The sequence below is a fragment of the Talpa europaea genome (genome assembly GCF_964194135.1).
Source record: "Talpa europaea genome assembly, chromosome: 6".
Lineage (NCBI taxonomy): Eukaryota > Metazoa > Chordata > Mammalia > Eulipotyphla > Talpidae > Talpa > Talpa europaea.
The window spans coordinates 58,038,500-58,110,588 of NC_140072.1; the positions used below are offsets into that span (position 1 = coordinate 58,038,500).

The window sequence follows — 72,089 nt, forward strand, 5'->3', positions numbered from 1 at the left end:
TCTAGACAATTCCTACAATCCTCTTGGGTGGGCCATCCGAGGTCTGGGCCAGCGAAGTTTCTAAAGCCTAAGAATTGGGCTAAAGCCTAAGTATTGGGTAGGTGAGCATTACATCCTCCTCTTTCCCCCCTCGCAAAAAACGGGTCAGGAAGGCAAACGGGTGCAGATGGGATGCAGAGGGCTTTTGGAGGCCGAGCATGTTACGTGGAGCTCGAGCTGGGAATTTGAATCGCCTTTCAGCAGAAAGGCTGAAAGAATGCTTTCAGTCCAAAATTTTGTTACTTCTTTCCCCTCACCTCACTCAATTCCTAGCAATATTTCGTCAGCACATGTTCCTTTTTACCCTGCCTGTCTTTCGGGATTCCCTTGCCAGGCTTTCCGCTTTCTTCCTCCTCAGCCCCAGCATCGTGAGCTGCCTGAGCCTGAGCCTGGGCCTTGCATTGCACCCGGCGGGCGCCTCCACGCTATTCTATTCGCTTCCTAACGATCCCATTCTCTTATCTTTACGTCAGTCTCTCGCCGAGAGTCACCGAGTTTCCTTCTGCCCTCCAGCGCATTCCCTCTCGCTGCTCGCCCAGAGCCCGGGCGGCTCCAGGAACCCCAGGCGGATGCGGCCGCGGGCCGATGCCACGTCTCCGCCGCCAGCAGGCCAGTGCCTGCGTGGGCTGGGGGGCGCGGCGGGGCGGGGCGGCGAGGGGAGGCGGGATTAGCGCGTGAGCGGCGCAGCCGCCGCCCAATGGAGCCTGCGGACGGCGGCGGCGGCGGCGCGGCGTGCGCCGAGGGGCGGGGCTCAGCGGCAGTTGCTGGCTAGCCCGGGAGGCCGAGGAGGCTGTCGTTGCCTCGGCGGTCGCATCCCCGAGGGAGTCGTGTCGGCGCGTCCCTGGCCCCCAGACCCGCGTATTGCTCCACAGGCTAGTGTGCGCGCTTCCAGCCTCGTCGACCCCTCGCCGCTTGCCCTGCGGACCGTGCCTCCTGCATCATGTGCGGTGAGGGGGCCGGGGGCGGGGGGCGTGTTGCGGTGCGGTGCTGGGATGAGGTGCCGGCGCCGCGGAGGCCGGAGGCGCCGCAGGAGCCCGGAGCTTGCGAAATCTGGGTGATGGGTGGGGGGGCTCCCGCGGCGGGTGCTGGAGCCGGGGTCGGCCTCTACGAGCCAGAGGGGGCTGTAGACCTAGGAAGGCACCTGAGAGGAGGGCGGGACCTAGAGAGACCGCGGGGAACCCATGTGGGGAGGAGGCTTTGCGCGAAGAAGGTAACCTAAAGGGAAGAGAAATGTCTGTATTGGAGAAGACAGGGCTGGGGGAGCTGGGGTGTGGAGGGGGGCGCCTTTAAAAGAGTCTAGTAGGTGAGTGAAGCAACCTGTGGAACATCAGGTGAGGTCCCTTGAACTTACATTGCTCCCTACTAGGACTTACCCTTTTAAAACCATTTATTTTTAGTTGCTTTCTTCTGAGCAGGCCCAGTAGAATACAGAACTGTAGGTAATAGAGCTACAGCAATGACATTACTTAGGCTTTTAACTTCCTGCTGCCCCCGGTCTCATCAGAAACTATTACTAATCAGTAACCTGGTAAATGGGTTTAGATCTGACCCTATGGTGGAAGAGGCCTGGTAGTGACAGGACCATAGTCTAGACAGTGAACTTTTATCACTTGCATGTGCACTCATTTAAAATATTTAGCTATGAAAAATATTGCTCTGCATTTCATGAAAGTTTCACTGAGAACAGTTAAGAATTAGGACCTTTATTGCATGTTTCAAGACTTAGTCATTTTAATATTACCTAAAATGTTCGTGGAAAGTTTTGTTAGATATGCTCTAAAGTTGGTATTAACTTGATCATGGTCAATAAAAAGATTGTATTTTTCCCTTCTTGTTGAAATTTACAATTGACTTTATCCATGGAAGTAAAGTAAAACCTTTTCTAGGGAAGTGTATTTGTAACAGAATTGAACCTATCTGAGAAACTTTTTCCTGGGCCCTTTTGCCAGTATTGAGCAGGAGGTGGCTTGTACTCATTAGTGGATATTTTTCATTTATTTAATTTTATGCTAATTTCAAGCTTCAGAAAATGAGCAGGTTTAAATTTAGATTAAAAAGCACAGAAACAGAAACTCCTATGAATAGCTTGCTGAAGTTATTAGAATGGAGCTGACCTTAGAATCAATTATACTTTTGCTTTGTCTAACTTAGGAAAGTAGCTTTGCAAGACACAATTTAGTTGGGAACTGTGAAGCAGTGGATTTGCAAACTGATTAATATCTAGTGTGTTTCCTTTGGTAATTAACTGTTCCTGAATAATGAGGTGTGTGCCTATTCAGGTACTTGACTTCCTGGCTGCAGGTGATTTCTTCATCTTCCAGGAAAAAAGGGTGTCAGAGTACTTTTAAAGAAAAAATGAGATCCAGTTTACAAAGGTTCACGTAAGGGTGAGGCTTTTAGGGTGGAGACTAATGTTGGCAGTTTTCACATAGACAACATCCCCAATCCGGAGTTTTACTGTGGAGGAAATAGACATGTTATAGAGAATAAACAAAGAACTAGTATTTCAGGCATTTCTGAGGTCTTGCCTTTGACCCAAACTAGCGGTTTGGATGATTCCAGTAATAGGGTTCTAAATTTAAATTTGAAAGGTTATTGATTAAAAAGATAAGAGTTTATCTTTATTTTCCTCCCACATCTTATTTATTGAAATAAGATTTCTAGTTAGAGAAATTGAGTGGAAATTAGATTAGGTGGGGAAATTTAGAGATTTCCTTTCTGATTACCTGCTGTCCAAGTTTTTCTAAGAGATTATTTTGTTTCAATTTTGTAAAATACTGAAGCAGAAGAATGAGGGCTGACAATTCTATGATAAGCTTTTTTCATTCATACATACTGGTGAAACTGTTATGTTTATCAGGTTGTATTAGTCTGCTAATAAATGCTAACTAAAATAAAAGATTCCATGGTTAAGTAAATTTGAAGGCAATGGATTAAACAATGTTGAACTGACTTTTTTCTTGGAGTACTTTTTGGAACTCTTAGGTGCTGATCAGTGCTGTGCATCTCCCAGAGAAGAATAATATGTCTGTTTTCTAAATTTATTTTATCTTCTTCCAATTCTTGGTTCTTTGGAATGTACTTTGTCTTTATTTGTATTACCTTTGCTTTTGGTGAGAATATCAAGTCACTTAAGCTACCTACAAATTTTAACAGATTTTGCTATTTTTTAAAAATAAATGTAGAGTTTATACCCTTCTGATCCAGGATGCATATATATGGAATTTTTTAGAAGTTGGAAGGGAGCTTATAATCTAAATCTAAAAAACAGTAAGGGAGCTTGTAATTTAAAACTATTCTGAAGTGAATCCTTAAAAACGTTTTTTAAAATTATACTTCTAATGGCTTTGGGGGTAATTGAGGGATGCTGCAACTGGTTGCTAGGATAAAACTTATACTGTTAACATATCCTTAGAAATATGGATATAAAGTAGATGTGAGAGAAAATGAGTAATTGCTTAATAAACATTTTCTTGGCTGTGTTTCCTGCAGAGGGAGAAATAGGTGCTGGTAGAGGGCTGTAGAAGGTTGGAAAGAGTTTTATAACAAAGTTTGGGAACTTCTATTCTTGGAGATTAACAATTAGCAAGAATCCAGGTTGTAAGAAATTCTCCAAATACACCTGTTAACTTATTTCTTTTTTTAAATTTTTAAAAAATTTATATATTTTTTACATCATTTTTCATTTTTGCACAATGTGTTTTCATCGTGGTTATAGTCCCCATACAATTCCCACCCTGCCCTTGTTTTGATACTACTCCCTCCCTCCCCAACCCCAACTGTGTCTCTGGTTTATAGTTGCTTGTTGATTTTGATTTTTACTTTATTATAATTAGACTTTTTCCTGGTCCCTTATTTAGGTTTTCTAAATTCCTGCTATGAGTGAGACCATCTGGTGTTTTTCTTTTTCTTTCTGGCTTATTTCGCTGAGCATGATCCCTTCCAGCTCTATCCATGTTGCTGCAAATGGCATGAGTTTATCTTTTTGATTTCTGAGTAATATTCCATTGTGTATATGTACCACACCTTTTTGATCCAGTCATCTATTTTTGGGCATTTGGGTTGTTTCCATAGCTTAGCTATTGTAAATAGTGCTGTTATAAACAAAGGGGTGCAGGTGCCCTTTTGAATTAATGATTTTGTGTCCTTTGGGTAGATACTTACAAGTGGAATTGCTGGATCATATGGAAGCTCCATCTTTAGCAGGTTGAGGAATCTCCACACAGCTTTCCATAGCGGCTGGACCATTTTACACTCCCACCAGCAGTGCAGTAGAATTCCTTTTTCTCCACATTCTCGCCAACATTTGTTGTTGCTAGTTTTTTGATATGTGCCATTCTCATTGGTGTAAGATGGTATCTCATTGTAGTTTTGATTTTCATTTCCCTGATTACAGGTGACGTGGAACATTTTTTCATATGCCTGTTGGTCATTTGCATTTCCTCTTTGGAGAAGTTTCTTTTTAGCTCTCCGGCCCATTTTTTGACTGGATTATTTACTTTGTTTTTGTTGAGTTTCATCAACTCTTTGTAGATTTTTGTGATCAGTCCTTTATCATTAGTGTTGTGTGCAAAAATTTTCTCCCAATCTGTAAGGTGTCTCTTTGTTTTGGTTACTGTCTCTTTTGCTGTACAGAAGCTCTTAATTTGATGTAGTCCCAGCTGTTTGTCTTTGCCTTCACTATCACTGCTTTGGGTGATGTGTCTTTAAAGATATTACTGAGGTGTATGTCATGTAGTGTTTCGCCTATATTTCCTTCTATATATTTTATGGTTTCAGGTCTTATGTCTAGTTCTTTAATCCATTTTGAGTTGGTTTTTGTGCATGGTGTTAGGTAGTAGTCAAGCTTCATTCTTTTGCATGAGGCGACCCAGATTTCCCAGCACCATTAAATAAACTTTCTTTGCTCCATTGCGTATTCTTTGCTCCTTTGTCAAAGATCAGTTGACCGTAAATCTGTGCGTTTATTTCTGGATTTTTTGTTTGGTTCCATGGGTCCATGTGTCTGTTCTTTTTCCAATACCATGCAGTTTTGATTGTTATGCCTTTGTAGTATAGTGTAAAATCTGGGAGTGTGATACCTCCATTTCCTTCTCTTTTTTTTTAAAGAGAGCTTTGGCTGTTCAGGGTTTTGGTGGCTCCATATGAATTTCATCGATTTTTATTCTGTTTCTTTGAAGAATGTCATTGAAATTTTTTTGGAATAGCATTGAATCTGTAAATTGCTTTTGGTAGGATGGCCATTTTTTTTTTTTTTAAAGAGGCATGTATTATTTATTTGTTTGTTTGTTTATACATGCACTGGATACAGTCAGAAGCACGGGAGGGTGAGAGAATTCACCAGAGCCCAAGCAGGGAGCAGAGCAGGCAGAAGGACCGAAATACACTACTGAGGGGAGCAGTGGGCGGCAGGAGAGGTCTGCGCGCCATGTGGGACCCTCCTCAGGTGGCCGGGGAGCAGCCAGGGATCGAACTGGCGCTGCAGAGGCCGCGGGCAGCTTCGCAACCCAGCACTCAACCGCTGTGCCACCGGGGAGGCCCTATACTGGCTACTCTTGCCTTTTGGAGAGAAGACTGAAACAAGGGACTTGTCTTCAAGAATTGCTGTCTTATTGGAAGGAACAATAAACATGCAACATGTGTAGATTATAATACACAGTCCTTGTTATTGCTATGGTATAGATTATAAGTGGAGTGAATAGAAAGTCAGAGACTGGTTATGATTAGGCCAGAAATGTTCCAGGTAATGGGGCAGGATTAATTCTTAAATTTAGGAATGGTGCTAGCTGTAGAGAATATATTCCCCAACAGTGAATGAAGAAGGAGGTAAATTGACCTACTGCCAGTGGGTTCAAAAAATTGAAATAGAGCTTCCAGGAAAAGAGACCAAAGAACAGTGGATATATATAGGCAGAAGATTTCCAAAGAGGTGTATTGCCTTAGACAGAGTTTGCAGAAGGAAAGGTCATTCATGTTTAGTACTGCAGAGAGAAGTTAACTGGTTTTGTCTATAATGAAATCAATGCAAAGCATATACGAAGGCAGAAGGACCTGAGTTTGTGTTTAGGAGGAGCAGGTATACCAACAGAGTAGGGAAGGGAGCATTAGGGAGCAAAGGTCCCCTGAGAGAGTTGAAAAGTTGGGTTCTGGATCTGTAAGCTGTGAACTTCTCACTAGGTATCTATTCACTGATTCATACCCTAAGCATTTTTTAGAAATTGAATAAAGGTTGTTTTTCATCATTGGATAATAAGAATTCAGTCCACTCTTATGTCAGATCCTCAGAGTATTTTGATATTAACAAGAGGTTGTAGGTTACATAGTTATGGAATCACATATTAAGAGTTACAGATAAGAAGACTGGCTTTAGGGCCTCCCCTGGTGGCACAGCAGTTGAGAGCTGTGTTGCGGAGCTGCCCACAGCCTCTGCAGCACTGGTTTGATCCCCGGCCATAGGTGAGGGTCCCACGCAGACCTCTCCTGCCGCTTCAGCTGCTCCCCTCAGCAGTGTACTTCGTCAGTCTGCCTGTTCTGTTTCCCGCTCTGGCTCTGGTGAATTCTCTCACCTTCCCGTGCTTCTGACTGTACCCAGTGCTTGTATAAATAAATAAATAAATCTTAAATTAAAAAAAAAAAAAGAAGACTGGCTTTAGGAAGTTGTATGTGGAAATGTTTATTTTGAGCTTGAAAGGAAGGATGGGTATACAGGATGAAGATGAAGATGGAAGATGAAGGTGAAGGCTTCAATTCTGTAAAGTGAGAATGTACCAAAATTGAGAAGCTGGGAAGAGAGAAATGGGGATTTGAAAGCAATCTGGATTTTAGACTTTGGAATAAAATCTGGGGGATGTTTTAAAGTTAGGCAAACAATGAATTAGGATTGGTTAGCAGTTGGATGGGTCCATACAAAAGTGAACTTGAAATGGATGAATGGATGGGTTCTGTATGGCTCTTGTACTTTGTTGTCGAGGTATTCAGGGACACCAGACCACAAAGACCTAGAGGGACTGACTTGACAAGATGGTGAAAAGTTGTGGTCTGATGTGATTGTCAGAGGGAAATAGGAAAGATGAAATGGTTGAAGGTTTGTAAGCAGGAAGTACTTGCTTTTTCTCAGGAAAAATGACAATATAGATGGACTGTGAGAGAGTGTATAATTAGAGATGTTAGGGTTTAAATAGTACTTTGAGTTTCAGAATTTAAATGTGCAAGAGAGACATGTTATCGAGCTTCATTCCAGTGGCAACATCTGTTACAACAAAGTAGAAGACACTAGAACCAATGTTTTGCTATTAGGGAAAAGATATCGAACACTTAAAAAATAAATTGAAAAGGGCCTCCCCGGTGGTGCAGCGGTTGAGCGCTGGGTTGCGAAGCTGCCCACTGCCTCTGCAGCGCCGGTTCCATCCCTGGCTGCTCCCCGGCCACCAGAGGAGGGTCCCACATGGCGCGCAGACCTCTCCTGCCGCCCACTGCTCCCCTCAGCAGTGTACTTCGGTCCTTCTGCCTGCTCTGCTCTCCCCTCTGGCTCTGGTGAATTCTCTCACCCTCCCGTGCTTCTGACTGTACCCAGTGCTTGTATAAATAAATAAATAAATAAATAAAACAAATAAAAAAAAACAAAACCAAAAACCGTAAAATAAATAAATAAATAAATAGAAATTCTTATATATTTCATATATATTTTTAAAAGATTTGTTTATTTATGCATATAAGAACTAGGGTGCAGACCTGAGTGAGGGGGTTGCGAAGATTCACCAGAGAGTGGGGAGCAGAACAGGCAGATTGACTGAAATACACTGCTGAGGGGAGCAGCGGGCGAGTCAGGAGAGGTCTGCTGCCCCATATGGATCCCCTCCCTGGCTGGGGATCGAACTCGTACTTCATGGCTGTGGCTAGCTTTGTAGGCTGTGTCTTAACCCCTTGTGCCACCAGGGGCACCTTTATTTTTTAAAGGTGGACCTAGTTTCACATTTTGGCACATCATAGACATAAGTATGCAAAGAGGAATCTGTCATAATTATATCAATTTTGATTCTTTCGTCAGAACTTTCATTAAATATTTGTTTCTTTGCAGGTATATTTGCTTACTTAAACTACCATGTCCCTCGTACAAGACGAGAAATTTTGGAGACCCTAATCAAAGGCCTTCAGAGACTGGAGTACAGAGGATATGATTCTGCTGGTATTTACTTTAAACTGTGCATGATTCTTGAATCTAAATAGAGAGGTTTTTTGTTTATTCTAGATGACTATACTCTAGTTTTGTTTTCAAAAAGTCTGTTTTGCTGTATCAGGTAAATCTAAAATCTAAAGAATTCTTATCTTTTATGTTGTATAAGGGTTTGTTCATATAATTTCAGTATTACTGTTCATGCAGTATTGCTACTTATGTGTCTCATTTGTAAAGAACGTTACTATAAAGACAAATATCTATTAGTAGAACAAAGTTTTTGAAAGCCTTACACTATAAATTCTCTCTCCCCCTCCCCCATAACTTTCCTTTTGTCCATGGTTTCCGTGCTGTTGGCAGATGAACTTACCTAAGATTCTTCTATCTTAAATAAATGACAAAGCAAGTAAAAAAAACTTTATGTTCTACACTAGCTCCTTCTTTTAATTGTATTGTGGGGCCATCCCCAGATATGGTAGTTCTCTAGGAGGACTCACCATATATGTACTCAAAGCTATGATTTATGAGATCAAAAGAATATAAGGCAAAATTAATAAAGGGAAAAGATATATGGGGTGAAATCTGGAGGAAACCAGGCATAAGCTTCTAAGAGCCTTCTCCCGGAAGAGTCACACAGGATGCACTTAGTTCTCCCAATGAGTTCTGACAATGGATGTGAAATGTCATATACCAGGAAAGTTGACTAGTCACTCAGTGCCCAAGCTTTTTATTGGGGGCTAATCACATAGACATTCTCTGCCTAATATCTTCCAAAATTTGACATTTCTAGAAGGGAAACAGATGTTCAGCATTGTTTGAACAAACAGCTTAGGCGCAATGAGCCATTTTTAATCAGTTAGGGTGATGATAACCTTCCTGAAATCCCAAGTTCTCAGACTCCAGCCAGTGGCCAACATTACAAACAGGCCTTTCTAGGGATAGTAGTGTTAGACTTGCTAATTCTTTTAGTAGTGTTAGACTTGTTAATTCTTTTCTATATACTTAATTTTGCTAAATATAATGTACCTTTATCTTCAGTGACTTCCCTCAATTACAGCTCATTTCTCAACTCCTGTGTTCTTAAAATTCCTTCCTTAGCTTCTCTGACAACACATGGTGGGAGGGGTGTGTGTATGTGTGTGTGTGCTCCTTTTTTTCCTACAGTTGCTTAAATATTAATGTTCTTCAAAATTCTTTCCTAGGTCCACTTTTTTTTGGTTTGTATCTTCCATCAACTTCCCATATATTGGTGACTTAAAATCCAGATGTATTTCCCAAGGCACAAACCTGTATTTCTAGCTGCCTCCTAGATATATGTCCCTGGATTAACCACAGTATTATAAACTTTGCATGCTCAGAATTGAACGAATCTACTCAGGTTCTCACCATATTTTTTAGTCTTCTGACTTCCTTTTAATAACAGTCATTCAACAATTCCTTTGAGCCTAGGTAGTATCCCAAACTTTTGCTTTCTTATCTTATATCCATTTAGCTCTAATCTCAGTATCACTTATCTCTATCTTCATTGCTTGTCGCTGTTTAATTGAGGCTCTTCTCATTTTTGCTTTGCTATAGCTATAATGTCTAAAAGTTTATTTCTTTTTCTGTTTCTCCCCTTTCAGTCTGTTTCTACACTGTTTCCAAAGAGAGTTTTCTAAGTATTTTGCAGTGTTATTTATTTTCAAAATTTATTTTTTTATGCATGCAAGAACTGGGGTGTAGGTCAGCGATACGGGGGGTGAGAGGATTCACCAGAGACAAAGTGGGGAGCAAAACAGGCAGATATACTGAAATACACTGCTCAGGGGAGCAGCAGGTGAGACAGGAGAGGTCTGCTGTGCCATGTGGGTTAGCTCCCTGGCCAGGGATGGAGCTCATGCCACAATGGCTGGTGATAGCTTGATGGTGCTGAGACTTTAACCCACCGTTGCACCACCAGGGAGTCCCCTGCAATGTTATTTCTTTACTTCAAACTGTTCACTGCTTTTTCAGTACTTTCAGGGTAAATTTTTCAAATGTCATAGTAGCTTAAGTAGAATCTATAGAGATGTGTTCCTTGACACATTTCTCCCTTCTGAGATGGATGACCATCATCTGTATTTCTCCCTTGTGTTCTGCTTGTAACCTGGCTCTTTTTATTGTAATCTAAAACTACACTGTACTGTAATTACTTTTTCTTGTCTATTTTCTCAGAAGACTATTAGAAATTTGAGCCTAGGAACTAAGTTATTTTCATTAACTGGCAGCTATCATGATACTTGACACATAACAGGTTTTCAGTATATGTTGATTGATGAATTAATCACTTAGATGAAAATGTATTTTTAATTAAAATTTGTGCCTCACAATGCTAATTTTAGTAATACTTTCTAAATCTTGCTTTTCTACTCCTTGATGATTTAGGTGTGGGATTTGATGGCGGCAATGACAAAGATTGGGAAGCCAATGCCTGCAAAATCCAGCTCATTAAGAAGAAAGGGAAAGTTAAGGCTCTGGATGAAGAAGTTCACAGTAATTTTATTTTTGTTTTCCCTCACCTTTCTTTCCTTTCCTATCAAATTGCCTTTCATTCCTTTTTAGGTCTGTTTTGAGAATAATGGTTCTTGAAGTTGAAAGGAGAAAAAAAATAGTTTTGTTACTGTTTGTACTGGTTTTAAAGTGTGCCTGAGCTTCAGAATGATCATATTTATATCTGAGGAGGTATGAACCTATTCCTCTATATCATATACAGTCATGTAAGCCAATGTTAAATAGACAAATTAATGAAAAAAAAAAAAAAGTTCTAGAACTAAAAACAACCCAAAGTGATTACATTAACTAGGGAAGAAAACTAGTTAGGTACATTGTTTTCTGATGTAGGGTTCAAACTCAATATTCTAAAATGAAGTAGCCACAATTCTTGAAAAGAAGGACTTTTATAAGACAAAAGATATTTTTAGTAGTTCCCTTGTTCGTGTGTCTTCATTTGGTAGTTTCTTCACTTTGGACTAAATGGCTAGCTTGGATGTGTAATCAGTCTCAGTGTCGTACCATTTGGTAGTTCTAATTTAATCAGGTAAGTATCATGTTTTTCTCTCATGATTTTCTTCACTGGCATAAAGTAATTGCCTGGGCATTCATGCTCCATATATATTAAATACTTCTGAGTATCTATAATTTTATACTTATGCATTTTACTTTTTCATAGGATACTTGAAAACAAAACAAAAACCTTAAATATATTGAAAAAACAGTTTTAAAACCTTCCACAAATACCAGGAAACAGGATTTTTTATGTACCTGCTCAAATTAAGCCATCATAATAATTGCAGCAGGAATATAGATAGAAGAAGATAATGGATTTAGTGATTTTTTTCCCCCATATAAACCCAACATATAGTTTACAAAGCTTGTAGTACTACAAATTAAATCAATACTTTGTGTGTCCTGTGGGTGAGATTAGTGCAGGGTAAAGCAGACCGCCCAAATAACTATACTTCAGAAACTATTATATAAATATTTTGTCTAATGTGTATATTCATCCTCTATATCAGGCTGATTATAGTAGGTTCTATAGAAGTAAAAAAAGAATTTGTTCTAAGGGGACAGAGAATTCCCACAAGTTTGGGACTCTCATATATAAGGAATGACTGCTGGTTAACATTTGGGCGGTGAACGTGAGAAAGGAGCACCTTCCAAACAGAATAGTTTGGGTAAAGACAAGAATAGGCTAGCAAAGTGTATTGATGAAGTAGTAGGTGGCCTTTTTATCTGTATTATTGATTGGTAAATATGGAAGTCTAGAAAGATAGATTGTGACCAGAATTATCATCTGAATGTCAGTATATGAAACATACCTCCTCCTGCTGGAGAGTCAGAAAGTAGTGGAGAAATAGGAACTTGGAGCATTGCCAGTGGATTTGTTACTGATAAATCAGTTTGAAAAGCAAAATGAAAGTTTCTAAATGCCCTGTAATCAAGTACTTCCACTCTTTGGGCATATAAGAAATACTGTGAAAAAGGAGACACTGCAGCAAGATTCATTGCAAGAAATAACCTAAATTTCTGTTAGTAAGGAAATGGGAAAATGAGTTGTAATGATAGTAAATGACCATTTATAGTGCTTGAAAACAGTATACTGGACCTGGTTCTGAATGTGGGCATAGTAATAATTTCTGGGAACCAAATAGAGTGATAACAGCAGCTTGCAAAAGGTTGTATAAAGTATAGGCCTATTTAAAAAGCACACAAAAAAATACTACCATTTGTTATCATAATAGAAATTTAGGGTTGCATATGGGAAATTTCTGTCTGTGGCAACTTGAGAATCCTCTTGGGGCTAGGACAGAGAAGGAAATGAAGGAGGCATCAACTGCCTTTTTTTGCATTTTAGATTTTGAAGATCTAAAGCACAAATGGTTAGATGTTAACATTTGTTAACTCTGGATGTGGGTATTTGTATACTTGTGATGCTTATTTTATTATCCCTAGCATATTTCAGTATGCTTCACCTGTTAAGATAAAAAGGGAGGAAGGTATCTTGCAAAGGTCATTGGATTGGTGAATTAATAAGTTATTGGTAGTTTCTGACTTTGATAATAACGGCTATCATTTATTGATTGCTTTTCTGTGTTCCAAGCAATTTTGGAGCTTTACATGTATTACCTCATTTATTCTTCGTTATGGCCAATGCAGTAGGTAACATCATCCTTGTTTTGCATGAGGAAATGGAAAAACAGAGGAGTAGATACTGTTATGAGATAGTATTATTGACTGTAAAGGACTGAAATTTGGGAGCAAAAGACTGCTTTTCTAGTGAGTGATAAAAACTAAGCTTTTTAAATCATTTTATATCTCAAAAAGATGAATCCCAAGTGACTGTTAATATTTGTTATCTCTGGATATAGGCATGTAAATGTTTTACTATGTTTGAGCTATTTTAAAAAAAGGGTGACATCTGGAAAGAAGTCTTGAGGTGAAGGTATGGGAAAGATAGAAGATGCAAATAAGGAAATTATTGCTGGATTAACATTCAGAAGGTCAAGGCACAGGTAGGGGAAAGTTAACCTTTATAGGAGTAAAGGTAAAGAAAAACTAAACAGAATTACCAGGTGAAGGGGAACATACTGAGTAACGTGGTAATAGAGGTACTATACGTAGGATTATGACTGAAAGAGAGTAGCAAAGATCTCATGATCTGTTGTTGATTTGATGGACCCCTCAGCTTAATGAATAAGCAATATTCCTTAAATGGCATAGTGAAATAAGTATGGTAATTACCATGAACTTGAAATGGATTGATTTTACAGATTTTTGTGACTTTCTTCAATGTTGCTTGGCAGCTTGTGAGAGGAGATTAGAAAAAACTGAGTGTGGGGATTATCTAGATTTAAGATTCAACAAAAGATTAGAATAGGGATAATGTTGAATAAAACAGTCAAGGATTAGAAGTCATAACTAATTTGTAAAACATGAAATATTTGTTGTAAGGAATGTGCTTATTGTTATGGCAGTGGATTTTTCTTACTAAACATTAGATAATGTTTCTTTGGCAACAGTGAAATAGATATGGCAATTATGAATTTGAAATGGATTCCATTTACAGAATCGCATTACTTTCTCCAATGCTGGTTGCTAACGTGGGGATAAAATACTTGCTTTAATTATAGTTAACCTAAAAAAACTAGTCAAATGTTTTTATTATTTGCATTAACCTATTAGCTAGTGATAATAGTCTTTACTTTTCTGGAGGTCATTTATCAACTTGCCTTAATTATTCAGTACACAGTTGAGAAGAGAAAGAATCCTTTTTTTGTGTCCTAGCCACTGTGACCTAGGGCAGGTTTTGTGATCTATTCGAGGTTCAATTTCTTATTCTGTGAAGTGGGGACAATATTACCTCACAGAGTATAGGGAGGATCCATAACAAAATGAGTATTTATTGAGTACCATTAAATTCTAGCCCTTGTTCTAGGCCCTATGCATACAACAGAGAAAAAGATAGGCAAACTCCCTGCCCTGAGGGAGCTTTTTGGCTAGTGAGATAATCATACAACAAACAAATATGTTAGATAGGTGATGAGTGGTATGAAGAAAATGTATTGTAGATGTGACATTTGAGAAGGAGGGAATGCTAAACAGTGGGAACACCTAGTGTGGAGGCTAGGTCTGTGTGTAGCTGAAAGTTAGTGGCCGCTAGAGCATTGTAAGTGATGGGGAGAGTGGAAGGAGATAAGGCTAGAGAGGTGACTGAGGGCAAGGTCATGTAGATTTTACTATGTGTAAAATTCATGGGGAGCTACTGAAAAATTTTGCATTGGAGTGACATGGCCTAACTTCTATTTTGAAAGGATTACTTTGGTTGGTGTACAAAGAGTAGGTTGTTCAAAGGCCTGTTGAAGTAGTTCAGGGACAGACAGTGGTAGCTGGTGCCACAGTGACAGGGCTACAATGATGAGAAGTCATTAGTACCTTGCACTAAGTAAATTCTCTGTTACTATTGGCTGCTGTTATTTGTAAAAGGTGTGTTGAAGGCACTGAGGGATAATTGGAGGGGTGGGAGATGAGGATGGAAAGGTAGGGGTCTTGTATGCCACAAGGAGGTTTTGAGACTTTATGTTGTGAGAAGATGATTTTCTGGTTGTAGAGTAGATTTAAGGATAGATTTAAGGATCTTTTTATAAATCCCTGTGACTGGGTTTAGGATGATCCATATGGGTACCTAGGGATGCACACTACCTTTTAGAGCAGTAGAAGTCTATGTAAAGATTTCAGCATTGTTTCCTGATAAGATTTGTTTTAGAATCACCTCTGATCAACTTCTGTAAAAGCCACAAAAATTGGGTGCTCAAATGCACAGACTTTCCTATTCAGACTTCTGAGCAGTTTGTTCTTAATTTAGATTTAATTCTGGTAAGCTTTGTTATCTTGTTTCTTACTTAGTCAAATGAATTTTGTATATAGGAAGTTAAAAGTGAGGCATTAGGACCTCCCCTGGTGGCGCAGCAGTTGAGTGCTGGGCTGCAAGGCTGCCCACAGCCTCTGCAGTGCTGGTTTGTTCCCCGGCCGCCCGCCTGCAAGGGTCCCACAAAAAAAAAAAAAAAAGAAAAGAAAAGATAAGAAAAAAAGTGAGGCATTGCTAGTAAATAGCTAGAATTGTTCATTTTCTTTTTAAAAAATATTTATTTATGCATACAAGAACTGGAATGTAGGCCAGAGGTGCGGGGGATGAGAGGATCCACTAGAGACAGAGTGGGGAGCAGAACAGACAGATGTACTTAAATACACTGCTGAGGGGAGCAGCAGGCGAGACAGGAAAGGTCTGAGCCATGTGGGTTAGTTTCCAGGCCAGGATCGAACTCGTGCCTCAGTGTCTGGTGATTGCTTGATAGTGCAGAGACTTTAACCCCTGCATCACCAGGGAGCCTTGTTCATTTTTTTCTGGAAAAAGCAAGGAGAATAGCTAGTTGGGAAAAGAAATTAAAACTGCTGCTTTTCAAGATAGGAGCCATCGGCCTATATCTTTATATTTTCATAGTGTTGCTCTATTCTTTGATTTTGAAAGTTGTCATAATTTCATTTTATATTGTGAAATATACTTACATTCACTGGAGACTAAAGACATTGAAGTTGTAATGTTGTGTAGCATTGAGAAAATGATTTTATTTTTACATGTCCAATTAAAATGACTGATTTATTCTAAGGTAGAGATTAAAAACATTTAAAAATCATATTAACTCTTTTTGGGCCATAATTACTGAGTTTGAGAATTTTTAGGCTTCCACAAAACTGAAAGAATAGCACATTAATCCTACGTGTGTGTACACACATGCGGCATTTCCTCTCACTCTACCAGCTGTTTAATATTTTGTCACCTTTGCTTTATCTCTCTGTATGCACTTTTTTTTTGTTTTTTGTTTTGAAACCATTTGCCCTAAAATATTTCAGCTGCATTAACTTCTAAATCTTTCTTTTACCATTTTGAATATGCCTGATCTTCAGTTTTAATAATTGTTTGTTCTAGTTGGGCAGCACTCTAGTAATTATATTAAGTATAATGTATAGCATGATTTAATATTGGGATTTTTTATTTTATTGTCTTTAGAACAACAGGATATGGATTTGGATATAGAATTTGATGTACATCTTGGAATAGCTCATACCCGTTGGGCAACACATGGAGAACCCAATCCTGTCAATAGCCATCCCCAGCGCTCTGATAAAAATAATGGTATGGACAAATGAAATGATTGTAGAGGGGTCGACAGTGGGAGAATAATTGAAGGCTCTTATGTTTTTGTTATTTTAGTTTGGAAATTTTCAAATGTATTCAGAAGTTGAGACTTTATAGAGTCCCATGTACCTAACACCTGCTTTAATGTTTATCAGTACACAATCAATTATGTTTTCAGTCTCTTCTTTCACTTTTAAAAATGAACAAATACATATGTGGTATGTCTGTGTTTCTATATATGTGTATACCTTTTGAGACAAGATTTCATAATTTAATTCAGCAACTGCTTTTTTAGGTTTCTTGTGCTTCACATACTTATATCATTGAGTAAGATTGGAATGTTAACAACCACTCTTAACTTTTAATACTGATAAGGACTTTATAAATGATTCCTGAAAACTATCTGGATTATGTTTTGAGAATTTGACTTTAAGGCTTTATGTCAGCAATTAACTATTTATGATTCTTTGTGGTCTAGCATTAAAATTTTTCTTTTAGATGCATTCATTATTTATTTATTTATTTATTTAAAGATTTATTTATTTATTTAAAGATTTATTTGCTCATGCATACAAGAGCTGGGGCACAAGCCAGAGATGTGGGGGTGGGGTGAGAGGACTCACCAGAGACAGAGTGGGGAACAGAACAGGCAGACTGACCAAAATACACTGCTGAGGGGAGCAGTGAATGAGACAGGAGAGGTCTGCTTCGCCATGTGGGTTGCTCCCTGCCAGGGATCGAACTCGTGCTGTCGAGGCTGTGGATTGCCTCGCAGTATGGTGCTTAACCCCTTGCGCCACCAGGAAGGCCCTAGATTTATTTTTATGATATCATTTTGTGGTATCTTTTTCTCTCAAAAGTGTAGTAAAAATGTTTTGATTTGTAACAAATTCAGTTCAAGCTCATTTAGTGTCAGACCAAAATATCAAATATTTCTTTAAGCATATTAAAAATATTTTGAAATTTAATGTAATAATAAGGTTGAATTTAGTAGTAATTTCTCTCCTGACTTATATGAACTTTAAATAATCATGGCACGCTGGCAGTCTTTATATACAGTTAGTGACCACAAATAATAATACTGTGAACTCTTGGTTAGCCATTCTTACAAAGTTATTTAATCAAAAAAGATGAAAATTGTCACATTATATGCATTTTGGAAAGCATATGGAATACAGTTTTGATATTCATTTATCTGATAGTCTAAGAATTGTCTGGATCTGAGATAAATGATTGTAAGTATAGATCTGAATAGCTGTTTGGTTTTTCTTAGTAACTTCTTTATATCCTAAACTTATTTTGTATAAATCATATATTTTTATTTGAAATACTTTTCTCTTTAAACTTAGGAATGTTTTATGCATAAGAATGAATGAACAAAGAAGTGAGGTAATAATTCTAGAGTTTAGTCCTCTCATTTTGCAAGTAAGGAACTAGACCTAGGAAATTTGCTCTGTTCATATGGTGGTATTGGTTTAGAAGTTTAGTCACAAGTGAAATTTATGTCTCTAGACCATACTTTATTGTGTTTTTCCACTGTACCCACCTCCCTGGTATTGTGTGCTTCCACGCAGCCACGTAAATAATATCGCTTATCTATCTGAGGATGGTACATAATGAAAACTAGGTGATACTTGATTCCACCTGGAAGTACAGTATTTGTCACAAAAAGTGACAAACTTTTTGACTTGAGGAAAGTGTACTAGCAGTAGTTGCTACTCACAGTGTTTACCAGACCTATATTTTTCATCATCAATACTTTTTATCTGTTTCAGAATTTATTGTTATTCACAATGGAATTATCACCAACTATAAAGACTTGAAAAAGTTTTTGGTAAGTAATGTGAACTTTAAAAACACCATCTTTTAGAATATTTCTGATGAGAGCAGGGAGGTTGTGTGTTGGGATATGCAGTACCTTCTAGATATAACAAGTAATCCTTAAGATGGTAATTCCAATGGTGGTTTGCTTTGTTGACCGCAGAATATTATTTCTTAAATGAAAAGGAAATAATTATGTGACTTTATTATAAATGACCCCAAAAGTTCAAGTAAGGTTGGAATTGGGTGTAGGGCATCTTTTACATTGTGAGAGACTTTTAAAAAGGATTCTAGGATATGTAAGAAGAATTAGTACAGATTCAATGAAGGTTCTGTGCCCTAAAGAGCTGTGTACTATATAGTAATATAGTCATGATGAATGACCTTCATGAATACATTCTCAGGGCTATCCAGTTGAACTTGCTATGGTGTTGGAATCCTTCACCTGTCCTGTCTAACTCAATAGTCAATGTCCACATGTGTCTGTGGAGCTATATGACTGACTAAATTTGAAATTTATATAATTTTAATCAATTTAAATAGCCACATATAGCTAATAACAGTGCATTATCATTATCAAGGAAAGTCATTTTCATTATGGAATTAGCATTTTTTGAATATTATTTCATTATATTTTATTAATTTAAAATATAATTTATATGTATTTAGGTTCACTGTTATAAGATGGTGACTTTAATTTTGAGCTATTGGTCAAAAATACTAGAATTAGAAATCAGTTAATGAAATTTTTGAGGAAAAAAACTTTGTAGAAAAGATTTGGAGATCATCAATATTTTATTAAATGTTATTTCCCCCTCCCTTTCTAATTACAGGAAAGCAAAGGCTATGACTTTGAATCTGAAACAGACACAGAGACAATTGCCAAGCTGGTTAAATACATGTATGACAATCGGGAAAGTCAAGATACCAGTTTTACTACCTTAGTGGAGAGAGTTATCCAACAACTGGTAGGTACTAAACTGTACTCATACAGATAATTATTGCCAATACCAATTATGATAAACTCTTAAAATTAGTTTGATAAGCAGGAACTATGTTCATTTAAGTTTTTTTGACTTTTGCTTCCTTTAGATATTACCATTCAACTTGAATGACTTTGAGAGATCATTTTTTAACCTATTGACCACTCCCTTTTCCACACCACTTAAAAAAATTCTACTTCTTTTAAGGTTGTTTAGGGTCACAAGAATTAAAAATAGTCCAGAGTCCAGAATCAGTTTGTCTAAAATCTAGGCATACATAACTACAAACCTATACACATCCATGCAAACATATACATAATACACATAGTCAGGGATTCATCATTTTCTTTCTTTGTGCTCATTTAAGTGTTCTTCTCAGTCAGTAACAGCACAAGGTAACTTCAGTGAAATGCATACTCTCTTTTGGGATGTTTGTGTATCTTGGAGCCAGTATAAATCATCTCCTTATCTTTTCTTTTTTTTTTTTTTTTTTTATAGAGGCATGTTTTTATTTATTTATTTGTTTGTTTGTTTGTTTTGTTTATACATGCACTGGGTACAGTCAGAAGCGCGGGAGGGTGAGAGAATTCACCAGAGCCAGAGCGGGGAGCAGAGCAGGCAGAAGGACCGCAATACACTGCTGAGGGGAGCAGCGGGCGGCAGGAGAGGTCTGCGCGCCATGTGGGACCCTCCTCCGGTGGCCGGGGAGCAGCCGGGGATCGAACCGGCACCGCAGAGGCCGCGGGCAGCTTCGCAACCCAGCGCTCAACCGCTGCACCACCGGGGAGGCCCTCCTTATCTTTTCTTAATGGGACTTTACTTTGGCCCTGCATCTCTATAAAACAGTATTTCTCAGCCCAAATGAAAGTGAAAATTAAAGATCAAAGACGTTAAATATCCACAAAATCCAAATGCATAGTGATTTCCACCCTTCCCCTGCTCAGAACTCTAGCTTTCCCATTTAAAAACCCTTTATTTCTTTCTCTACTAAGGTCTAACCCTTACCACTTACTTCTGCCCAAATCTTATGATTTCTTCAATAGGAAACAGGAAGATGGAGAAGATAGAGACTTGCTCCTTCCCTTTACTTAATAGTAAAGGGCTCAAGGCAGAGTAGTGTACCTTTCCAGCTTTTTCTTACTTTTATACATTGTACATTCTACACATTGTACAACAGAGTTTGTGTTCTGTGGTGATTCCTTCCCTTTCCTATCTCATGCTTCTCCTTTATTCATTTTTAATTTACTTACGCCCTGTCCCTGAGAAGGTTGGGTTGATGGAATGGGATGGTGTATGTGTTAGTATTGTGATTGTGTATATTTGCTATCTTTAATATTGAGGTAAAACAGAATAGAAATTTTTTTTTTAAGATTTATTTATGCATACAAGAACTGGGGTATAGGCCAGAGATTCTGGGGTGGGAGGGTGGGTAAGAGGATTCTTCAGAGGCAGAGTGGGGAGCAGAACAGGCAGATGTACTGAAATACACTGCTGAGGGGAGCAGTGGGCAAGGCAGGAGAGTTCTGCGCCATGTGGGTTATCTCCTTGGCTGGGGATTGAACTCGTGTTGCATTGACTGGCGAGAGCTTGATTGCACTGAGACTTAACCCTTGCGCCACCAGGGAGACCCAAAACAGAATAGAAGTTAACAGTGGTAAAAATTTACTGGGTCAGAGAGTTGGTTTTGTATATTAAGTTGGGGATCTTTTTAAATTCTCTTCACCCCTAATAATGCAACAATATACAGGAGATAAGATATCTCTATTTAGAAATATTTGTAGCATGCACAAAGGTTTTTAAAGTGGTTTGGTTTGGTACTATTATCTAGTGAGCATATTTCAAGAATGGGTTTGTTTGAAAAATGGATCTTGAATACACCAAAACTCAGGAGTAAATATCTACTTAAAACTTAGGTTCCTTTATAAACAAATGCAAAAGAATAGTTGTATGAACAAAAAAATGTTATGCAAAAGCCAATATGATTTAGGCATTTCACACTTGATAATTGATTACAATAAATATTGCTAATATATGTTTTCCTCTTCTTAGGAAGGTGCTTTTGCACTTGTATTTAAAAGTGTTCATTTTCCTGGCCAAGCAGTTGGCACACGGTACGTATAAATTGATCATAACTAGTAATTAAATGTATTCTGGAACATTTGAATTATAAGTTTATTTTCCAGATACTGTAAAAGGCTCTTCACTATAAAGGCTTTGCCCTTTCTTAGATATAGCTGTATATATTTTTATCTTAATATGCTCCTTTACAACTCTTATTTAATAGAGTTTCTCAATAAAGCAGATATACTTTGGCATTTATAATTAGCCTTTTGTCTGTAGTGGGGCTCCATGTTTCCTTTGTGTATTTGATAATTTTAGGCCCCCAAATTTAACTTTCTCCATATTTTTGGAAGTATATATTCTAGGCAGAGTTCTGGATAATTGTACCATCACTACTTTTGCTAGAATATTTAAGTCTAACCACAAAATCCTTTTTTCTTTTTTTTTTTTTTTATGAACTCCTTTTTTTTTCTTTTATATATTTTTTACATCATTTTTCATTTTTGCACAATGTATGCATTTTCATCTTGGTTATAGTCCCCATACAATTCCCAGCCTGCTTATTTTGATACTACCCCCCCCCACCCCGTAGTGTGTTTCTGGTTTATAGTTGCTTGTTGATTTTGATTTTTACTTTATTATAATATTTAAAAAGAAAAAATTCAAATACATTGTTACAGAACAGAGATTGTTAAGCTTTTCCTGTAATGGGTGAGATAGTAAATATTTTAGACTTTCTAGGTAAAGAACCTCTTACAACTCTTTAGTTTTGCTGCTGAAATGTGAAAGCAGTCATATAAAATATGTTAAAAAAAATGGGCATGAACTGGTACAACCACTATGGAGAGCTGTGTGGAGATTTATTTATTTATTTATTTTTTAAAAGATCTATTTATTTATTTATACAAGAACCGGGGTACAGTCAGAAGTGCAGGAGGGTGAGAGAATTCACTAGAGCCAGAGCAGGGAACAGAACACACAGACCGACAAATACACTGCTGAGGGGAGCAGTGGGCGCAGCAGGAGAGGTCTGCACGCCATGTGGGACCCTCGCCGGCGGCTGGGGATCGAATTGGCACTGCAGAGGCTGCGGGCAGCTTTGCAGCCCAGCGCTCAACCATTGTGCCACCAGGGGAGGCCCGTGGAGATTTCTTGACCTACTAAAGATAGAGCTTCCATATGATCCAGCAATTCCACTCCTAGATATTTACTTAAATGACACAGAAACATTAATTCCAAAGGGCACCTGCACCCTTATGTTTATAGCAGCTAAGCTATGGAAACAACCCAAATGCCCAAAAATAGATGACTGGATCAAGAAGATGTGGTGTGTGTGTGTGTATATATATGTGTGTGTATATACATATATGTGTGTATATACATATATATGTGTATGTGTATACATATATATACATACACACATATATATACATATACATATATGTGTGTATATACACATATATGTATATATATGTGTGTATATATACACACACACACACAATGGAATATTACTCAGCAATCAAAGAAGATAAACACATGCAGTTTGCAGCAACATGGATGGAGCTAGAAGGGATCATGCTCAGCAAAATAAGTCAGAAAGAAAAAGAAAAATACCAGATGGTCTCACTCATAGCAGGTATTTAGAAAACATAGCAGGTATTTAGAAAACCTAAATAAGGGACCAGGAAAAAATCTAATTAATACAAAGTGAAAATCAAAATCAACAAGCAACTATAAACCAGAGACACACCATGGGGAGTGGGGAGGGGTGTGGAGAGGAAGGATTAGGGTCAAAATAGGGGAGGGTGCAATTATATGGGGAATATAACCAAAATGAAAATGCATACATTGTGCAAAAATGAAAAATGATGTAAGAATTATATAAAATAAAATATCAAAAAAAATGGGCATGGCTATTTCCAGTAAAATTCTCTTTGCAAGAATAGACAAACTTGGATTATGGTTCATAGTTGGCTGACCTGCTCTTGAATATTTTTTGAGTTTCTGTTCGTGTCATTTTTTTGTTATACCTGAAGCCAGACTTGGAGAATTTAAACATTATTTGTAGAATGTTCCCTCATCAAATTTAAATTTTATACCTTTGGTGTATTATTTATACAAATGGCTTAATTCTGTCTAATTTTGTACTAATAGACGAGGTAGCCCTCTGTTGATTGGTGTACGAAGTGAACATAAACTTTCTACTGATCACATTCCAATACTCTACAGAACAGGTAAAAACTGTTTCTACATCACACCATGGGGAAAATGTATAAATTAAGTACAGTAGTTACAAAAAATTGTTTTTCTTAAACTGCAATAAGTATCCCTTTGGTCAGCTCCACTCATACGTGTAGTCTAGACATGAAAAGGATTTGTTTTTGTGCCTTCTCTGACGAGTAGAATTTTTTTCTGTTGTATATCCTTAGCTAGGACTCAGATTGGATCAAAATTCACACGGTGGGGATCACAGGGAGAAAGAGGTGGGAAATGCATTCTGCATGGATGGGGAAGAATCTTCTCTTCTTTTGTTCATTTTTTACTAATTCTTTGTTCTTGGAGTGAATGAATGTGCTGGGCCTCTAAAAATGTGCTTTTTTTATGGGGAAACATATTTTGACATTTTTCTAATTTGCAAAGTATATTTTGTCTGTCTGCTTTGGCATTTAGAAAACTGCTTTTAATAATTTGTTACTTTAAAAGCTCTGAGATGATACAATAGTTGACAGTGTAAAGCTTTTTCTTTTAAATTAAAATTATAAGGGGTACATTATTATAAATAAGATGTTTTGATGAAGAAAAGAGTATTGTATGGCAGGCTGTTATAGATGCGATCATTATTTGAATAACGTAGTCTAACTTTTAACTGCAATTTGTTTAATGATTATTATATATTTTTACATGTACATTTGCTATGTTGACTGACTTTGTTTGAATTTAGGATTATTGTTTTTTTTACCTTTTAAGTTTTTTTAGTAGGATTTTCAGTTGTATAAACTGTGGGTCTTCTTATTAATATAATTAGATAAAAACACAGTGTAGTCACTCCGTTTACTTACTCGTAAAACCTTTTCATTTCATAAAAGATGGGGAGCAGTTAATTCAGGAAATTGAAACTCATAAATGTAAAATTCTTGGTTTTTTGAAAAAAATTAGCAAATTTTCAATCTGTTCATGTTTACATTGAGACTGCTCTGTTTTATCTAGTGCAGAAGGTTTTTTTCATAAACAGCCTTCAATCCTGACATGTTAAATTTCTTTTTATCTTCTTCCCCTTATGCTTTCTTTTCTTTTCAAAAGAAAAATTAGTTTACTAGTGAGTATAGAATTTGGACTCAGAATTCCAGACTTCTGTTAATTCATCTTATCTCATGTGTGTATATGTATATATGATTTAAATGTTACCTTGTACATAATATTAGGTTGCTTTTAGAAACAATGCAAAAACATTGGTTGAGGTCTTAAGAAGCTGTTAGACAGTTATCATGAGACAGTTGTTTTTGAGATCAGGCTAATTATGTTTTAATAACCCTTATTTCTCTAGCTCCTAGTCGGTAGGTAATGTGTAGCTCAGCAAGGTTTAGTTTATAAGAATAGCCTCTTTGTCCTTTGGGTAAATACCTAGGAGTGGAATTGCTGGATCATATGGAAGCTCTATGTTTAGTAGGTCCAGAAATCTCCACACAGCTCTCCATAGTGGTTGGACCAGTTTGCACTCCCACCAACAGTGCAGAAGAGTTCCTTTTTCTCCACACCCTCGCCAACATTTGTTGTTGCTAGTTTTTTAATATGTGCCATTCTCACTGGTCACAGAAACATCAATTCCAAAGAGCACCTGCACCCCTATGTTTATAGCAGCACTGTTTACAATAGCTAAGATTTGGAAACAACCCAAATGCCCAAAAATAGATGACTGGATCAAGAAGATGTGGTACATATATACCATGGAATATTACTCAGCATTCAAAAAAGATAAACACATGCAATTTGCAGCAACATGGATGGCACTGGAAGGGATCATGCTCAGCGAAATAAGCCAGAAAGAAAAAGAAAAATACTGGATGGTCTCACTCATAGCAGGAATCTAGAAAACTTAAATAAGGGACCAGGAAAATGAATAACTATAAGAAAGTGAAAATCAAAATCAACAAAAAACTATGAACCAGAGACACTCTATGGGGGGTAGGGGGCGGGACGGGAGGGATTGGGGTCAAAATAAGGGGGTTGCAATTGTATGGGGAATATAAAAATAAAATTTATTATAAAAAAAAAAAAGAATAGCCTCTTGCTGAAGAGGCTGTGTAACGGGGAGAACGTTTAACTAGGCTTTTGCAGTTTTCTCCAAATGTAACCACTGGAGGCTGGATTTAGTGGAATGATAATTATATTCTACTTCAATCAGATGAGATAAAGTGTGAGAAGACATTTTATAGATTGTAATGGTCATAGAGATGCCAAGTATTGATATTCTTTTTATTTAAGTAGTCATTGATACCTCAGACTCCTTTAAACATTGCAATTGAATATACCTTGTTACTTGAAGAATGAAATAACCATAATTGGAGAATGTCTATAGTGGAACTCAGTCCCATTGGTACATTATCTTACCAAAGCAGGATGTATTTATTTAAAAAACCTAGGTCCTTTCTTCCTATTTTTTAAATTCATTTCTTTTTATAGAGTGATTTCACTCCTTTTGGTGTATAATTTCATGAGTTTTGTCAAATGCAAACAAATGTATAACTGCTATCAAGATATAGAATAGTTACATTCCCCAAAAAGTTCTCTCTAGCTGCCCCTTTGTAGTAAACCCTGTCTCATTTCCTGCCCTGTCAAACACTGCTCTCTTTTATCTGCCTATAGTGTTAGCTTTTCCAGGATGTCAGGCTAATCCTTATAGATATGCGTTTTAGAGGATAGATGCAACATGAATTATTATAAGTATTTTTATAGTATAAGCTACCCTTTGTGTCCACTGTTTATAAGATCTACATTCTTATCCTTGAGGGGGGGGGTGCTTTCTTTTGTGTCTTGGACGTTTATATATTCTTCAAATAATATGTTTTTCCTATATTTGACTAATTTGTCAAACCGATAGTATGCTTTCCAGTTTTTAATATATTTGTAAATGAACAAAAAAGAAAAAAATGTTCTTCATCAATAACATAATGAATTAGAGATGGCCAGAAATCTAATGTGTTGTAATTAAAAGGCTGTTGTCATTGCAAAAGGACCATACTTTATCTTGACTAAAAGAAATATAAGAAAACCCAATTGTAAGAAAGAAGAGGTTCTGGGTATAGGATAATTTCAGTCTTGGTAGCAGGTGTCACATATGATAGACCATGGCTGGAGAGTTCTATCTTTGTTTTTAAATTAGAAATTAGTGTAAGATACAAATTTATTTTGTTAATACTGACTTACAGCTAAAATCTAGAGGAATTTTGTTATGAGGTAATAAAGATTAATATGTTACTAATCTTCATTTTATTTTTCATTGCATAATTTGATATTTTAATGCAATTTTTGTGATAAATCTAGGCTTACAGCTTGTTTGAATTCCATCAAGTTTTGCATAAAGTTAGGATTAGTCTACATATCTTAACAAAATTCCTCTAGATTTTACTTCTAAGTCAGTGTTAACAAAAATAGTCTACATTTTGATTTTTAAAAAGTGATATTAATGAGTTAATTATTTGCATATTACTTGGAAAAGAAATATTTAAAAAAATTTATAATTAGCACTATTACCTGCCACGCTCTCTTTGATAGTTGCTTTTTCACTCTACACTTTTTGGTCTGTGTTCTCATTGGCTTATTGCATGGACATGAGGTGATCTACCTGGCATTCTAAAGTTGCTGAAATTATTTTGTGTTGCTATGGGGTTTTTTGGTTTTATAGAAATCATGTATATTTTGATGTTGGCCCTGGTTTTCTACATGTTTGCTGATTTGGGTAAACTCTGTGCTCTAGGGAAAGACAAGAAAGGAAGCTGCAATCTCTCTCGGGTAGACAGCACAACTTGCCTTTTCCCTGTTGAAGAAAAAGCGGTGGAGTATTACTTTGCTTCTGATGCAAGGTGAGATTCCTTAGTTGATTCAAAGAATTTTTAGTGAAACTTCCATGCTGCAGGAAACAAATCATTTTGAATAAATCTAGCATATATAAGAGAACTTTGTTAATATAGGAAATGTAGGTAACTTTTTGGAGATAGGGTTCTAAGAATATGTCTCAATTAAAACAGATACGTCATTTACAAGATCAGGAAATAGTCCTTGGAAGCTATTCCAGTATTTATTCTGAGCTGTTACATTCTCCCCTTCTTTTCTTTTAGGAGCTTTACCTAGGTTTTGCAGAGAGGAGATTTAGATTGGAGAATAGAATGGCTTAGTATAATACCAGTTATAGTATAGTTTCCAAACTATTACAGCTGTAGTCTAGTACCTTGTCTTTTTAAACGAAATACTAGTGGTAATGAGGATAAAATGGAATCACCAAAATTATCAACAAGTACCTGAAAGTAGGAGATTAAAAAAATGAGGGAACGATGTGCTTTATTGGGTTGTCAGAAAAGTCATGACATTTTTTCTGTGTTTTTCAAAGGAAAAAATACATGAATTTTCTGACAATCCAGTAGTATACTTAAAGGGTCATATTATCTTATTAGGAAACAAGCTTTACTGTTTTCTATTTTGTGGGTGTATAAGGTGTGCTAAGATGTGCCTTTGCTTTCATTAAATAAGTTTGTTACAGAATGACAGTTGTGGCTTAAACTGGAAATTGAAGAAACAATAAGCCTTTCATCATTCACTTGAACATTCTGAACAAAACCATGTGCTAGGCTTAGGAGATAATGGTGAAGGAAAAAAGTTACTTGCCCTCAAGGAGCTTTTCCTGAATGGAGGAAACACTTTTTAAAAAAAAGATTTATTTATTTATGCATACAAGAACTGGGATACAGCCAGAGGTGTGGGGGGGTGAGAGGATTCACCAGAGACAGAGTGGGGAACAGAACAGGCAGATTGACTGAAATACACTACTGAGGGGAGCAGTGGGCGAGTCAGGAGAGGTCTGCTGCACCATGTGGGTAGCTCCCTGGCCAGGGATCGAACTCGTGCAGCAGTGGCTGAGGATGGCTTCGTAGGTTGTGTCTTAACCCCTTGTGCCACCAGGGAGGCCTGAGGAAACACATTTTAATCAATAATCACAAGTAAAGAATTGCAACTGTGACAGGAGCTACAAAATGTCTATCACAGGGAGACTTATCCTTCAATAGAAAATTTCTTTAAGAGAATGAGCTTGAACCAAGAGTTAAAGAGGTATTAGAAGTTATGTGAAGGTGTGGAGGGAGGAACATTCATTTTCTATAGGTCAGTCTTTGAAAGCTTGGATATGAGTGTGATTAGACTAGAGAGGGAGGAAGTTTGGTGGGAAATGATGCTAGAAAAGGAGTAGGGGTCATGGTAAGGTGTTTTGTTGTCTTCCTAAGAGGCACAAGGAAGCTGTCAAGCTTGTTGGGTGTGGGGAAATCTTGGTTAGAGTTATCTTTTGCCTTCCATTTTGGCAGAAACAGAGAGTGGGTAGAGAACAACTAGAGGGAATGTACTTGGACCAGTCAGAATTTGCTGCAATAGTCCAGCCAAGAGCCTGATGGTAGCTTAAACAGTTTTATGGTGGTGGACATAGAGGGAGGTTTTGCGGAACATTTAGGAGTTAAAATTGGAGGACTTGGTGATAAAATGAGGAGGGATTAGCTGTGCTTTCTGATCTGATCAAATGCAGTTTAGGTTACTGCATGGAAATCTTTTTAGTCATTGTCCACAGTAACTATTCCCTTCCCCGCAGCCCTCTAGGGGATGGCATTGATATTGCCATTGTAGAGTTTGTATTTAAATTTGATGCTTGTATTCAAATGGTAGTTTTATTTGTAGTGATCATTTGTTATTGATTATAATATCTCGTTGATCTTTTTTAGTGCTGTCATAGAACACACCAATCGAGTTATCTTTCTTGAAGATGATGATGTCGCAGCAGTGGTGGATGGCCGTCTATCTATCCATCGAATTAAACGAACTGCAGGAGATCATCCTGGACGAGCTGTGCAAACCCTCCAGATGGAACTCCAGCAAATCATGAAGGGTGAAAGCTTTTGTCATGTTATAGCGTGGTGGTCTTAATAGGAAGGAGACATTCTACTTCCTGTCCTAGTGTAGGAATCTGATGACGCAGTGCTGAGTGAAATCTGCCATGATTAGTGATGGGTAGCCTAGGAAAAGAGATGATTCTTTGAAGAAATAAGCTGCTTGTCTTACAGTAGTTTTCCTTTAATTCATGGTTTGTGGCTTCTAAACAAAAGGTGAAAAAATTTAAAAAGTGAGTGTAAGTATATCTGATTTTTTAAATATACTTTGAAATCAGCATGATTTGTATTCTGTTCTCTATTCTTATTCTCTCATTGGAAACCATTATTATTTATACTGGTTTATACTCTTATTCTCTCTTCAGTTTTCTCATATGTAAATTGGGGGTCATAGAACCTGCTTCATTGAGGTTGTTTTGAGGGTTAAGAGAGCTAGCGTATGCAAAAATCTTTAGAACAATGCCTGACACTCATAGCGAGCCTTGCAAAAGGTTTGTTGCTATTAACTATTCTAATTATTTTTTTCATGATTCTTTTATTTTCCTCCTTTCTGATAGGGTTGTAGTATGAGTAATAGTGAACATTTATTGCATAACTGTCGTATATGTCAAATCTTCACTAAATTAATCCATTGTACAATGCTATAGAGTAACTGTTCTTATTTTATAAATTAAGAAGTTTCTCCAGAGCCACTTAGCTAGTGAAGGATAGAACCATGAATTGAACCTAAGTCCAAAACTTCAGCTTGTCCCGTTTATCTGTTTTATTGTAACTACCTATTTTAGGTGTATAGTTAATGAAAGTATTTATCCTTCTTACTTGCTCATTTTTCTTTACCTAGGGTAAAATATCATCTAAATATTCTCTTGAATAATCTGTTGTCTCATTTTCTATGATTATGTTAAAAGGGATAGACTTAGCTGTATACAAATTTCTTATTCTTCGGCTTATTAACTTTTTGTTTTAATAATCTGACTTATTTTAGGCAACTTCAGTTCATTTATGCAGAAGGAAATTTTTGAGCAGCCAGAGTCAGTTGTGAACACGATGAGAGGACGAGTCAACTTTGATGACTATACTGGTAATTATATACAAATTGTTTTTTCATTTCTAAGTCTCCTATGGGGTTTGCATTGACAGCCTGAAACTTCCTTGTCCTTTATATCCTTATAGAACAAACACAGCTGTCACTGAAACCGTGTCATCTTTTAAAAGTCCTTTATTGTATGATTCCATTGATAGAAGGTATAGCTAGAATAGTCATCTACGTATAGTGGTAATCAGGGCCTAGGGAGACCCTGACTGAATGGGTGGTTATTCATGGGTACAAAGTTTCTGTTTGGGATGATGAAAAAGTTCCAGAGAAGGAAGGTGTGATGGTTGTACAATATGTGTGTGCTTAATGCCACTGAATTGTATACTTAAAAATAGTTAAAATGGAAAATTTTATGTATATTTTACCACAATAAAAAAGGGAATAATAATGGTTTCCAGGAGCTGAGGGGAGAGGAGGAATGGAGAGTGATTGCTGATGGGCATGGTCTAAAACTGAATGGTGGTGTGATATTTACACAACCTTAAATATGCTAAAAACCATGGAAACATACATTTTAAAAAATACTTTCATTTATGTTATGTGTTCCTCATAAAACTTCTATAATATAAATAGGAAAGCTGTTTTGTATTGTTGTTAAGATAAAGAAGTTGAGTCTTTGTCAGTTTGAGTGTCTTGCCAAAGGTTGCATTGCTTAGTGGTATGTGGAGCCGCAGTAGCTTCCTGTGTTCAGTGGTGTTCCTGAGCATACTGCATTTCTGCCACTGTCCTCCAGTCTCTTTTGCTCTTCCAGTAGCTGCGGTACATTTTGTTAGAATTAAGCTTCTGTCATATATGTCATCAATTTAGAACTTAGGCAGCTCCTTTTAGAGTTACTCCAAGCATCCCTCAGCTACCAGGGAATTTCCTAGGACTAATTTCAGGAAAACATTTTCCTAGGACTAATTTCAGGAAAACATTTTTGAGTATTCTTGACATTCTTGTCATCTGTCTTTTTTATACTGAGTAATCTCCAAACTTACTTGCATTTATATGACCTGACCAACCTTTCTGTCATTACATTTCCTGCTAAACATTTGCAACATGCCTAGGTCTGTGGAAAAACACTGTAGGCAGTGGGACACAAACAGAAACAGGATTGGTCTAGTGCAGGAAGAGCAAGAGGGCAAGTCTGACTGGAATGACCTGGGTGAGAGGGTAAATTCTAGATCAGGCCAGAGGTAAGCAGGTTGGTCATGTATGAACTTTAACACCATGATTTAGGCATTATTTTAACTTATTTGGGAAGGCAGTAAAGCTTTTTGTTGTTTCATTTTCTAGTTTATTAATTTTTAAAATACAGAAATGTAATATGCTCTCTTGGTATTGAAATTTAAAAAGTAGAATATCCAACTATTTGAAAAGAAAAAACAAAACTTATCTGATTCCATATTATAACCAGTTTTGGTCAGAGAAAAGTTTGAGGAGATAAAGAGCAAGTGTAGAGCAGACAGACCTATGGTGGGTCATGTAGAGGGTCTGTGTTGCCCATAGACGTGCACATCTCTCCTCAGTCATACTTTGAATGAACTGTCTGAGAGCTCTGGTGCGTGTGCTGTGCCTTGGATTATAAATTCATTTGGTGCATGCTCAAGAAATACTAGTTGAATAATCGAATGAATGTGGAATGAAAATTTCTCATAGGTAGAAAACTAGCCTTGTGTAAGAGGATCCATAGGCAAGGCACCCTTAGAAGAACTCACAAATATCTGTAGAGACAGAAAAGACAAGACAAGACAAGACTCATTGGAGGGTTTTGAGATCAGATACTTGTTTTTAAACAATCACTGAAAAAAGATCATCCTGGCTATATCTAGAGAACAGGGTCCAGGAGGTATACAATCAAGAGAGAATAGTTAGGAGAGATGTTGGGCTAGAGTGATAGTATTAGAGATTTTGAAGATGGAACTCCCAGTGTTTGCTCATGGAGTGGATGTGGAGGAGGGTTAGAAGCAATCAAGGATGGCTGGTGTTATGTGAATGGTAATGGCATCTATCAAGATGGGAAAGATGGAGGGGCGAGTGGGTTTGTATTGTGTTCTGATCACTGTTTGGGGGACTGTATGGGAAATGAGCATAACTAAGACAATAGTTTTCCTAGGAGGCTTGGTGAGATATAATTAGAATAAAATTCGCCATTCACTGAATGTAAAATTCAGTGAGTTTTGACCAACTTCCATAACAAGTCTTTACCTCTGCAACAGTCATGATGGTGCATAGTTTATCATTCCAAAACTGCTGTGCCCCTTTAACGTCTATTGATTTATTGTCTGTATTCCTGTAGTTTTGTTTTTAAGATTATTTAATCTAAAGAAGAATGTAAAAATAACCGAAGTAGAATATGGCAAATACTAGAGTTGGCTGGGCAGATTAGGAGGAAGAGTAAGATTACTAATGGGGGCTAATTTGTACCCTATTTAATTTACTTTAAAAAAAAATAGAGGGCCTCCCCTGGTGGCACAGTGGTTGAGCATTGGGCTGCGAAGCTGCCCGCAACCTCTGCAGCGCCTGCTCGATTGATCCCCAGCCACCGGTGTGGGTCCCACATGGTGCGCAGACCTCTCCTGCCACGCCCGTTGCTCCCCTCGGCAGTGTATTTCGTCACTCTGCCTGTTCTGTTCCCCGCTTTGGCTGTGGTGAATTCTCTCACCCTCCTGCGCTTCTGACTGTACCCAGTGCTTGTATAAATAAATAAATAAATCTTTAAAAAAAATAAAAAAAATAAAGAACGATACTAAGAGAGATATGAATTCTTCAAATTGGCAATATTTTTTTTCCCAGATTGGCAGTGGATAATCATGAAAAATGATCGCTTATTTCATATTTCTTTCCTAACTAATTATATATACAAACTTTCATTTCAGTGAATTTGGGGGGTTTGAAGGATCACATCAAGGAGATTCAGAGGTGTCGGCGTTTGATTCTTATTGCTTGTGGAACAAGTTATCATGCTGGTGTAGCGGTAAGTAACTTTTAAAAATATTTGTGTTACTTCGGTTATTAAAAGACATCAGCAGACAAGTAGTATCTTTCCAGACACATAACATCTTCAAGTAACACACCATGTAGAACTCTCCTTTGTTAAAACACTGCGTTATGTTTTTCAATTGTAATGACAAAAGTGAAAACTGTTGGGGCAAGGAATTCTGCTTATATTCATTTATCAGTGGAAGCTATGCCTTAGGAATGTCCTTAGACATACAAGCTGACTACCTGTAAGTCACTTCATGAAAGGCAAAGAATGGGAAAGTTTTTACACTATCCTTGTTTTGTCTTATAGTAGGCTTCCTACTATAAGAACAATCACTGGGTCTTGCTTATCATTGTCACTTGCTCCACGCACAGAGGGCTGGTAACATGTGACCCTCAGTAGGATTTACTTGATATGCAAAGAGAAGTCTACCTTTTGTCATATGTTGTTCTTTGTTATTTTGGAAGTTGAAATTCTGTTTCAAAGACATGGGTTGGTTGTCCTGCCTGCCATGGCATAGGAATATAATGGTCTTTTAGTTCAACAAATCAGATTTACATGTGGTTCACATATAAAGAGACAGTTTATGTGTTGCTGATGTTCATGTTCCATAAGTAGAGAAGACCTTTACACACTCAGTTTCTGCTTTTATGATTGATTTCCAAGCTTCATCATGGTAATTTTTTATTTGATGTGGCATAATAATTATCTTTACTGTGGGAGCCAGTCATTTAGAGTGAAACTAGCTGGTCACTGAGTATTTGCATCTCTGCAGGCTTTGCTTTTCTCAAAAATGTGCCTGCCCCCACTCCACCCTGAAAATTTATAATCCTATAAAGGAATGTCTATGCAGTATTGAAGGGGAGAGGGAGAGTGCGAAGAGATTGCTTTGAGCATAGAAAAAAAGAATGAATTAGATTAATTAATGTAAATTATGGGGTTGGCTAATTCAGTGGAGTCTTAAATCTACTGGTAAATGAGCCCTCTATTTAGAAACTTAAAATTTGACCAAGTGTTTCATCTAATGCAAGCCTGAATTTTGGGTCAGTAATTTATATATTATGATAAAATCCTGTAATTCTGATATTTTGGAAAATACAAGGTTTATTTTTTTTATTTTTCTTTTTTCATGAGTGCTGAGTACTATAGTTAGCAAACATTAGATCCTTTTATAGTTTCACAAAATAGTGTCATTAGTTTTGTTCTACATAGGTTTTTGATTTTTTTTTTTTTGGTGGAGTCAAACATGAATGTCACATTTGAATAATGGCTTTTTTAAATTTTAGTACTATGTATCTTGAACATTACTAACCAGCTGAAATTATTCTAAGTATAGCTTGCTTTTCAAAATGCTAATTGAGTTTATACAATGGCATACATAATATTAAATCTCTTGTGATAGAAATATATCACTCTTTTTAAAGAAGTTCTTCTACAGAAAGAACAAGCCATACATTATTACAGATATATTTTGAGATTACTTTTTTGGGGTATATTTTTCAGTATCTTATAAGTTGCCAAATTTGTATATTTTTTTTTATTTTGTAATTCCAGTGTAACATTTATATTGTAAATTCGAGAAAAGAATTTGATTTTCATTTGTTTGATGAACACATATAGCATGTTAGTGTCAGTAACTTAGTTATGCATAATTAGTAAATGAAATACATCAATGTAAAGGTTGTTTTTTAAATTTTATATGTTTTTTACATCATTCTTCATTTTTGTACAATGTATGCTTCTCATCTTGGTTCTAGTCCCAGTAAAATTCCCACCCTCAATTCACCCGTGTACCATCACCATAGTGTCTTGTGCTCTTCCCACCCCTGTTTTGATCCTGTTCCCTTCTCTCCCCCTGCAGAATGTCTCTTGGTTTTGATTTTTACTTATTATAATTACTTTTTTTTATCTGATCCTTTATTTGGATCCTCTGCATTCCTCCTATAAGTGAAACCAGCTGATATTTTTCTTTTTCTTTCTGACTTATTTCACTGAGCATGATCCCTTCCAGCTCCATCCATATTGCTGTGAATGGCATGAGTTTATCTTTTTTGAATGCTGAGTAATATTCCGTTATTTAAAAGTAGGAAAACTGGGGCTCCCTGATGGCACAGGGGTTAAAGTCTCAGTGCTATCAAGCTGTCACCAGCTACTGCAGCATGAGTTTGATCCCTAGCCAGGAAACTAACCTACATGGCACCTCTCCTGTCTCGCCTGCTGTTCCCCTCAGCAGTGTATTCAGTAGATCTGCCTTTTTTCCTTCCTACTATGTCTCTTCTGAATCCTCTCATCCCCTGCACCTCTGGCCTACACCCCAATTCTTGTATGCATAAATAAATCTTTTAAAAAATCTTAAAAAATTAAATGAGAGTAGGAAAACTTTTGTATATGTTACAACACTGCTAATGTGTGCCAAACTGAAGTTATGAAACAAAAAGTTAGAAATAAAGTAAGGAAATCTTTATAATCTTTCACTCCTGTAGAAGGAATACAGAGATGGTAAGACCACTTGCCTAAAGAGGCAGGTGATCTCTGCAGTTCTTTAAATAGTTAAATTTATACATGTGTAGGGCCTAAAATTTTTGATTTGCATTTCAATACATTGACTATTTTGGAAATGGTAATACTTATGAATACATTGCAGTTGTGAAGTGTTTAATTTCTCACTGGGTGTTCGTACATTTGTTACTATCTTATTTGAAATCTCTCAGTGACTCAGAATTATATGAATTATTATTTAAAGAGTAGGAAATATAGAGGTTGGAGAAAACATGCAGGCCCACTCAGAACAGTGCCTTTTCAGCTTCTCAAAACATTTTGAATGTGTAGGTATATTTGCTTAAAAGAAAATATGCATTAACTTATGAAAAAAATTGTACTAAAATGTTAACAATGCTTCTTAGGTGGTGGGATTCTTATTTCTATGCTTTAATCTGTGTTGTTTACTTTTTCTAACAATGTGTGTAATATCATATTTATAATCAGAAAGGGAAAATTATATATTGAATCCAAAGAAGTGCATGAGTATTTGAAGTAAAGTTGTGTGACTAAGACAGACATCTTTCCGATACAGACACGTCAAGTTCTTGAAGAATTGACAGAGTTGCCTGTTATGGTGGAGCTAGCCAGTGATTTCCTGGATAGAAACACACCAGTCTTTCGAGATGATGTTTGCTTTTTCATCAGTCAGTCAGGTAAGCTAATTTAAGGACTTGAGGAAAGGAAAGTAATTCTTTCTAATGCTTACAGCATATCCTGACAAAAACTGAAATTTAAACATAAACTTGTGTTACAGATGGCAAATGCAGATTTTGTTATTATATAATTCTTTATAAATTAGCAAAATTAACATGTTTTATGTCAGAAAACTGAGCTTTCAACAAGGAAGGAAAGGAGATCTTAAAAAGTAGGATCTTATTAAAAGTTTACAAAATATATTATTTTAAGGTCATGTTTATATTTTATTTAAAACAAATAAAGCTTTTGAAAGTATAGGCATTTTTTGTTTATGCAGCTAAGAAACATGAGTTCTAAAAATGCTCTGTAAGTTGACTGCTCTGTGTGTTACTTTTGTGTTTTTACACAGGGGAGACAGCAGATACCCTGATGGGTCTTCGGTACTGTAAAGAAAGAGGAGCTTTAACTGTGGGGATCACCAACACGGTTGGTAGTTCCATATCACGGGAAACAGACTGTGGAGTTCATATTAATGCTGGGCCTGAGATTGGTGTGGCCAGCACAAAGGTAAATTCTTCACTTAGTTCTTATGTGGTTATTTAATCATAGTGTTGGTAAAACAGACTAATCCATATTCTATATTTAATTTGTTAGCACTTACAGAACTCATATAGTTTACTAATCATTATAATTTCAAGACTTATGGGTCAGTAGGTAAAGTACTTGTTCCCTTCTTCACGCCCATCTTTGGATTTTAAAAGGGACAAATGTATAACTTAAGTTCACTGGTATTCGGGAGTTAGAAAAGTAATCAATTAGAACCATCCAATTTAATTCTAATAATTTTGGACATTTTAATTTACATATTCACTTTCTAATAAATTCGCCAACATATTTACTACCTTTGAAGGGTTTGTAAATAGTATGTCTTTGGAATAAAATTTGATTATTAAAAATGATGATTATATGGAATATCTGTTTCTCTTTAGTCTATTTTATAGAGATTTAAAAACATCCTCCCTTTTAAAGATAAGTGTCTAAATGGGATATGATGCATTTAGTAATACTAATAAAAATAGGAATCTTAGAATTTTATATAAATGCAAATGGCTTTCTCTCTCCACATGTGTATTACTCTTTATGATTTCAAGATTTCAGTTGCTTAAGTCTATTATTTCCTACTAATGGTTTAGTAAGATGCTTACGTATTGGTAGATTTGAATTTAATTGACGGTACGTGGAAGATGATGTAAACATGTACATTACTACATTTGATTTTTTTCCTTTTAAAGAACCTCATGGAAACTGTGTGTGTGTGTGTGTGTGTGTGTGTGTGAAATTTGATTATTGTGTGAAAAGTCCAAATGAGGTTTTTTGTTTCTTGGTTATTTAGTGAATTTTGCTAACACTAGAATTTAAAAGCTGAAATCTAAGTTTTCTCCAATAGTGATTAAAACATTCAGGGTGTTTGTGCGTGGGTTCCCTTTCTGTGCCTGTATAAATAACCAGTTGCTTTCAGCAGCATCTTGTGGATTTTTGGAACATCATCCAGACAGACAGCTTTGATCAGGGATTTGAATCCTGGATCCCTTTTATTCACAGCACAGTGTGGTATATGTGGGATATGGGATCATACCACCAAATGGATGCTATTTTTTTTTTTAAAGATTATTTATTTATACAAGCACTGGGGTACAGGCCAGAGGCACGGGAGGGTGAGAGGACTCACCAGAGACAGAGCAGGGAGCAGAATAGGCAGAAGGACAGAAGTACACTGCTGAGGGGAGCAGTGGGCGAGGCAGGAAAGGTCTGCTAAATCTATAAATTCCCAACCCACATGTGGGACTCTCCCCGGCCAGCTGGGAATTGAACCAGTGCTGCTGAGGCTGTGGACAGCCTGTCGCGCCACGGGGGAGGCCCCCAAATGGATGCTATTGACTTACCTTTTCATTAACTCTTTCTTGAGCTGTGAGCTTCCAGGGTATATATAGTTTTTTAAATTTCTAATTCTGTTATTCACTAAAGCTTTAATTTTCCTCAATATTGGGTTACATTAATTTTCAGGCACAGAACAGAATTAAAGGAATTTTACATTAACACCCATATACTCATCACTTAGATTCTACCATTAACCTTTTTTATGCAGTTTCATTGAGGTATCCTTTTTATATCATAACATTCACTAACTTAAAGTGTACAGTTTTAAGTGAATTTGGCTGTGTAACTACTGTCTAAATCTAGTTTCTTTTATTTTTGAGGCAAAATACATGAATGTATTGGGGGGGGGGTTGGTTCTTATTAAGACTGTAGCCTGGAGAACACAGACCCAAGAAGCACTTGAGTTGTGTGTCTGAGTTGCCTTGGGTGGGGAGTGCTTATACACACAAAATAAGTGGGGTAGTTTACACTCATAATCCGATTTTAGAAAAAAGTTCTGAAAAAAGTACTCTGTATCCCCTTTATAATCAGTCCCTGGTACTACTCCCCAGCCTCAGTCAAGTACTATTGCTTTCTCTTGCTATATATTGTAATTTTCTAGGAATTCTTATAAATGGAATTGTGGAACCATGTCTTTTCTTTCAGACTACTTTCATTTAACATGGTTTTTGAGATTCACTCATTTTTTTATTTGTATCAGTAGGTTTTGTTTTGTTTTGTTTTTTGCAAGTTCTTTTTTCCTTTGAAATAACCATAGATTTATAGGAAGTTGCAAATATAGGATAGAAAAGTCCAATATTCCCTTCACTCACTATCTTTCAATAATTAATAGTTATAACATCTGGTATAGGAAAGTAAGCATCTTTGTGTAGTGCATACTTTAATCTCTTTAAAAAGAGATTCCCTTAAAAATTTTAGTAAGTATAGCAATTTGGTCTTTAATTTTTCTTGGGTTCTGAAGTGATTTTGTTTTCTCAGCCCCCTTAGACATTCTGGGCTTGAAGTTACTTAACATTTTTGGGATGTTTGGTCCTGGACCGTTTCTGAATGACAAATACAAGTTTCTGTGTTAATGGGGTGATCAAAGAAGGTTATGGTTAATCATGATCTTAGAGTTCTATGATGGAACTAGCAGAAGGATTCTATAAAATCTTGATTATGAATTCCTATCTTTGCTACAAACGCTGTCATGGTTAGAGGGATATAACTTTCCCATAATATCATACCATAGAAAATTTAATATTTCTGTAGGAATTGATGTGCAGGTTTAGCAATTTTTGTGTGTTATTGCAGGTGTTTAGTATTTCACCACAGTACTGACTATTGTTGATTTTAGAAAATAAACCAAAGTTACTTTATTTTTGGCTGAATAAAAAGTAAAACCAAGTTTAAAAGTTCAGAATCAACATTTTCCTGGTACTGGTAAATTCTTTCAAACCTTAATAGATTTTAAATATAAGGTGTAGCTTATTTTTATCATAATTGGTTTTCTGGTATGTACTGATAAAATAAAAAACATTAAATTGGAAATTAAGCTGTAATGGGAATGTCATTGAAAAATGCAAGCATTAAAGTTACTTTAATATTGTACTTAAAAACCATTGTTAAGATATTTTAAGTGCAAAGAAAGAAACGTTAGTCTGTAGGATAGCATTTTTAGGTATAGACTGGAGGAACCTGCCATACTTATCTGATCAGTTTGGATTCGAAACAGTTTAATTATCGCAGGGGTCAAGATACTGGATCTCTTCCTCTGCCCTAATAATATATTTTGCATTTAATAAGTTTATTGAAAAGTAGGAAATGGTAGATTTCAATGGTACAGAGGACTTAAATTAGAACACACAAATCCCTATAGATGCCAAATCTACCCAGTTTAATAAGAAAAAAAATAAGTAAAACAATAGAAAAGGAGGAGACAGGTTTCTTCTTATTTGCAATTGGTGCTTTTGACTACCCGTTTTTTTTTTTTTTTTTTAAAGATTTATTTATTTATAAGTACTGGGTACAGTCAGAAGCGCAGGAGGGTGAGAGAATTCACCAGAGCCAGAGTGGGGAACAGAACAGGCAGACTGAGGAAATACACTGCTGAGGGGAGCAGTGGGTGTGTCAGGAGAGGTCTGTCACGCCACGTGGGACCCTCGTGGCAGCCGGGGATCGAGCAGTCGCTGCAGAGGCTGCGGGCAGCTTTGCAGCCCAGCGCTCAACCGCCGCCCCACCAGGGGAGGCCTGACTACCCATTTCTTAAGTAGAGCTTAAGATTATCAATTAAAAACTTGGAATGAATCAGAAGTCACATACACAAAATTTGTTTATAAAGTGACAATGACTGCTTCGAAAAGATATGGATAGAAGTGTGCTTAGAACTCTTCTCTATTTTTAATTAGCCATAAAATTCTATTTTCAATAGCTGTAAAAATAGCTTTGCCAAGAAATGTGTGAGATGCCTCATAAATATTTGTTGATGAAATTAAAACTTTATAAACTTACGGACTTTTAAATTCCTAGCACAAATTGATGGAAGGTTGTTTTGTAAAGAAATAACATATCTGTGGGTCAGACTCGGTATTCCTGCAGTATAACTTCTTTAGTATATCAAAGTATTTGGACTATAGGAAATGTCAAAGAGTGGGGTAAAGTGGAAGGAAAAAATTGGCTATCTCTGAAAATAAGAACAGAAATCAATACCTTGCATTAAAATGAATTTCAGATGGTCAAAGAAGGAAATTTCAAAAAATATAAAATAAATGGGACAATGAAAACAATACAATTAAGAAAACGTGACAATCAACTAATGTTAAGATGAAGGACTGTACAAGCTTAAAAGTACTATATAAAAAATGAAACTTTTATGTCAATAAGTACCATTATAAAAGATCAATCCAAACTGGAAAAAAGTATTTGAAACTTAACAATAAAGACCTTGAGACCAACTAAAAAAACAGGAAAAAGAAAACAAAATCCAAGTCAAAAAAGTAAAGAACAATAAAGTTAATTTTCAAAAGAGAAAACATAAATGACTAACAAATATAAAAAAAAATCTTACTAGTTTTTCAGGTTCAAATATATGTATGGTAAAGTATTAGTAAAAGTTCATTATCTTGCAGTCAAATGGTAAAATTATGTTGAAAAGACAATTCTTAATATTGTGCAGTATGTGGCAAAACAGACATATCTCACATTCATTCAACAGCTGATGGGACTGAAAATAGTCTTGACAGTATCACTACAAATCCTAAAGTAGCCACCATTTTATAGCGTAGAAACATGAATATCTTTTTCATGAAAATCCTCTGAGTATCATTATACCTTTAACAGATGGGACATCTGAGATCTTAAGAAATGAAAAAAACGGCTCAAGGTTTTTATACACTAGTAAATGAGAGAAATTGTTTCTGCCTTAGGAAAATGCTTGTAATGTTAATTAGGAATAAAAGCAAGTTACAAAATTATATCTGTTAATAATTACTTTTCTTAACAATATAAAAAAATAGCAAAGAGTAGAAGGCAGTTTTCACAAGCATGTAATTATTTATTCATTTAGTAAGATTATTATTTATTTTTCAGTTCAACTTGCTTTTTTATTTCTAGCCAAACTTTAAAAAAGGTGGAAATGAGGAACATGCAGTAGGCAAAGGTGAAAAATCAAAGAGCAAAATAAAAAAATTCAATAAAAACCCAAGGAGAGTCCTATAAGCCCTTGCTTTTAATGTACATTCAATTCAGTTTAGTTATTATGCACATGCACATTTACTCTCTACTCACCTTCCTTTGGCATGTTTCTCTTCCTAGAGAAGAGTATTAGGGATTTAATAAGCATCCAAGGCATTATTAGGTATTATTCTTTTCTATTTGGAAATAAAAGTTAAATCATTTGTTCAGGCTTCAAAAATGAAGAACAGAGAGAGATTCCCTAAGTATTGTTTCACTTTACTGTTACTGTCTTAAAAGATGATCAGTGTATACTTATAAAACCAATGGGAAATCCAATGGGTATGGAATTCTGAGCTCTTAAAATGCAGCTACAGCTGATCCTCTTGCTTTTGTGTGGTATTTCAGGCTTATACCAGCCAGTTTGTGTCTCTTGTGATGTTTGCCCTTATGATGTGTGATGACAGGATCTCCATGCAAGAGAGACGTAAAGAGATCATGCTTGGATTGAAGCGGTTGCCTGGTATGAAAATATTCATATACTATACTTTTGTTGTCTAAGGGAATGGCTAATGGGTGAAATTCTTTTCTTACCCTGGAAACTATAGTTTGTAGCTAGTCACTAAGATCTTTCTAATTTTATTCCTAGTAGTAGTATTGTTATTATATCTGTCAGTTTATTGTTCTCTTTCAGACATTTTGCTAATTATTTCTTAAAGTTAAAACATTTTTAAGTAAAATTTTTATTGAAGTAACATTGGTTTGTAACTTTACATAAATTTTAGATGTGTAGTATTATAATTTGACATCTCTATATACTACATCATGATCATCACCAAAAATCTAGTTTCTATCCCTCACCATACAATTGACCCACTTACTAATAATTGCTTCTTAACAGATTTGATTAAGGAAGTACTGAGCATGGATGATGAAATTCAGAAGTTGGCAACAGAACTTTATCATCAGAAATCAGTCTTGATAATGGGACGTGGCTATCATTATGCTACTTGTCTTGAAGGAGCTTTGGTAAGTTTCCTCACTTAAATTTCAAACTATGATTTTGAATGGAGTGGAACTTTTTTAAGTGCCTTTGTATTTATGCACTCTGATGTGTTTATCTTGAGAAAGTACAATAGAGTACTTAATTCAAAAGTGAAAATCAAAAAGCATACATTTCGGTATGATAACTTGGAGTTAACAAGTAACTTGAGTTAAATTCTTCAAATAAGAATAAAATAAAAATTAAGGTCTCATACACCGTGGAATATTACTCAGCATTCAAAAAAGATAAACACATGCAATTTGCAGCAACATGGATGGCGCTGGAAGGCATCATGCTCAGCGAAATAAGCCAGAAAGAAAAAGAAAAATACTGGATGGTCTCACTCATAGCAGGAATCTAGAAAACTTAAATAAGGGACCAGGAAAATGAATAACTATAAGAAAGTGAAAATCAAAATCAACAAAAAACTATAAACCAGAGACACTCTATGGGGGGTAGGGGGCGGGAGGGGAGGGATTGGGTTCAAAATAAGGGGATTGCAATTGTATGGGGAATATAAAAATAAAATATATTTAAAATAAAAAAAAAGACGTGGAAAAAAAATTTAAGGTCTCTAGGTGTGAAATTTAGTTGAAGTCAAACATGAAACAAATCAGAACAATAGTTACAAAGATACATGAATACATTTATGATAATCTAAAATCTTCAAAAAGTCCTTATGGGGTTTTAAATTGCTAGCCACATTTATAGATAGATAAATGATCCTTTTAATATTTTTGGATGAACAGGTAGTAACTTCAGACATCTGATGTTTTGTGTAATATTTGCTTAAAAATGAATTTAAAAAAAAAATGCACTGAAGACTAACATGGTTCTTTTCCTATTAGAAAATCAAAGAAATCACATACATGCACTCTGAAGGCATCCTTGCTGGTGAATTAAAACATGGCCCTCTGGCTTTAGTGGATAAGTTGATGCCTGTCATTATGATCATCATGAGAGATCACACTTATGCCAAGTGTCAGAATGCTTTTCAGCAGGTGATTGCTAGGCAGGTAAGTGAGGGCCTGCGCCCTGGGTTGCCTTAGGGGTCTAAGAGTTGGGTCAATAAGCCATATTTGAATATTATGACATTTAAAGGGATAAACTGATGCCAAGCAGGTGGTTTATGAAACATGTTTAGGGTTACATGTGAGGAATTTGAGATACCTAAGAATTTTGTTCGACAAGACCCAACCCATAATCTCATAATAGGCAGAACCAAGATCAAAACTGAGGTCTTAGTCTCCAAGTCCTCTCCTATTCAAGTAGTGTATGCTATTTCATTTTAATATTCTTAAATATTTCTGTTGAAACCTTACATTTGGATTTTTACATTAATCTTGTGAGTGCTTTGCTTAACTTCATTTTCCTCAAATTATTTGGCTTTATATGTAAATCTAAATCCCCAAAGGTATTACTTTCTAGGTACAATGTAGTGGTTACATCGTTGAGCTTCAAAGCAGGCAGACGTGGATTTAAGTACTGAACCTGGTATTTCTTAGTTGTGTTAGTATAAATAAATTACTGAATTCCCCAAAACTTTCATTTCCTCAAGTGTGAGATCAGTCTGATTTACCACATGGGATTCTGAGTTTAAATAAGTTTATTTCAGCGAGACCACAGGTGAATTTCAGTGTAAAATTTACACTCATGTGCTGCAGTCCTCCTGCCTTTGCTTACCAGTGTATGTGTGATTTTTCGTTTTCAGGGACGCCCGGTGGTGATTTGTGATAAGGAAGATACTGAGACCATTAAGAACACGAAAAGAACAATCAAGGTGCCCCATTCAGTGGATTGCTTGCAGGGCATTCTCAGTGTGATCCCCTTACAACTGCTGGCTTTCCATCTTGCTGTGCTGAGAGGATATGATGTAAGTATTGCACCACTGCATAGATCCCCAGTACATTCTGATACTTTTAAATTTTAAACAATTGCATGTGAGTAATCCATATATATCTATCATCTGTTGCGTTTGTATGGCTGATTTTGTAGGTTATATGGTAATGTTTCCTTACCCATAGAACTTGAAGGAATCTTGGAGGTTACCTACATGATTCTGATTCTCCTTGGGGAATATACCTGTTTTCTTAAAGCATTCCTTGCCTGGCAATTATTTGTTTTGGGGACTGTCCCACACATACTGAAGAATTTTTAGCATTCTTGATCCCAGTCAACCAAACCATCCTGCTTTTATACATTTCTAGTGTTTCCTAACAGGGCTCCCACCTCTGTAGAGGACCACAGGAACTCTTTATGTGTTAAACTGATTGATACTCTTAGAATTCTTTTTCATAACTGATTTCAGGTTTTTTCAAGATACTTTATGTGACTGTGTTTTTTTAATGTAATTCCTTGAGCCTATAATAAAGATAGCTAATGAGCATGTTATTTTCTGTCTTTATAAATGAAAATAATTTGCTAATAACAACTGTCCTTAGTTCTCCCAATGTATATAATCTCTCAAATCTTGCTTTTATTTTTGCAGGTTGATTTCCCCCGGAATCTTGCCAAATCTGTAACTGTAGAATAAGGAGCATCTGGGCGACTAAGCAACACAAGACACCTTTTGTATTTAAAACCTTGATTTAAAATGTCACCCTTCTAAGCCTTTTTTAAGCAAATCCTTATTTATAAATCAGTTATAATTATTCCACTCAATTTGTGATTTTTGTGAAATTACCTCATATTTTTCCAGTAATTTGTGGGGGACTTTGAATAGTAGAATCTGTATTGCAATTTGTATCAGAAATGAGATTTAGGTCTCATTTTCTTTAAGGGACACTGGGTGTTGAATTTCTGCTCCCCTCCCCAATCTTAGAGTATTGAATGTTTTTAAACTAATTGTTACTTGTTTTAAGATGCTTCTGTTTATTCAGACCAGTGAAAGAGTAATGCATTTAATTGGAATATCTAAAGCCAATAATACTTGAACATTTCATTAAGGCTTTGCTAAGTTATATATAAAGAGAATATGCCGTGATTTACTTTGAAATTTGTGTTTTGTTTTTCAATGAAACTGTAAAACTTAATAACTAAAAATTTTTCATGATGGGATTTATAACTAAGTTAGGTTAACCTTTGTCTCAAGCTCTTTCCTGTTATCTGTAGGTTGAGGTAACGTAGGACACTAAATAGTATAGGAAAGCATTGGTTTTCTCCAACCCTTAGCAGAACCTATTTGCACAAACTCATAGCACAAACTTTAACTTCGAGCTGCTTTGAACAACTGACAATGTGATTTTAAATTTGAAGATGGAATACATACGTGTTGGGTATCCTTTTCCTGTTTGTTCATCTCTTTAAAGTGGTTTCTAATTCCTTATATATGAAGGATTTTCTTTAATGACTTTTGAATGACTTTTATCTTGTTCTTTGAAATTACCACACACAGTTGCTATCAGATATCACAGTTAAATTAATATTGATGTATTCAGAATTCTCTTCAACTTTTGTCCCAAGGAAGAATTTCCTGCAGTTAATATTAACCTCCTTTAGTTGCCTTTTTGCATAAAACTAGTACCTTCATGCTAGTTTAGAAGCTCTTTATGATTCTTTAGAATACTTGCAAGCCTTTTGAATAATTATTTGATTCTAAATGTATATGAATAAGCTTAGAAAAAGTAATATGCTTTATGCTGATAATAGTGAAGGATTGAATCAAATTTTGCATTATTTCCTAGGTATTTTCTTTGTGTTTTCTGTGTCCTATCCCTGAAAAATATTTAGGAACAAAGAAGATACATAAAGTAATATTGAGGTGCCTTCAGCTGATTAGTGTCAGAAATGGAAATTTACAATTTCGATTAAAATATTTAGAGTATTTGACATTTAAAAAGTTTTAACAATTTCTTCCTGGAGTTCTTCGACCAAGTCTTGAGGGTTATAGGATAACATGTCCATGTTTTGGTTAAATCCCTTTTCAAAAGTTTTAATTTTAAAATTGTGAAGGCAAAACTAAATTTAGCATAATTTAAATAAGCGCACTCTTTCCTTTTTCTGTGTTTGAACTTCTTGACAAGGTAATGATTCACTGATAAATATTGCTGCAAGTGAAGCATGTAATTTTTCTTGTTTATTAGGGCGATGGAAAGAATTGGCATATTTTGAGGCAATTTGGAAGGACTCATAGATAGAGACTAAAAGCACCACTTTAAGAAATAAAATATTTACATATATTGCTACTATAGCTCTATTTATGTTGTTTTTAAGATTGGTTTGTGTAGACCTACTTTAAGTGTGTGTACAGTGTCATTTCTTATGTTAACATTTTGTGCACATGATTTGTGTGGGTTTATAGTGTTTCTTAATTGTGAAATCAATCAGTTTTCACAATCTCTTTTTTTCTCTCTCCTGTGTGTCTCTCTCTTTAAGACACATACACAGTTTAAGCAAGGATAAGTTTAAATCACATACTAAAAGCCAATATTAAGAACAAGGAGTGATATTGTCCAAACATGGTTCCCCTCCTTTTTGCCATTGAATGTGATTTTTAAATACTTCTATAAATTAATTATGAAAAAAAAGATTCTGTAATAAAGCTTAACCACTATTAAGTTTACACGCCCAGTTAAAACCAGTGTGATACAGGATAAGAAAATCTGATTTTTTAAGGAAGATAGTCTACATAAGGAGTTCTTTTATATAAAAAGTTCTTTCTCACAGTTCATTTAACATTTATATATTTTTTAAAGAATTATTTATGCATACAAGAACTGGGGTATAAGCCAGAGGTGTGGGGAGGTGAGAGGATTCACCAGAGAGAGTGGGGGGCAGAACAGGCAGATGTACTGAAATACACTACTGAGGGGAGCAGCAGGCGAGGCAGGAGAGGTCTGCTGCGTTCTCCCTGGCCTGCGGGGATCGAACTCATGTTGCAGTGGCTGACGATAACTTGATGGCGCTGTCTTTAATCCCTGTGCCACCAGGGAGCCCCTAACATTTAAATTAACTCATATATAACTTCCCTACCCCAGGCCATGAGCTCTTTTTCTGCTGGAGGGTCATATGTAGCATCTAACACATGGCCCAGTAATGATTGTTATTTTGGAATCGGTCACCTTTTCTGATTTTTTTTTTGTCTTTTATAAAAATCTCCTATGCCATAGGAATAAATGGAAATAGGAAAACTAATGTTAACTGTTTTCAGTTTGTTGTAACTACGTCAACAGCCTATTATAGACAAGTCATCAGTCATGGAACTGAAAAATACATCTCATTTAAAGCAAAATCCACCTGTCCCTTGGAGGACTCATCACTAGTGAAGACTAAGATCATTGGAAGGCTGGAGCGAGAGAGTGACAAATAGAGCTGAACTGAGTTGTTGAATATTGTAAATAGATTTATTTACTTAAAAATAGTGACCCAAGTTTTGGGGCATGTATGTTCCTAAATGGTGAAATACATTTTATAAAGTATGTTGTTATCTCTGTCTGTCTATCTACCTACCCACCTATCTGCCTATCTTGTGGTACTCTATGGAACAGCAGTGATTAAATGCAAAGGTTACGACTAGTCAAGCATGAACACTAAGTAAAGGGAACTGGCACAAGATAATATGTAAGTGGGGCTGTTGGTTAAGAGAACCAAAACAGGGTTTTTTGCTTAGCTTTCTTAGAAAGTTGTTTCATAGTCTAGACTATCTTATTCTTTCAAACGTTGGCCTCTTGGCCTGAGTTATTAATAAGGATGAGAGGAAATGAACCTTTTTTAAAGTTCAATGGTACTATTCCTCTGACACATTTCTGTTACTCATCAAAGAAGGAAAATCAACCAAATTGTTTGCTTTAACAAGCATTTTAAGAAATTCTTTGGGGTTAGTTTTTTTCCTTATATTTTAAAAAGTTAGGATATACCATAGCACAAAAAGGAAAAGACAAATGTAATCCATTCTACGCTACAACTTAAGTGATTTTTCTAAAAAGCACAATGTCATTGAAAAAGAATTTATAGCTTACATCGAATTTATGAAGGCCAAAGAAATTGGATGGAATATTGAAGATATTTTAGTCTTATATCCACATATCTAGTAGATTTTATGTACCAGAATAGCAGATAAAAGTGCTTTACCCATGAAAACAGATTTTAGATCACATTCCTTTGTTTTTACTGTTAAGGTCTGAATTTTTAACACTGAAATTGGTTACCCCCCAATATTTAACGATTATTAATATATCAGTATTTCCTTAGCTTGATGACGTTAACCATATCTTTAGATCTCTGATGTAACATCCAACAGGACTGATAACATAAGCCTCAAACATATAATATCCAAAGTTAAACTAAAAATCAGTTAACTAGCAAGATTGTAAAGTTATGCTGTATTAACTTATAAGACAGTACTAGCTGATGTTAATGTTACAAAATATACCATAAATAGTGGCTAATGAGAACAGTTTAGGAAATTCTCCAGCTACCTTATTACATTAGTTTTCAGAATGAATATAAAAATGATCCTATTAGCTTTTTAAATTCCTGTGATTACATTTCTTAAAATAATAAATTTTTTTTAAATTTTCTTTATATTTCTCTTGAGCTAAAAATCCTAGATTCATCCTTGCTTTTAGTTTTGTGTTCTTTAAAATGAGTTATTTAGTTTGCTGAGCCAATTGGTCATTTTTTCCTCATGTCTTGTAAGTCTAGTAACTAATCCTGAACTGTGAATAAATTACCAAAAACTTGCTGAGAATTGCATTTTGAAGCAATTTGCCAATATTTGAAGTGTATACATACTTGTAGTTTTGTTAAAGATTGTGTTGTATTAAGAATGTAGCCAGTTTTTACTTCAGTTGTTGGTAAGCATTTTTGATGCTAAAAGTTATTCACTGCTATTGCTTTTAAAAACAAGAAATGATTGCATAAATGTCAAAAGCCATGTGTGTCCACTCCAGCTTCCCAATTATTTTAGAATCATTAGATAAAAGAAAGGATTTACTCTTTATGATGTCATACTCCAGAGATATTAAACTTTCTCAAGTCTTTAAAATTTCTTTGCAATAATGTGTTGTTTTTAGCCGACTTCCAGGATGTACAATGCTCAACAATTTTGTTTAATTTTGAATTGATAGTTGCAAAAGAAAGATATTTAAGGTAGCTAGCAAGACAGCATATATTCTAAATCTAAAGTTGCTGTAGTATCTAGTAATCTGTTACAGAACTATAACTTCTTTTACAGAATCCTTTTATAAACACCATGCTAGTGTCTCTATCCCTAGTGCTTATAGTAGTTGCTGTGTTTTGCAGGAGGCAGAGTTAGGCTCAGGTAATTTCAATAAATAGATGGGCTGTTTTGTCTACTCATAGAAATGAGAGCTCCCTTTCTCCCTTTTTCTCCTCTCCCACCTTCCCGTAAGACCTGAAGCTGCCACATCAGCATGGATAATTGTTTTCCACAGTCCATGTTTCTGGACATACATTTTCCTAGTGAAGAGTTTTCTTAAAATTCATCTTAGTTGGTTACCAGTAAGTATTTATGCAAAAAGTTTTTTAGCTTCTCTCTCCCTACTTCTCAGTTGATGCTAGCTAGAGCTAAGCAGAGGCAGCATTTTCTTGGTGTGATACTTGGATTGAAACACTACAGTAGGATAAACAAACTTGCCCTGCGTTGAGTTGGAAATTGAAGCCTGAGTCGAGATCTGTAAGATAATGTATCAGGATCTTGAAGCTCTTAAATACTTATTTTCTGATACAGTGCCTATAAAGTGATATTATTGCTGTTATATATGTAATATAATAAATGGAAGGCAGAACTTGTCAGTGATGGGAGTGGGAAGTAGGTAATAGAGGAGGCATTACTTATTTTCTAGTAAGTTAAAAACTTTAAGCAAAACAATAGCAAGCAAAGTTTAAAAAAAAGAAAAATGAAATCTGACTAAACTTAATAAATATCTTTAACTTGATTTATTGTAACATCATTGCTGCAGTTCTGGTAACGTGGCAGGCTGTTTTCCCTATCTGTAGGAGAACATTGTAGTGTAAAAGCCATACTTGATGCTCAGCCATAAATCTCAGGCTTTTCACACTTGAGAAAAAGAATGCTTTTGATTCCAGTTAATTTAACTTCATTCTTTTTTATTATTAATACTCATGTCCTTTTGAGAATTGGAATGTGAAAAGCAATGTGGCAAATATTACGGAGTGGGAAAAGCCATAGGAAAATAATCTGAGGTCAATTTACTTTTCTTTTGGAGTTGAGCAACCCTTTCCCCAGTGCTTGGGCTCACATCATCTTCCTCAGGCTTGCAGAGGGAAAAGGGTGGCTGTGACTACTACATTTTCAAATGCTCTCTTGTTATGGGGATCCCCTTGTGGGCATCTGTCTAAACGGGTGGCTTGGGCTCCCCAGAGGCCTACTTGGGGTGAGGGCCTGAACTTCCCAAGGATTAGACAGGATGAGGTTGACCTCACTGTGGAGGGGAGGATGAGGCTGAGAACCAGCTCTTGGTCATGTGGCTGGATTTGTTGGATGGCAGGGGCATCTTCTGCTAAAAATGTCAGTAAGATAACAAGAGGACACAGAGACCTGATACGGGGAACATTTATTGAGTTTAACACAAAGGGCAGTGTATGTGTGTGGGGGTCCTCCTTAGTCCACATGACACCTGTTGCCACACAGAGGTGATGGGGGAACCCCACAGATGCCACTGCAGAGAAAGACTGCACCGTGCCTAGCAGTGGATTTGTTCCATGGTACATTTTATTTATTTTTTTTTTAATTTTTTTTTTTTTTAAAGAGTTCTCTTTTTTTTTTATAGAGGCATGCTTTATTTGTTTGCTGGTTTGTTTGTTTTTGTTTTGTTTATACATGCACTGGGTACAGTCAGAAACGCGGGAGGGTGAGAGAATTCACCAGAGCCAGAGCGGGGAGCAGAGCAGACAGAAGGACCGAAGTACACTGCTGAGGGGAGCAGCGGGCGGCAGGAGAGGTCTGCGCGCCATGTGGGACCCTCCTCCAGTGGCCTGGGAGCAGCCGGGGATCGAACCGGCGCTGCAGAGGCCGCGGGCAGCTTCGCAACCCAGCGCTCAACCGCTGCGCCACCGGGGAGGCCCCCATGGTACATTTTAGTGCACCCCTTAAAATGTGGGAGATTGCTTTCCCAGAGTCTACGTAAACAGGTGGGAGAAAAACCCAGAATGTGGGTTACTGCTGGTCACATGTTAATGTAATTTCATTGGCCTGCAGGCTGTCAGGCTCAAGGAAACTTTGGTTACATAAAAAAGGGAAAGCATACTGTAGTTGGCAAACAAAATATGTCTTTGTGTGTGAGAGTGTGTGTGTGAGAAATGAGCTTTCATTTAGAAGCTTTGGCAGTAGTTTCAACTGGCTCCCCATCACTTTTTAAATGATATTCTCTGAGCTTAGAAACCAAGCAGGGAGATCATGGAATTCTGGCTGGCAATATTTTTAAAAAATGTAGGCCTGCAGTGAAAAAGGAGGTGGGGATTTGGCTGGGAGGCCTTTCTGGGCTGCAGAGCAAACCAACGAGGGTTACTATGGTGGCACTTCTACTGTTTATATAAATAAAGGTTTTTTTTCTGACAAACATACTTCATATTTAATAATCCTCAATCCACAGGGACTTCTCTGTCAGTAGCTAGTCCAAGTCATAGACTTGGGTAGAATTTTTTTATTGTGTATGGTTGTTTTCAGGCACTCAGTACAAGTGTTAAGTACTAAAGTGGAAGGGCGAGAGGTATTTAGTGATTGGAAGAGAAATTAACCTGCAATATTAAAATGTGAAACAGGCTTTTTGCAGATTCAAACTCTATTGGACCAGCGTACACAGCATTCATAAATACAGGCTGCCATTTCAATTCCGTTCACATGCCTGGTGAAACTCTACTCCACATACCTAACTTCTTTGTCTCTTTTATAGCACTGCAACCCTCCCAGACAGCCATGCTTCTTAGAGCTGTGGCCTGGGAATTTGCCCTCTTGTTAGCCCATATCCAATCACTTGGGAAGTCTTAACAAGCTTCTGTATTGTAAGAGGACTTGTTTGACAATGAGTAACAAAACCCCCTACTTTCTCGAAGTGAGGGGATTTATTGGATCATATAACCAGAAGGGCAGGTCTGGCCTTAGGAATCTTTGGGTCCAGCTTATCGCCAATGGGTCCCAGATTCTGGCATATCTGATGTTATTTGCCCCTGTAATCTCTAGTAAGAGTCAACCCTTGCAGAAATATGAGGTCTGAGGTAAGGAACATTAATTAAAGCTTGAATAAAAGCTGTTTGCAGTTTACTATTCCTCCTGAGTATCTACACACACCTCTAGATAGGCCCAGAGACTCAGCAACCCACAGGGTCTCTTGAGTTGTTGCCTCATCACTGTGCAAAGCCAGCAGGGAGCACTGAGGGTCTTTGTGCAACCACATGACGAGACTTCTGTACTGATACCCCTTCCAGAGTTTCCCTGATGAATAAACTGGTTCTATTCCCTGATGAATAAATTTGTTCTACCCCAACTTAAGGGCCCCTCATAGCTAGAGGGCCTCGGAGTCCACCACCACTCTGAGACACAGGCATTCCAGAAAGCCCCCAGGAGTTTCATTTTTCTGCCAGGTTTGGGTAGGATGTCCACATGTAGTGAGTGCCCTCTCTTGCCTGGCTCAAGACCTCTTCCTACATCACCCCAAAGTCGCAGATCCTTGAGTATCATAGGGCTTAGTTCTGGTAGGTGGGGCTGGAACAACACAAAAAGAATGATTACTTTCTTATCCTTTGCTTCACTATCTCCTGTTTGCTTCTCTCTGCTCCCATGAACACCACACTTACTACCAGTGCTTCCAGTCTTTTGTACTTACTATTTTAACAAGTGACCAAAGAGGCACAGAGACATATGGGTCACAGAGGGTTGGTGACCAGAGGGCTGGGACCCAGATGTCCTCATTCTCTGCTTTTTTCTGCTTTATCCGATGAACTTTGTTAATATCTGACAGACCTACTGGTAACAATTTTTTTTAAATCAACTTAATAGAGCAGGATTTTTAATTATGAGAGTCTAATTTGAGATCTTTGGAAGGGTAGTGAAATAATATTGACGGGCTATTTGCATACGGGCCTTAAGGAAAGAGGGATTCTGGCGATAGCAACAACTTGATCTAAAGGGGCCTTCCTTCAGAGGGAAGGACATCTTTGAGTAAGGCCAAGCTAGCTGAGCTCAAGAGGTGTAGAGCAGCACAGCCTTATCTCTGAGGGCCACAGACAAGAGACATACTGAACTCAGAACTGAGAGTATTTGGAGGCGAGGATAATCAATGGGCAGAGAAACGTCACCTTAGCAAGAGGAAATGGTGAATGTCAGAGGGGCCCAAACTCCAAGAAATTTTTTTGAACTAATTGGTTGGAATTTGAGAGGGTGCACAGTACCCACAAGACTGCACGTGGTACTCAACTGGAAAAACGTTATTTTGTGCTATCATTGTCACCTCCTGGTGGAGGTGTCCTGGAGCAAGCAGAGGAGGGAATATGTTAGAGGGGAAAAACAATCTCGAGGATGGGTGCCCAGGAGGAACACAGTTGCTGTGAGGGGAAGGGGCCACAAGGGGGCAGTGCCTCCCCAGCCTGTATTAGTCCAAACGGGCACGATCCCGCGGGAGTCGGGAGGAAGCAAGAGAGACTCCGCGAGGTCCTTTGTCCCGCTTTCCTTTCCTTCCTTTCTCTGCGGGACGCATCGCTTCTGCAATAACGGGCCACAAGTGAACTACTCAAGAAGGCTGGGGGTGTGGGGCGTCCAGAGCGCAGTCTAGAGCAGAACGGAATAGGCACCTTGGAGCATTTCGCGCCCTAGTCCCGGGGGCACTGGGCGGGCCGCGTCTGCTGGCCGCTCTAGCCGCCGCGGTTGTCCTCCCTCCTCCTTCCTGAAATACTCGGGAGCAGGCACAGTGCTTCAGGAACGTTTCTAGGGCCCGCGGACACCGGCCGTTCTGGAATTTACGTTCTGGAGGGGAGGGGCAGCTGTCTCCCCACAGCTCCGGGCACCTGGCCACCACCTCCACCTGGGTCTGCAGTCCTAGGTGCACCCGGCCTTGCCGAGCATGCTGCAGTCAACCCAGACCTGCCTTTGGAAGGAGGAATATAAGAGGGCCTTGGGCTTTGCCACATCTTGTCACCCACACCCCGGGGTGTGGTAGGGATAACCCGGAATGGTGACGAAACGGCCGAGGCTGCAGGGGCGGCCAGCGACCACAAGGGGGCCCTGCAGTCACCAGAGGGCATCGATCTCAGGGATCTAACCATATTTCTTTGGAAACACAGCTTGTCACAGTACAGGGCAAACATGATGTTGCTTTGGGCAGCTCCCTACCCCCACTTGCTCAGAAAACTCCCAGGAGAGCTCTAGGCACGGAGATAAAAATTGACCGGCAAGATGTGGTCATTCTGCTTCCCATCCAGGGCCAGAGCAGGAGTAAACTGAGCTGGTGACTGTAGGGCTCCCTAGACTGAAAACTGGTTTTCCTCTATCCTTTAGTTTTCTTTTTGCCTCCCTAACTGGATACAGGAAATAAATGTTTCCTGGGAGAACTGGGCCTGGCGTTCTGGCTTCCTGCCTAAGGAGCAGAAGCTGGAAAGTGGGGCTCCTGGCTGATGGATGACCGCCCAGGTAGGTGTGTTAAGTTAGGAGCTGGATTCCCACACACAAAGCCCTCTTACAGCGGGGCACAGCCTCATGTCTTTCCTATTTGTTGGTGACTAAAGTCCATCTTGTACCTACCATTTTTAATTCCTGTGGATCCTGTTTTGAGAATTTGGGCAGCTGACACCACTACACTCCCCAGCCAGATGTTTACATGTTTGACATTTGGTTGCAAATTGCAACTTTCCAGCTTTTATTTTTGTAGCTCAGGTGTTGAAAGCAAGAAAGTGAATCTCTCTGTGAAATAACTTTCTCCTTAAAATTTGTTCTCTCGTGCCTCTTTTCTTTTGAGCTCCTATTACTTTTTGGCACAGGGAATACAGCTGGTCATTGAGGTGGGATATTTTAAGTCTGCAGCACAGAGGGGATCAGAAAAGAAGGTTGGTGTTCCCAAGGGAAGTCTGCCTCAGGGTCCCAAGCTGCAGTGTGTCCAGGTCACCTTTATTTCTGGCTTAAATGAGGTCCAAGGTGAGCTGGATTTTTGCCTCAATTTGAAGTTGGATCTGGTTACTCAAAACAACTCTGAATTCCTTGGTGTGAAGGTAACTTTGAAACTCTAGTTCCTTCTTATTGCTGCCTCTTACTCCCTGAACAACAGCTCTTGAGAAGGACAGACATGCAGGTTCTCAGGGGTGCAGCTCCTCTTTACAGTGGGAGCAGAGGGTGTGGCTTGTCAGAGGCCTGTCAGCTGATCTGAAAGGACCTGGGTTAGAGGGTTAGAGGGGGATGCAGCTGCTACACCCAACTCAGGTAAAAACCATGCCTCAGTATTGACACCCTAGTTCCAGACTGGCTTGCCATTGTTTGAACATGTAACTCTCAGCAGTTACCTGCTGATATAAACCCACATTTCAGTCTACCTCAGACTGCTTGCCCCCCCCCCACCTCAGAGTGATTGCCCGCTCCCCCCCTCACCTCACCTCTATCTCCCCTCTGAGCTTTCTCTCAGTTGCTGTCACGGAAGAACTAGTCAAATGTTATCCTCCCCAGCCTCTGCCCTATGTCAGTTCATGGCCACTTGGGCCTGAGAAAGGGCCGGGCAGGGGCAGGGGGTACTAGGTGGAATCTAGAATCTGGAATCTTGGTTGTCCAGGTGCCATAGTTTCATGACTAGATCATAACTGTGTATGGATCCCATGTACAGAAAGTGGAGGCCAAGCACCTCACTGGGCAGGGACTTTATTATGTTAATGGGTATTAATGAGCCTGAGCTGATGTTAGGGTCCTCTCTGCCTATGTTGCTTTTAAGCAGTTCCAGCCAGGATGAATGCCTAACCCTTAATTAACAGCTCTACTGCAAGTTTGCTTTGTAAGCCTTCTGGGTAACAAGGCCTCCCGCAGAGTTCTAACCGCCACTAGCCCTCCTCCAAAGAGAGGACTCTAGCCAATTCCTCTCCAGACTGAAACCCCCTTCCTACCACTCCACCCCCCAGGTCCTCAAACCAGGGAGGAGGTAGAGACTTGAGTTCACTTTTGGGACAGTCACCAGGCCCAGAGAAGAGGAAATGCCTTTTCACCGCACCCAAGGCTCAGGTCCTCTCATTTCCTGTTATAGGAAGTGCCTTTCCTAGGACATCTGACAGTGGGGTTGTTCATCCATTTCCCTCAGAGGTGGACCTGCCCGCTAGGCCTGCAGAATGGTCATCTCGGAGCAAGGGAAAATTGGAGTCCAGCCTCTGGGCCTGTCTTCCCAGAAGCAGTATACTCGGCTTGGCTTCCTGGTGGCTCCACCATCCCCTCGGGGATCGCAGTGGGTATCTGCTGCACTCAAGAAGGTTTTCTCCTTGAGCAAAGGCAAAGCTGCCTGGGAGGGCGGGTGGAGGGGGGATAGAGTGGTGGTGGGTGGTGGTGGTGTAGATTTAGGTATTAGTGTCTCCATATGGACAGAAGTTACTTGGAGCTTTAAAAAGTCTCCAGACTCAGGCCCCAGGCAGAGCCATATGGGTTTCTGTGCCCGCATCTGTCCCGTTTCCCACAATGGCTATTTTAGGCCCTTCATTTCCCTCAAACCCCCTATCCGACCCTAGCTCTTGCTCTCCATTCTTGGCCCCTGCACTAACGGGGAAGAAGATACCAACAGCACCGCCCTCCAAGCCCAGCATCAAGTCGGCCAGGAGTGGCAGTTCCTTTCTCCTGCCACAGGGGAGAAGGATCCCTCCCGTCCATTCCCCCACACCCCCCAACTCCGCTTTCCCAGACTTAGGTTGATGGCTGTGGAAGGCGGCTTTGAAAAAGACTGGCCTCGTCTTGCTAGCGCTCTCTTGCGCCTTCATTGCTCGCTCTGCTGGAAGCTGCTGCCAGGTTGTGAATTGCTCCATGGAGAGGCCAGTGAGACAGGAAACTGAGGGAGCCTCGGCCAATGGCCAGCAAGGAGCCAACGGCTTATGAGGAAGTGAATCCTACTACTGGTGTGAGTGGGTTGGAAGTGAGTCTGCTGGAGCGCCCCAGGTAGCTTCGTCCTCCTGGCTCTGGGACAGCCAGTGTCACCCGGCCCCCGGAAACAACCCCTGGACCCCACCTTTGGATTCCGCCCAAACCAAAGGGGTTGATGCCTGCGCAATGCCCTGGTCTGAGCAGGGGCTGCTGGGAAGGGGGAGGGGCTGAGCAGGGGCTGCTGGGAAGGGGGAGGGGCTGAGCAGGGGCTGCTGGGAAGGGGGAGGGGCTGAGCAGGGGCTGCTGGGAAGGGGAGGGGCTGAGCAGGGGCTGCTGGGAAGGGGGAGGGGCTGAGCAGGGGCTGCTGGGAAGGGGGAGGGGCTGGGCAGCGTCGTGTGAGCCTGTGAGAGGGATCCTGGCACATGGGCTCCCTGTGGCAGCTGCAGAGGAAGGCAGCTGCCCCCAGAGACAGCCCTTTTGGGCCACCAACTGCTCTTCACTGGTGGTGGGGAGCCACTGACCTCAGCGATGGCAGACCGCTACCACGTCCTGTCAGCAGTTGTAGCTGCAGCTCCACCTCACACCATCGGTTGGTAACTAGACATTCTCCCTCGCCTGTTGGCCTGTTGTTTAGAGTGTTATGGTTTTTTTTTTTTTCTCTTTATGTACCAAAGGTCCTTTTGCTTGCATTTATGGCATCCTGTGGCTAGACCCAGAACCAGTGAGAGGGTATGAGCTGATGACAGATTTTTTTCAGACCCTTTTATGGTAACTAGTTTTCCCTCAGCCTAGCCTAAGCATCCACCTATCAGATGTGGTGGCTCTTAGGGCGCAGGCACATTTAAATGTATACATCAAAGTATAATTTATTTATGCATGGCCTTATTTACTCATAGACTGGATGGATTTTCTGTATCACTGTTACGGCTTTTGTTGCTACGAGATGAGTGAGGCTGCTGTTATAGCAGATTTCTAATACAGTGTCTTAAATAAAATGGAAGAACTTTTGCACTCTCTCATTCTGGTCCAAAGGTAGGTGGACAGTTTGGGCAGGAAAGGTCTCTACAAGTTCATTCTGGGTTCATCTAGAAACCCAGGCTGACAAGCTGATTGGGCCAATGTCTGTGGGTGGCATCCCTCTTTGGGTCTAAAGTACAGCAGCTGCTGTAATTTTCCAGCAAGAAGAGAATGTGTCCAAAGCAAGGAAGGGTCTTCAAGGAAATAACAGGGGAATTTCACACCTAACTTTTGCTGATATAACTGTGCATCAATTAAGTAATGAGCAAACCTAACTGTGGAGAGCTGGGATACATAGACAGTATTCTGGTGACCATATGCCTCGTTAAAAATGGGAGGATTCTATTACTAACCACAAGGAAAACGTTAACGTTATGCTCTCTCTTCTGAATTGCCAAATCTGCCTATCTTCTGGTTCTAACCATCAGCATTTGATGTGTTTCTCATCTTTAAGATTAACTCCTTGAATTTCAAGTACTGTACTCTCTTTGATAGCACCCCAATTTCTCCCCCTTTCTCATATTTTCTTTCTCCGTCGTCCTATTCACCCCCCAGTCCATACCGTTCTTCTCTCACACTCCTCAGATTTGTGGTCTTTCTCTTACTAAATTCATACTGTCCATTGCTTCCTTTCCTGGATGTTTCTTCATCTTCTAATATGTTGGCATTCTCTTGAATGCTCTTTTCTTCATTCATTTGACATTATAACCATGTTTTCCACATCCATCCAGACATTTCTAGTGTTCCCTGCTCTGTATGAGTCATCTGCTGTGTTCTGTTGTCTCTCAGCATTTCCCAGGGCGATACTCACTTTTATTATTTTCTCTTTCCATTCTGTACATTCATTTGAGTAGACCTACTCTATGATTGTGATCAGTTTAGAATGTGTTTGGCTGCATATTATAGAAATCCAACAAATGGTGGCCAGTACAAATACAAGGTTTCTTTCTTGTGTAACAGGGAGTTTGGGGGCACGCTGTCAGTCCAGGTCCTGCTTTACATATCTTAGGGGGTGGCTCTTTTCTCCTATGGCTCAAGAAGTCTATCTTATCTTTAGGTATCACACCCACCTTATAGGCAGGAGGAAAGGGAAGGTTAAAAGGCAAAAGACAAAAGGAGAATGCTCAAAGAGTGTGTTACATTTTATAACAGCTGTCTGCAGCACTTTTGTTTCAGACCAGATTCCTTGACCTCCCCTAGCTACAAGAGTGTCATGGGAAGTGAATAATCTAGCTGGTTACATTGCAGACCTGAACAAAACGTGGGGTATTAATAAGAAAGAAGATGAATAATGGGAGAAGCAGCAGCAGTGGGTCACCAATGACTTAAACACTTACTTATATTTAAAAAAATCTACTGGATTGTTGGAAAAGTCATGACACATTTTTGCATGACTTTTCTGACAACCTAATATTATCTATATATGGCCAATAAGCACATGAAATAATCGTAAATATTTCTAATCCTAATGTTACTAATCATCAGGGAAATACAAATGAAAACCATGATGAGGTACCTCCTTATATGCATTAGTATAGCTATGGTGAAAAACACACAAACAACAGAAAACAAGTACTGGTGAGGATATAGAGAAATTGCATTGCTGCGGGAATGCAAAATGGTGCAGCTGTTACGGAAATAATAAAAATTCTTTGCAAAATTAATATCGTATCATGTAGTCCTACAACTCCACATCTGGGTATATAACCCCAAAGAATTGAAAGTAGGAACTCAAATAGATATATGTACACCCATGTTTGAAGGAACATTATTCCCAGTAAAGGTGGAAGCAGCCTAAGTGCTCCTTGACAGATGTGTGACTATACAAAGTGTGGTATATACCTACCTACAATGGAAGAATAGTAAATCTTAAGGTGGAGTGAAGTTTTGATGCGTGATACGTGAATGAACTTTGAAGACATTATTCTAAGTGAAATAAGCCAGACACAAAAGGACAAGCATTATTATTCTTTTTACATGAACTTCCTAGGCAAATTCATAGAAACAGAAAGGGATGGCCAAGATCGGGAGGTGGGAGGAAAGAATGGGGCATGATTGCTTATGGAGTAGAGTGTGAGTTCTGCAAGATGTAAAAGAGTTTTGAAGATGGATGATGGTGATAGTTGCGCAATAACATGAATGTACTCAATACCACTGAACTGTTCACTTAAAAATTGTCAAAAATGGGGCCTCCCTGCTCACGCAAGGGGTTAAGTCTCAGCACTATGTGCTATCCACTACAGTGCAAGTTCTATCTCTGGCCAGGGAGCTAACCCATATTGCACAGCAGACCTCTCCTGTCTTGCCTGCTGCTCCCCTCAGCAGTGTATTTCAGTTTATCCTCATGTTCTGCTCCCCACTCTGTCTCTGATGAATCCTCTCACCATCCCGCACCTCAAACTAATTTGAGTAATTCTCAAATTAAACAATCTGAAAACCATGTGCTAAACTCAATGGAATTCACAGAGAAGATGCTAATTCACAGAGAAGATGAAGGAAAAGATTTAGATGCCAATGACAATTCTGGTTGTATCAGGCATGGGCATCAGCTCAGGCATATATATGATCTTGTTTATTGTCCCTGAAAACTTGATTGGAGAGTGTATTTGGTATCTCTTGCTGTATAACAAATAACCCCAAAAACTTAATACTTCTAAGCAACAACATCTCACAGTTGTTTCTGTGAATCTGTGGGTCAGGAATGCCTTGGTTGAGTCTTCCAGTTCAAAGTCTCAAACTGCAATCAAGGTCTCAACCAGCTACAGCCATCTCTGGAATCAATTGGGCAGATTGTTTTGCAAGTAGCAGGATCCAGCTTGTTAATGGCTAACGGTCAGAGGCCACTCTGTTCTGAAAGAGGTAGAAGCAGACTGAAGTCACACTCTTACTATCTAACCTCGGATGTGACATCCCATCACTTTTTTTTTTAACCATATTCTCCTAATTAGAAGTATGTCGCTAAGTCCAGCCCACACTCAAGGGGAGGGGGCTACACTGGAGCATGAGTACAGGAAGTTGATGCCATTGGGAGCTGTTTTGAAAGCTGCTTACTACAGAATTCACTTCTGCCTCAGGACATTTCATCTTGTAGGAACTTCAAGCAATCAGTCAAGTCAATCAAAGGTTAGAGGTAAAAATAGCAGCTGACACATCTGTGAGAAATTCTCTCCCCTTCTCTGTAGCCATATTCCCCGCTGGTGTCGATTTTGGTGTTTGAAGCACAGACGATGAAGATGCAGACAGATTGGTGGACAGATTGGCCAAGGTTTCCTCCTTGACCTTGTGAGAAAGCGCTGGTTCTCAGGGCTTCTTTTCTTCTCCTGGTCTGACTCGCTGTATGGTTTGTTTACATGGCTGAGCAAGGAAGATGACTTAACCCACCCAAGCTTGTAGGTTATATGGAGCGCTGGCAGGGCTGATTGCAAAGTGAGCCCATAAGTCAAAATAAGCCATAACCAATGTAATGAGCAGAAATCCATGTCTCTCCTGCAGGCGCGCCATGACAAATCCTACTTCTTGGCATGAGCTATTCCTCTGAGCATGTCGTAGGAGGAGTTAAGGAATTTCCTCTGTTGGCCCAGGTTACCAGGCATAGGTCATCTACACAAGCTTCTTTACCATATATAAATTCTACATGAGATAGAATCTTGCATATAACAAATTTCATGTTTCCCTGGGTATGTTTTTTATAGACCTCCCTGCTGAAGATAAAGACAGAAGAGTCCAGCATGGGGAATAAAGACATTCCTGAAAACCCCTTGCCACTCAAAGTGGTATAACTTCACTGTCCTCTCTGTGAGACATTTTTCTGGAAATGCTAGTTTTGCTGTCTCCTTTTCTTGTCACAAGGAAATATTTTTCTTTTGTGTACTTCACCTTGGCAGCATCTTTGTGTTTTTATTTGGCCCAGACGCCCACCAAGAGACCAAACCCATTAAGTTCACCCACATTCCTATCTGAAATGCCGTCCCTACTTTGCCTCTCCATTTTTCCAGGTGCCCTTTCATGAATCTTCCTGACTATTCCTGTCCACACTCCATTTCTTCTTGGAAGTTTTAGGGTAGCTAATGTCTGTGCCACCCAGTTTAGCTTGTGTTTCATGGGCTTTTTTTTTTTAACAGAATTATTTATGCTTACAAGAACTGGGGTACAGGCAGAGGTGCAGGGGGTGAGAGGATTCACCAGAGACTGAGCGGGGAACAGAACAGGTAGATCGACTGAAATGCACTGTTGAAGGGACCAGTGGGCGAGTCAGGAGAGGTCTGCTGCACCATGTGAGTAGCTCCCAGGCGGGCGATTGAACTCATGCTGCAGAAGCTGCAGATAGCTTCATAGGTTGCCTCTTAACCCCTTGCCCCACCAGGGAAACTCCATGGGCTTCTTTATTTTCTGTGCATGTAGTATTTATGTCCTGCTTCCAATGAGATGTAAACTTCTCCAGGTCAAGAACTACCATCCAGTTCTTCCAGATACCCAACCAGGGTAGAGCTCACAGATGTTTGAGGGCAGGTCACTCCCCCCCGTCCCTCACATGGTGCCTGAATATGCCAGGCTTTCCTGAATTAAGAATAAATTTGATATTGGTGTCTATGGTATTTGCATAGATGGGCCCTGTTAGAGAGGAGGGTGATGCCTGTTCTTGGGGCAGCAGTTTTGTGGGCAGTCACTCACATGTACCTCTGTGTTCAAGTCACACAAGTGTGTCCATTTCACTCACGGGTCCCTGCGATGCTGTCACGGGGCATCTTGGTCAGACCTGCTCTCACAGCTGCTGGACCCAGTCCAGTCTAGAGAAATCTCTGACTGGGGTAGGGAGTTTGGATCTTTATTTCTGGGCAACCACCTTCTTGTCCCACATCCTGCCTCGTGAGAAGGGCAGCTGTTTTTCTGCTTTGAAAGAAGTAGAAGACAAATGTGTGTGAGAACTGCAGGGAGGAACTTGACTGAGGCTTGGGATCCCTCCTGTGCAGGCAGGCCAGGTGCAGACAGGGGCTGGGCAATTGCAGGGATCCTACTGGTGAGTCTGTGCTCATTCTTTAGTTCCAACTCCAAGGACCGAGCTTCAGTCTCCTGGTGTCTTTATTCACCACTGGGAACAGGAGGCAGTGTGGTCCTTCTGGTGAAACTTGTGTCTCGTGGACACTGGGGAGTCTAACACTGTTATTTTGGGGATGAACTGGACTGAAGGAGCAGCATTCTTCACATCCTCCAGTAGCTAGCATTTATAGTATTTACTGGACACCCATAGTGCTCTAGGTTTTGGGTGATGGGCACTGAAGACATACAGTGAGGCTCCTTGCATTGGAGAAGCCCTCCCAGTAAGATAAACAGATGACATCAGGGGTTTGCATCATCTGGTTCTGGTCAATTCTGATGTCTGTGAGAGGGTTTCCCTCACATCACCAAGCAATTCTGTAAAACTACCTGGGTGTCCTATAATTCAACTCAATTTTGGCACTGTCTACTTGGAGATAACATCAAATCCCCCAGCTTCAGTGCTCAGGCCCATAAGACTGTCCCCTGCCCCCTACCTCGTCCTCACATGCCAATTCCAAGTCTGGGTTGTCACTTGGCCTTCTGACCAAACACCTATGGATCAGGGGTTCCAATGAACCCCTCCTTAGGTTTGATGAATTTGCTCAGGCAACTCACAGAACTCACAAAACCAGTTTAGTCACTATACTGTCCAGACCCTCTACCCTCCCAGTACGATATGTGTAGGAGGCACTGAAATTTCCAATCCTCTGCTCATGTGGTAGACTCTGATGATCCAGGAACTTTCCAAAAGTTACCTAATAACATTATAAAAGACATCGTTATGGTCTTGTCACTTAGAAATTCTAAGGATTTTAGGAGCTCTGTGTCAGAAATGGGATGAAGACCACATATATTTCTTAAGACACAATGTCATATATCCCCTGCCATGGGTGCTTAGAACCTTGGAGGGGCCGCCTCCGGCAGAGCCCTCACGGAATGTCAGAGGAGCCCATGCTTAACTAGGTCTTACAAACAGGAATTAGTTACCTGGAGCACAGGATTTGTGTTGGAGACAAATGTATAAAAAGGCCCAGGGGGATGGAATTACAAAATGTGTTTGGGGATGTAGGGTGATTTTGGCTGGGCTATGGTGTAAGGGTTTTGAGCAGGAGTGAAGCAGTCAGGCTTGCATTTTAGGATGATCTGGTACCTTGTGTGGAAGGAGGGTAGGAGAAGGTTGGGGTCTTGGTGGGCGGTCAGGGCTCTATGTTAGTCTAGGTGGATGAATCCAGAGCATAAGCCACGCAGGAGACATCATTGGGGAGGGTGGCTAGAGTTTCTGCTGGATGCTTTGTGCATGTGGGCATGTGTGTGTGAGTATATGTGGGTAGGTGTGTGAGTGCCTATGTATGTGTGTGCACATGGGTGTGGAGATTTGTGCATACAGGTACATGGACACGGCATGTGGAGCTATGGGGGGCAGGGACATGATAGGACATAGAGAATCAGCATTTAGTGAATGTGGTTTTTTTTAATTATTTTTTTAAAGATTTATTTATTTATTTTATACAAGAATTGGGGTACAGGCCAGATGCTTGGGAGGGTGAGAGGATTCACCAGAGATAGAGCAGGGAACAGAACAGGAAGACTGACGAAATACACTGCTGAGGGGAGCAGCGGGCGAGACAGGAGAGGTCTGCCGCGGCATGTGGGACCCTCGCCGGCCAGCTGGGATCGAACTGGCGCTGCAGAAGCTGCAGACAGCTTCACAGCGTGGCGCTCAACCGCCTGCGCCACTAGAGGAGGCCCTGAACGTGGTTTTGTAGTCTTTATTTTACATTTCGGTAAACTGAGACTCAGATATGAGAAATAATTGCTTTTCTTCATTCAGTAAATATTTGATCACTGTCTTTGTGAAGGACATATTTTACATATTTTGCCACAGTTAATCCTGTGGAAACACTACATAGCAGTTACTATTATCTCTCCATTTTAAAGATGAGAACACCAAGGCTCAGAGATAAAAATCCTTACAAGATTGAATTGGATGTCCTGTATTCTACATGGTGTCTGTGGCAAACATCCGCTGAGACATTTTCAGACAGATGGGCTTCTCATTTCCTTTTTTTTTTCCACAAAGGGGAAATCTAAGTGTCTTTCAGAGTCCTTCAAGAACATAGGCAAGAAGAATTGAGGGACCGGAAAGGATCTTTCAAAAAATTAAGTCCCTTACACACCATCCTCCTTAAGGCATCTTTCTCAGAGACAAAGTCCAAAGCAGTGAATGGGAGGTAGTGGGAAATCATACAGGATTCCTGTTTGCTGCAAAGTTTACTTCTTATTGTTTCGATGTTAAATCTCTGTGTCTGGTACATGTTAACACAATGCTAAATGGAAAAGAGCAGTAAGTGTCCCCTGCTTTTTTTAAAAAAAATTTGATTGGTATATAGGTTTTTTGGCATATTTGCAGGATGTTTTAAGTGCCTAAAAACAATTGTATGATAGAGAAATACATGAAGTTAAGCAGTTAAGCATACTGTCATATTCCACATCACCCACAGCAGACGATGAATCTTGACCTTCTACATTGAAGTTGGCAGAAATTAAAGTGTGTAGATGTTTGTGAACTTCCTGCCCTGATGGATTTAGACAACCATGAGATTTTAATAGAGGACCCTTTTTGTCTCTCTCCTACACCCCAGTCTCCCTACTTCCCACCACCTCAACCTTTGACCACTTACCATCATCATGATGTCTTAGTCTTCCAGTGTACTCACACTCTCTTCCTTATTCTGGTAAGTGAAACTCCCCTGGACAGATATTATTATACAGGTATGTATGTTATTCCTGCTTTTACTATTTATTAGTGTTATTTTAGGTTTTATGCATTATTTGATTGACAGTTAATTTTTGGGTTTGGGAATGCTAATTTTTTTTTCATATAAATGAGTGGTAATTCCTTCTTCGTTTTCTGTCATTTAGCCTTAGGGAAGGTTTTATTTCAGTGAAACACTCTGATTTTGAATGGTGGGGAAATTCATATACTATAAACTAGCACTTCTAGATTTTGTTGTATAAATAGCCACCTAAGGATCTTGTTACAATGCAGATTCTGATTCAGTAGGTCAAGGTGGAGTCTGAGATCTTGGGTTTCTAACATATTCCCATGTTTCATACTGCAGGGTTTGGATTTCTCTTTGATTAGCACGACTGTAAAGGAAATGAAGAAGTCAAAGTTACCTAGAGTATATGAGGAAGGAGAACATGGTCAATAATCTGAGGAAGAAGAGAATGATTTTTTTTTTTAAATATACTGCACTTGAGGAACTCAAAACTTTCCTGTGGGAAACTAAGTGGAGATGACAAGTGGGGTTAGAGCTCAGTGAGAGGTCAGCAAGAGGTCAGAATTGAAGATGCAGACCAGAGTTGTCATTACTGTGGAGATTCTAGTAGAATCCTTAGAGGAAAGGAACTTAATAAATGAGAGAGTGAGAGAGGAGATCATGAAGAGAATAAAAAAAGGGATAATGTAAGTCTTGGACAGGCATTTAAAATGTTGGTAAAGAGGAGAGACCAGTGAAGAGACTGACACAGCATAATTGGAACATTACGAGAACGAGCAGAAGTCAGAGAGACAGGAAAGAAGAGAGTCAGAGAAGGAGTGGGGAGCCTGGGTCCTTGCTTTCACCCCACTCTCCTATTGCACTCTGGCCCAGGGAGGAGCACCTGTCACCGTGATGCAACAAGCCCTCATGTCTTTTGAACTCTGCCAGGGTTCAAGCTGATGGGGATTGCTGACAGGAGTTTGAAGGGAGGAAAGTGAGTTGGGTGTGTATTTTCCTGGCTCTTGCCCTCCACCACTGACACCCACTCCTGCAGGGCAGCCCTCTGCACAACTCACTCTGCTTTTGACAGTTCTCACCTTCTCCATTATTGGCCCCAATAATGGAGGTGAGGTGGTTTGGGAAAAGCATGTGTGTATGTCATCTGCATCCTGTTTGCACTGTGACCAACAGAGCGAATCATGGCCAGTGCAAGGGGAAACTGGAATCAGGTCATAAATTTTTGCAGTTGAGAGCTCTCCTTGTTTTCCCAGAGTAATTTCCCAAATATGTTGGACACAATGAGTTGAGGGTTAAATGAGGATTGAGGCAGTATAGATTGTTCCTTGGTTTGGCTATAAAGAGGAAGAAGGAAGTAGGGCAATAGTTAGAGGGAATTCTGGGGTTGAGGAAGGGGATTTTAGGGTTGGGGACCCTGCAGCACATTTTATAGGTAGACAGGAAGGTGCTGTCAGAGCAGGAGAGATCGAAGACACTGAGAGTGGGTGTTAGTTGGAGGGATGGCAGGGGTCCTAACCTCAGGATCAACATAACACACAGGATCAACCAACACAAGGTGTGTTTCCTTTGTAACAGATAAGAAGGAAAGGACGTGGGGGTGATGAAAGTTTGTGGAGGAGTGAGGGGCATTAACAGATCTCCTGTTGGGTGCTTTGATGTTTTTACAGAGAAAGCAGATCATGAATTGAAAGAAGGGTTAGAAGTTCAGAAAAAGCTGCAGTAAGGATGGAAACTAGACACAGCAGGTTAAATTGAAAGGAGAGGTAGCAGTCAAGAGGTATTTTCCATGTTCTACAGTCCTTAATTTCTCTTACCATGTGGCCTGCCCTTCGTCCATTTGCCCATTCTCTCTCCCTTCATGTGCAGCTGCAGTGGCATTCAACACTGAATGCATTGCAGTTAGGGGTTCTCTTGCCTTTGTGGATTGCTTGCTTTTGGACTTGTATTTTAGAATTTCTCCTTCCTCCTTCCTCTGTTCCAACATGGTATCTGGCTGTGCGGCAAAGCACACAAGTCCTCATGTGATTTGCTTGCTAATTCTGACTGACCTCAAGTTGAGCCCCTTCTCAGGTCGGTGGGTATCTGTGTGTATCTTGCATTTGGCTCAGTTCACCATGGCACACTGCTGGCCTGGTCTGGCATTGCAAATCTAATTCCTGTCTTTTGAGAGAGAGAATCTGATTGACTCTGGGCATGTCTTTTGAAAGGGAGAATCTGATTGGCTTAGTCCAACCAATGGGTTATGGTTTAGTTTCTTCTGTGCCAGGTCTCCACTCTTATTTCAATCAACTCTGGCCAAAGTGTATTACAAGCATGGGCCCACAGACCCACCCTTTAGCAGAGATTGTCAATGATGTTTAGGCAACTTTCTAGAAGAGGCTATTAGTGAGATAATTATGCCCCCTCAAATTTAATACATTTGACTTGGGATTGATGTGAGTGAAATGGTTTCAGGAAATTCCTTTGATTATTTTTCTTTGATGCTAAAGTGTCTCTGAAAGATGGTAAAGAATCAATTAATGGCCCCCCAAAGATACTTTAGCATGAGGTGGAAATACCTAAAAGGAAAAAAGAAATTATTCATTTCTTTATGGCCCAGATAGACAGATATGATTGGTGGGGTGGGGGGTGCTTTCAGAGGCTGAGGTGGTAGAAATAAAATTTGAGCATGTTTACCATCATTGCCTGCCCAGGGATGCTATGCCTGGAAACCAAGAAAGCATGAGCTTATAGGCCTGGCTGGGCCTCATATCCCAGAGAAAAGGCTCCACCCACTCTTCATAAGGCATAGTGAGGTTTGGAATGAGTTTGGAATTTGGAGTTGGAGGGTCTTGTTTGAAGCCTCACTCTATACCATGTAATTTCAGGCAAAAACTTCATCTCACTGAGATTATAATTCTTAAGAGACAACATCTCTGAATGGATAATACATTAGGTTAAATTCACACTAACATGTATATGACAGATTATCCAAACCTTTCCTTGGAACCAGTTCCGACTGTAAGAAAGATGTTGAGCTTTGAATAACAGGAGTAAAGGAAATACGCTGGGAGAGAGACATCAGGAAGTCTCGAGGTCAGTAATTGTGCTAAGGAGATTTCTACACGTTAAGTCTTGGGTTGATTACCCTCAAGCCTGCTAGTATAGGCCTGGCGCCCACTGGGCTTTATACACTGTGTCTCTGTGGAAGAAAGCTATCACTGTGAATGTTCGCAAGGGGGTTGTTTGTTTCATGAACTTTAAAATCAAGGCTCTATTTTCCATGACTCTTCTTTCCTAAGATACTTGCCGACTTTCCTGTTTTTTCCCACAGCAGACCTATTTGAAAGAAACAATTTTGAAAAATGTCAGAATGCTTATCCCTTTAGCTGGCTGACCTGTAAAGGTATATGTTCTTTCCATAAAAAGCCAAGCTCCCTGGCCAATTACTGTTTAAAAACAAAAACAAAAACAAAACAACAACTAAAAAACAATAAACAAACCAGGAAACTTCTTTTCCAAAGCCACAATAATAATGGCAATAGAGAGACCCCATTGGGTTTCTTTCTTGAGGAGACATCTTTCATCAAGTCTCACATACCACATACATTTATTTTGTAAAAGATTCCTGACTTAATGTCTCCCCATGGATCTTGTAAGGATGATCTCATTCTTTGAACTTGGCAGGGAAAGAGCATTCTGATTTTGTTCCAGCATAAGAACAGAAAGGTGGTTGTTAAGCAGAAATTGTCCAGTCAGTAATAAGATAAGGCTAGTGACTTCTTCCTAAAATAATTATGGCTGAATTCTGTAAGCATGATTTGCCCCAGACCCCACAAGCATCTGATTCTGGCTTTTGTAGGAGACGTTAAACTTCCAAGCGCCTCCGTAAAAGAAAAGGAAATTCAGGAGAATGGAATAATGTGGCAACCTTCCTATGGGAAACACATAGAAATGTGGAATAAAACAAAACCAAATTGGGCCAGTTGTGAAACTGAAGAGGGAATGGAAAAACAGATCCGGAAGTGGTGAGTGACCGCTGCAGCTAGCCAAGGTGTGGGTGTGTCTGTCTGTGCTTTTGTTATCCTGGGGTAAAAGCCATGCAGAGATGTGAGTTAAGCTTGTGGGCTAGTGCCATGCAGGTGCCTAAGCAAGAAAGCAAAAGAAAAAAAAAATAGGGTGATTGAGAGCTGAATGATACATGAAAGGAGGAGAAGAAAAAAAATCCAGTCTTTGAAATAGGATGATGCCAAGAAAGTTTGCCTCTTTGTGGTTTCTGGGTTAAAATTTTTTTTTTTTTTGGTAAAAAAACGAAAAAGAAAAAAAAGGAAATCAGGTTATACTTTGAGAGATTTTAGAAAATGACTGTATGGACATCCTAAAGTAAGAAATGCATTTAAAGACTAGTCTTGGTTATGTTATTGCTAGGACACATGCAGACACAGATGGGAATCACTGGTGTTGGGAAATTTCCATTTAAAAATCAAGCTCAAATTAAGATGAGCTTTCAATAAAAAATTACAAAACAACTGGTGGAGAGATCCATGAAGAGAATTTGCAGACACAACAAGCACCAGGATTAGTAACTCCAAACTTGAGATCATAAAAAACCATCTGAAAGAAACCATAAATATAAGGATATTTAAATGATGGAGATTGGGCCTCCCCAGTGGCACAGTGGTTGAGCGCTGGGTTGCGAAGCTGCCTGCAGCCTCTGCAGCTCCAGTTCGATCCCTGGCTGCTCCACGGCCACCGGAGGAGGGTCCCACATGGCGCGCAGACCTCTCCTGCCGCCCACTGCTCCCCTCAGCAGTGTACCTCGGTCCTTCTGCCTGTTCTGCTCCCCACTCTGGCTCTGGTGAATTCTCTCACCCTCCCGTGCTTCTGACTGTACCCAGTGCTTGTATAAATAAATAAACAAATAAATCTTAAAAAAATGTATTAAATAAAAAAAAATG

General features: G+C 38.8%; 1 protein-coding gene across 1 annotated transcript; it reads left to right on the forward strand.

The window, feature by feature from the left end:
* Positions 1-717: 717 nt before the first annotated feature.
* Positions 718-45,838, forward strand: GFPT1 (glutamine--fructose-6-phosphate transaminase 1; the record flags this gene model as incomplete). The annotated part of the gene is given in 21 exon segments (XM_084234845.1): positions 718-914; positions 916-986; positions 8,117-8,224; positions 10,616-10,723; positions 16,296-16,421; positions 18,200-18,258; positions 19,079-19,213; positions 21,278-21,339; positions 23,444-23,523; positions 23,719-23,772; positions 27,264-27,369; positions 29,266-29,429; positions 30,416-30,511; positions 33,388-33,485; positions 36,568-36,688; positions 37,081-37,238; positions 42,669-42,783; positions 43,162-43,289; positions 44,154-44,321; positions 45,017-45,178; positions 45,794-45,838. Coding segments are annotated over 21 exon segments (2,361 nt in total), but the record flags the coding sequence as incomplete, so codon positions are not given.
* Between the last annotated feature and the right edge of the window lie 26,251 nt (positions 45,839-72,089).